Source organism: Crotalus tigris, unplaced genomic scaffold (assembly GCF_016545835.1).
Source record: "Crotalus tigris isolate CLP2741 ecotype Arizona unplaced genomic scaffold, ASM1654583v1 scf7180000018690.2240587, whole genome shotgun sequence".
Taxonomy (NCBI): Eukaryota; Metazoa; Chordata; class Lepidosauria; order Squamata; family Viperidae; genus Crotalus; species Crotalus tigris.
In genome coordinates, this window is record NW_024097149.1 from 1,867,374 (window position 1) to 1,939,245 (window position 71,872).

General features: G+C 38.3%; 2 protein-coding genes across 5 annotated transcripts; one reads left to right on the forward strand and one right to left on the reverse strand.

Annotated features, from left to right (window-relative positions):
- The first annotated feature begins 359 nt into the window (after window positions 1–359).
- Window positions 360–17,262, forward strand: TTC14 (tetratricopeptide repeat domain 14). 2 transcript variants are annotated; one of them, XM_039355458.1, is made up of 12 exons: window positions 360–615; window positions 2,126–2,250; window positions 4,185–4,384; window positions 5,434–5,518; window positions 5,614–5,743; window positions 7,198–7,350; window positions 8,117–8,188; window positions 9,568–9,687; window positions 9,776–9,898; window positions 11,459–11,576; window positions 12,822–12,931; window positions 15,822–17,262. In XM_039355458.1, exons 1-12 carry the CDS (start codon window positions 470–472, stop codon window positions 16,744–16,746), a joined length of 2,307 nt encoding a protein of 768 aa, XP_039211392.1. In that variant the 5' UTR covers window positions 360–469; the 3' UTR covers window positions 16,747–17,262. The 2 variants fall into 2 exon arrangements, with proteins under 2 accessions (XP_039211392.1, XP_039211393.1); XM_039355459.1 differs by lacking the exon at window positions 360–615 and adding an exon at window positions 681–920.
- Window positions 17,263–20,291: 3,029 nt separating this feature from the next.
- Window positions 20,292–47,104, reverse strand: CCDC39 (coiled-coil domain containing 39). 3 transcript variants are annotated; one of them, XM_039355460.1, is made up of 20 exons: window positions 46,899–47,103; window positions 44,909–45,028; window positions 43,443–43,589; window positions 41,229–41,387; window positions 39,673–39,765; window positions 39,444–39,572; window positions 38,991–39,182; window positions 38,489–38,592; window positions 37,374–37,506; window positions 35,568–35,762; window positions 34,329–34,493; window positions 33,605–33,742; window positions 33,097–33,305; window positions 30,151–30,274; window positions 29,405–29,564; window positions 25,981–26,087; window positions 24,551–24,691; window positions 24,203–24,382; window positions 23,011–23,084; window positions 20,292–20,526 (listed from the first exon to the last, which is right to left on the reverse strand). In XM_039355460.1, exons 1-20 carry the CDS (start codon window positions 47,028–47,030, stop codon window positions 20,379–20,381), a joined length of 2,850 nt encoding a protein of 949 aa, XP_039211394.1. In that variant the 5' UTR covers window positions 47,031–47,103; the 3' UTR covers window positions 20,292–20,378. The 3 variants fall into 3 exon arrangements, 2 of the variants coding, with proteins under 2 accessions (XP_039211394.1, XP_039211395.1); XM_039355461.1 differs by lacking the exon at window positions 24,203–24,382 and having other exon boundaries at window positions 46,899–47,104; XR_005558157.1 differs by lacking the exon at window positions 20,292–20,526 and having other exon boundaries at window positions 24,203–24,363; window positions 46,899–47,104.
- Between the last annotated feature and the right edge of the window lie 24,768 nt (window positions 47,105–71,872).

Sequence of the window (71,872 nt, forward strand, 5' to 3'; positions counted from 1 at the left end):
TACTAATATTCCCAGCCATTACTTCCTACAGCAGAAGCGATCAATTTGGAGAGTTTATATAATGGAATCGTTCCACACGCTCAAGTCACAAACGAGCTCAGCATCTTGTGCAAACGCATCTGTGCTAAGAGGTTACATCTGTTTTCCTCAACCTTGGCCACCTGAAAGACGTGTGAACTTCAACTCCCAGAATTGCTCAGGCTGCAGGCAAGCACGGCAAGAAACACCGCGGCACCAACTACCCCCCCCCCCCGCCAGACCTCTTCCGCCCATTTTAGTCTGCTCCGCCTCCCTTCGTCGGCGACAGCTGCCAAGGCGCATGCGTCAAGCCTCGTTCGAGCAACGGGAGGGAAAGAAAAGGGAACTCTGCGAAAGATTTAACTTCCGGGTCAGGGAAATCCGCCTGCGTGAGGGGAGGAGTTGCCGCCGCTCAAGGTGCAGCGGGTGGGCGGTAGTCTGGCTGAGACAAATGGAGCGGGACTTGCTTCGCCAGGCACTCGGCTTCCACGGGCCGCCGCTACTCTCCCTGCTCCACGCCGAACAGCAGGACAATCCCGATTTCTGCGGCCTGCTCCCCCCCGGTGGGGGCGGCCTGGAGTCGCTGTCGTCAGCTAGGTGAGCCGAAGTCTTGTGGCTCCGCCCTCGCCGTAATGGAGGGGGCGGGGCTACACCGGAGGGGCGTGTCCTTGAGAACGGCCTGGAGTCGAGTCAGTTCTTGTTTGCTTCCCTTTGGGGGGCGGGGGGAGGAGGCGAATTGCTGCAAATTCAGCCTTTGGGGCCTTGTAAGGGAAACGAGAAGAAATGTCCTTGGAACCCGTGCAAAGCGAGGGTGCCTCTGGTCATATGCAGAGTGTAACGTGTGTTCACAGCTGTGCCTCGACTTACATGGAGGCTCAGGACTGGCAAGTGAACCTTCCCAGGTAACTCATGGTAGCATCTCCTTATTCGGTGTTTAAAATCACTCCACTGGACGTGCTTTTAAGCAGCTTGCTGGGAACTGGCAGCGGCTTCCATCTTTCACATTGCTTGCTTTCTTAATGTTAGAGATGTCGTGGTTAAAATCCAGAACCCTGAATAAGACCTACAGGGAGTCCTCGACTTACGACCACAATTGAGCCCAACGTTTCTACTGTTAAGTGAGTTTTGCCCCATTTTACCACCTTAAGTGACTCATTGCAGTGGCTAAATTAGTAACATGGTTGTTAAGTGAATCTGGCTTCCCCATTGATTTGGCTTGTCACAAGGTCGCAAAACGAGATCACTTGTCTCCGGGACACTGCAACCATCATGAATACATGCCAGTTGCCAAGAGTCTGAATTTTGATCACGTGACCACAGGGATGCTGCAACAGTCGTAAGTGTGAAAAATGGTCACTTTTTTCCAGTGCTATTGTAACTTCAAATGGTCACTAAGCAAATAAATGGTTATAAATCAAGGACTGCCTGTAATAAATTCCATACTATTTTCCTGAGAATGGCATAATCGTCTCTCCTTATTCATTGAGATGATTTAGTTAGTTATACTGCAAATTAAATTCTTTAATTTTCCCTAGAGATGCCATGGTTAAAAGCTAGGTCTCTCTATGTATGTAAAAATATACATAAAATTCCCTATTTTTCCCCTAGATATTTACCATTGAAAACAAAATATGATTGCCTCTCCTACTGGAGATGGTTGGATTCGTAAAACTGGACTTTAGATGTTAGTAGATATTAATTGACAGGCACTAAGCATTCTATAAATAAGGCTGTTGTCTAAACCTTATTAAGAACTTTGATGAAAGCTAATTCTAAATATGCATGGTAAGTATTGCAATGTACAAATCTTATGGTGTCAAATAAAAGCCTATATTTTGTGAGATTCTGAATACCTGACTAGGCATTCTTATCCCGATAGCTGGATATGAGGCAGTGTATTTTGAGGGCAAAAATGCCTCAAAGCAAAACAGTTGATTTATAATTATGAAGAAACAACTATTTGGAATCTATCAGAAACAGCATAACAATGCTTTTGAATAAGCTATAATTCTTTTATTAGTTACTTCCTTGTTATCAAATAAATTGCCAGGTCCTTGTTTAAGAAAGTATGTTTTTACGGATGTTGATTTGTTTTCTTCTCTTTCAGAAAAGAAAGAGGGGTTGAAAATATTGAGATACAACAGTTCATTTCAAAAAAAGCTGATCTTCTTTTTTCTCATTCTTGGAAAACAAATGTGCCAGTAATAAAAACTGGAAATGAGGAGAATGAAAGTAAGAGAATGAAGTTACATGATGATTGGATATGTTTATAAATGTGCATCTTACGGTCAATGCTTGGAATTAGAGATGTAAAGCCAAGAAAAGATGAACATTGGAGCATTTCATTGGAGAGCTGATAAAGAAAGCCCTCAGGGGGTGTTTACTTTTTTTATTTTGATTTTTAATAAAAAAAATAGTGACACATTTTTGAGAAGACAAATTAATAAATTGCTCTGTACAGTATGTACTCGTGTACATATTATATAGATAATATGTACTCGTGTATATATTATATGGAATTTGAAGAAAAATATAAATAAAAATCAATTTTTAACTTCATATTCAACTTTGGATGTAATTTAAATCAAATTATCAGAACAAAATTGTTAGCTATGGCTAATAAATGATTACCAGGTTTGACAAACGTTTCATTGTAACATTTTTGAAATCTTAAAAACGTTGGGTTTCTGTTTTGGTGAGAACAGCTTCCAAAACTTTTGAATATCACTGATACAATAAAAAAATGTATGTTAATTTTTGAATGATTTGCAGAAAATAATAATTCACAGGAACTGAATCAACTGAATTGATACCCATACCTTGGGAAGTGTATACCAGTAGTAAAATTCTCTATAAAATTGTGGATTTGTAATAGACAAAGAGTTTGTAATGCTTTTGCCTATTTTTTCTACTTTTAATGCTATTTGATATACAGGTATTCCTTCTTTAGCAATCACAATTGGGACTAGCAACTTGGTTCCTAAAAAAGCAGTCACTAAGTGAAATGATGACTATGCTTAAGATCTTCAACATTCTTTTGTTTTACAGACCTAAGTTTATAGCTACGAGGATTGGTTGGTTACTGATGTAAATTTAGCTGATTGCTGAACAAGGACAGTCTGTCTCCCTTATCGACTGTCTGCCTGCCTATCTATTTACCTACCTACCTTCCTATTTACCTACCTTCCTACATACCCACCTCCCTATCTTTTTATCTACCTACTTATATACTTTCCTACCTACCTACCTTATCTACTTACCTACCTTCCTATCTACCTACCTATCTGCCTAACTGCATACTTTCCTATCTACCTACCTACCTTCGTCTTCCTATCTACCTGCTTACCTACTTTCCTATCTACCTGCCTACCTTCCTATCTATCTACCTACCTTCCTACCTATCTACTATCTCCTTGTCTATCATTGTAAATTATTCAGATCCCTTTTGGAATTGAATGGCATATAATTTGCATAAATAAATAAACTAGTGGATGATTTCCCCCCCCCCCAATTTCTTCAAATTGGGAAAAAATCTTTTCCCAGTGTAACTTTTGCCTGTTTATTTGGATGTTACCCCGATCAATATTATATATACTACTTTGCTTGTAACTTTTCCTGCGCAACCTGTAAGGATTACAATTTAGATTCTGTAATATGAGTGGAGTATTTTTAGACTGAGAAGTATTTGTGCAATGAAAATAAAATCAAGTTAAAATTTGAAATATTTTCAGTTGTATTATGTTTTAATCCAGCAATTAGAATAATAACAAAGGAAAGGTAAGAATTTGGCTGCATTGACTCAGAAGTCTATCTGCTTCCACAGTGACTTGGGAGACATCTTTATGAAAGTCAGAAGCAGATCTATTTTAGCAGTATATTTGATTTGTTAGATCTGTATTCATCTTCCCTGGTAGACTTTCAAGAGGATTGGATAACATCCTCTTTAATGTTTGTCTATAACCATCATGGTATCCATCTTGTAATGGCACATTTCCTAGTTTCAACACATGCCTGTTCAAACGCGAACCCATTTAATTTGATAGGATTTGATTCCAACGGTATTGCAAGTGATTTGCATGCGTGACTGTTACCATTTAATTACCTGGCAATCTCTGTAGCGCTTCAGTATTTAAAACTATTTTTTTTTTAATTTGCATCGACCGAAGATTGCTATGCTATTATGCCACCATTGGAGCAGTTTATGGAAATTCCCAGCGCAGAGAGGAGAGAGCTCTTTTTCCGGGATATTGAACGCGGTGACATAGTGATTGGGAGGATTAGTTCCATTCGCGAATTTGGCTTTTTCATGGTGCTGTTCTGCCTGCGAAGTGGCGTTGTGCGAGAGATAGCAGATTTAGAAATCACGGTAAGTTAGAGAAGTTACTGTGCAAGTTAATGCAAAGGAGATAACAGCTTTCTGAAGGGTTTCTCTCTCCCTGGTCTCTTGTGCTACTGAATTGGCTGAGTTGATCCAAGAAAATTAAGGGAGCTCTGATTCAGCATCTTCATGTGCTTTTGCCTTTGCAAAAGGCAAAAGTAGATTTTTTTGCTGCCTTAGCAAAAATGACCTTTCTTATACTCAAGGATTATGTGTTAAAGTTAACAAAAGCCCTGAACTGAACAGAGTAAGTGTTTTGGTTGCATTTCTGATCAAGTGTGATCCATATGGGAAGTGACCAGGGCATGAGCAACTGAGAATAGTTGCTAGTGTTCAATAGAATATTGCAAAATATACAATAGACCTTATGTAAAATATACAACTAGACACAAAGATAGTCTCCCCCCCCATGCCGTCGCTCTGCTAAACACATAACTCCCACAGCACTATCTTACATCTAAAGATATTTACCCATGTTGTAGGACTGCATTATTATTATCCTTCTCATCTTCCTTATCTTCTCATCTTTCCTACTACCACCTTCTATTGGTATCTTATGATTTATCACTTGTTTGTATCTTATGATTTATGATTGTATCATACAGTTTATGATCTATGACTTATCACTTTGTTTGTATGTACGCTGAGAGCTTGTGCACAAATTCCTTGTGTGTCCAATCACACTTGGCCAACAAAGAACATTCCTATTTCTATACATTAGACTTGTAAGAATAATCAGCTGTAGTGTCTGTTGATTTAGTTCTTATCAGACTGGATTTGCATTAACATTACCGCTGCCCTATGTAAAATAGTATAAGAGTTTTATATTGAATACAAATTGTGATTATCACACAGGATACGAATACTCTTCTCCCAGGTTATCCACTCAATTTTTGAAATTAAAAATTCAGCTTTTAAAGCTGTAGAAGGTTAATACTTCTGCATAGATGTCCTGCAAATCTTCAGTATTTTTTTTGTGGAGTGGAACTGAGTATGTCTATCCTTAATTTTTTGGAATTATGTATTTTCTATTTTAGGCTCTTTGTCCAATAAGAGATGTGCCTTCCCAAAGCAGCCATGGGGATCCCTTATCATATTATCAAAATGGTGACCTTATTCAAGGCAAGTACATATCACTCTTCAATTTGTCCCTAGGTATATTTTGCATTGTTTTCTGCTGTTTAATTCTGGTCTTTTCCCCCTCCCCATTTTAATAGCTGCAATCAAGGATATTGATCGCTACCATGAAAAGCTCAGTGTATCGCTGCACAAGTCTGCTTTATCTCCGAGCCTAGCAAATACCAAATTAGGAGTAATCAGCTCTGAAGATTTGCCTGTGCATTACAGGTATGAAATTGAAATGAGGTATACTTTTTTGAGTGATTTAAATAAACCTTTTGTTATATACGTACAGGTAGTCCTCGACTTGCGAACATAATTGAGTCAGAATTTCTGTTGCTAAGCGAAACACGTGTTAAATTAATTTGGCTGTATCTTACCACATTTGTTAAGTGAATCACTGCAGTTAAGTTAGTAACGCGGTTGTTAAGTGGTTTTGCTTGTCAGAAGGTCACAAAAGGTGATCACATGGCCCTGGGACACTGCAACCGTCGTCCGTCCGTATGAGTCAGTTGCCATTCATCCGAATTTTGATCACCTGACCATGGAGATGTTGCAATAAGTGTGAAAAAGTCATAATTCGTTTTTTCAGTGTCATTGTAACTGAACGGTCACTAAGTGAACTGTTGTAAGTCGAGGACTACCTGCATTGAGCTCTTTAAAATAGAAAATACAGTACTTTTATTGACAAGAATAAAAGATGCTATTTCATAGCTCTGCATGTCTCGGTTATATCAGAGTATTGATATAACATTTGAGAGTACTGTAAATATGCTTCAGAAAAGGATTATGCAAGGGGTTGATGTGATTATTTTGTAGTACTATTTTTTTAAACAAGTTTTACTGATTTTTCAATTTTTACACCAAAGTGCTTAGGAACCACCATTACCCTGGTGATAGGGTAATCAGTTATCCAGAAAACAACAACACAAAATCATAAATATACAACTCAGATTTGCTCCTTAAAAGTTCCCTCTCTGTTTCTCTCAGTTAATGTAACATATTCAAAATAAAACATTTCTAAATAAAATTCAAACAGTCAATAAAATTATCAATGATATTTTACTTATACAAATCCAAAACCTGTTTTTAAGCTTTAATTAATTTCCAATTACCATATTTCAATTTAGCCTTAACTAGGTATATTGTTTACATTTTGGGTATTCCTAATTTCCCTCCTTTTATAACATTGATTATACTATTTAAGATAAACATATTATTCCAACAATTACACTATTAAATTTCCCAAATATATTCTATTTCTATTCTAATACCTCCTCCTTTGCTAATACCGTATCTTCCATTATCGCAATCTATTTCCTTATTCTCATTCCATTACAAAGTAATTACCATACCTAAAGTAAACATGTTATTCCACAAAATGCATTCTTACTCTATTTCACTTATATATTCTATTTCTTATCCTAATAGCTAATAGTAGTACTATTAAAGAAGTATTTATTAATCTATTTTCATATAATAAGTACTTGGTATGTCGAGGAACATTGCAGAATTTCCTGACTGGGTTGATGAGCAGAAGAGTTTGGGGCCCCTGATTCAAAAAGGGATGGGCTTTATTTCAAATCTTTTCATAGTACTACTTCTTGTGTTGGTAATACAAGATGAACAGAGAAAATATTGTTTTATCTCAGTTCATGGTGGTCTTTTTGTTTGTTTTTCAGGAGGAGCATTGACGTAGCCAGTAGTTTGGAAACATATGAAAACGTTTTGCATAATTCTTTGGGCTTTGCCAATCCGGCTGTAGTGGAGTTCCTAGGAAGCAAATTAGGACTAGATGAATCTAGTCCCCCCTCCTTAATGAGAGGACTACAAAGGTATATAAACAACATCTTAACCGAAACATAATTCCTTCATTGATGAGTCGGTTAAAAATGACATTTCCATCATTTGCCGAGAAAGGAATTCCCTCCCCCAAAGTATCAGAGTTAATCACTAATTCAACTATACGAACAGGTTCCCAACCAAGGGTGCGAGATGATATTCCAGGGGGTGTGAAAACTTGGATTTTCAAAATTATAGTGTATATGTATAATTTGTTGCTATTATTTCGAACATTTGTAAGGGGTGCGAGAATATATCAGAAGCGTTCTAGGGGCGTAGGGTATAGAAAAGGTTGGGAACCACTGCTATAAGACAAAGCAGGTTTTCATACCACTTAAAATGTCTACCTAATCAGGTAGAAACACCAAATGTAAGCTAAATGTGGCTGTTCGGTTAACATTCCTGACTAGAATTAGACAGCTCCGGAGTACAGTGGCTTGTGTGGTTGGGATGCTGGCTTGGAGGTTAGTAAACCTGAGTCAAGACCTGAGTGCCGCCATGATATGGGATGAGTTCCCATCCTTCATGCCAGTTCCTGCCAGGGACATGAAAGGAGCCTCCAATTGGGCATCCTCCAGGCCAAGGGACCCCTGCTCCAGGCAACAATGATATCACTGGCTAATCCTTTCAACCCGGAAGTGCTTTGGTGCTTCTGACAGGAGTGCGATGCGAGACAACTCCAGTAGTTTTGTCATTTATTTGGACAGGCTGTAAATAGACTATCTGATTAAACATTTTGTCTCTTTTTTTTTTTCCCAGCAAAAATTTCAATGAAGAGGATTTTGCTGTTGCGTTGAGGAAAAGACAGTCTGCTTCGTGGGCCTTAAAATGGTACACACAGCTTTGTTTTCATGACAAGATAGTTCTAGATGTTGGGAAAGAACAACTTTCTTCCAGGCCAATTAAAAGCCCTGCCTGGATTTTGGAAGCAGATAATAGTTTTGTCATTCAGCCATATTAAAGGTTTATGTGATGCTAAAGGTGGCATTATAGGTAATCCTTGACTTACAATTATTCATTTAGTGACTGAAGTTTCCCGTGGCACTGAAAAAAGTCACTTACGACTGTTTTGCCCACTTACAATCATTGCAGCTTGACAACTGACTTGTACAGTAGTGGCCAAAACTGTGGAAACCTTTTGGGAAAAGTGTACAGTAGAAATGCCACCTTCGGTTAAGACTTTCCACCAATTTTTCTTCTAATTTCTTTATAACTGTAGCTTTGTTCACTTAATAATACTATTTTACATCGCTTTCTGTGCAACCAGTCAACTCTTTGCACCATTAATTTTATTACGTTTTACAAGCTCACTAAATGAAAGAACACAAAAAAACCCAACCAACTTGATAGCGATCACATAACGCACTGACAAATGTCCTCCTCTCAGCTTCAATACATGACATCAATAACTGAATCCTACTGTGATCTGATTGGCTCATTGCCAAAACAAGACGACACCTGATTGGCTCTCTAAACACTCACGCTCATTGGCTACAATCAGATGAAGGAAAGCTACCTGGTATCAACCTAAGCAAGTTGTGCTTCCTTTTTCTGGTTATTTGGCTATAACTTTTCATAGAATACAGCACAGATAATTGAACAAATTTTGTCGCATTACATTCTTGATTAAATTATCTTTCTATTGATATATAATTTTATGGTACTACTCCAAAAAAACAAGTGGTGTTATTAGCCATCAGACCTCAAAAATACACTTTTCCCAAAAGGTTTCCATAATTTTGGCCACTATTTATGACCGTTGCAATGTCCCGGGGTCATGTGATCACCTTTTGCAACCTTTTGACAAGCAGAGTCAAGCCAGATTCACTTAACAACTGTGGCAAGAAAGGTTGCAAAATGGGGCAAAACTTATTTAACTGTCTTGCTTTAGCAATGGAAATTTTGGGCTCAGTTGTGGTCTTAAGTCAAGGACTACCAGTACTTTATTAGTAGTAATGTATTGTTCAGTCTTCCAACTGTAGGCTAACGATAAACAGTAAATTTTAATTCCTCAAAGATCCTCCTTGCTTCTTACTGTCTTTCTGAATTTTGGTTTTTAAATAGTTTCGGGGGGGGGGGGGAATTGCCAGTCTGATAGAGAAACTGGTGGTAAAATAAATTATTGGGATTTGTTTTTAATATAGTGATTAATTTGCATTCTTCGTAAAGATTTCATATTGAAATCTTAATTCAACTAATTTTATTTTTAGTGTAAAAATTGGTGTTGATTATTTTAAAGAGGGCCGCCACGTTGATGCCATGAATGAATACAACAAGGCATTGGAAATAGATGCCCAAAATGTTGAAGCCTTAGTAGCCCGTGGAGCATTGTAAGTATCTTGTTTTATGTGTGCAATCCAATAATTTCACCAGCAAGTGAAAAGCAGGAATTCTCACAGGTATTTTTTTTTCTTCTAGATATGCCACAAAGGGAAGCTTGAACAAAGCAATTGAGGATTTTGAAATTGCTTTAGAGCAGTGCCCTACGCACAGAAATGCTAGAAAATACCTTTGTCAAACGCTTGTTGAACGAGGAGGCCAGTAAGTGTTGCCTTGTGTCCTTTATAGTTTCTCTATTCTGTGCATTTAATGTTTCTTTCATCTATATTTTATACCTGGTTAAAGCTAAACAATAACTTGGTTAGATCTGATTGTGTAGCTAAATTGAGGAGCACAGCTTCATATGAAATCATCTGTTCCCCTCCCACTTATATCTGCTTGCTCAAGATAACCGCCATCTGTTTTGTGCTTCCAAAATAAAAACAGCTTTCTGATTAGCAAGCCAGTTAAATGTGGGCTGGTTTGCATGGCAATGAAGTGGATATAGAGGTGGCTCAAAAATTGTGCTCTTCAGTGTTTTATCTATCAAAGTAGCGTTGAGTGGATGCCAAGAGATCCTGGATCCTGTAGCCTTCAGCAGGTTTATTCATGAAGGCGATAAGGAGGTAAAACGAATGTTAATCGGATTTTGAGATGCAGCAAAGTTGGTTAAGAACATAATAACCTTGCTGAGTCAGGCTGAAGTCCATCTTAGTGCGGCTTCGTGTTTCTCTCAGTCATCAACTATATGCGTCTATACGCAGGTAGGAGATACAGCCCACTCCTGCTGTTGTTTTTTCCAAACTAAAGTATCCCAAACATTCAGTCCTTTTCTTGTAGTGAGGAGGTTTGAGACATATGTTCATCGCTGTTGCTTTTTCTGCCTTTTTCCAGTTGTTACATCCTTTATCAAATGCAGTTACTACAAGGGTACATGCTGCTCTAGATGTGGCTATGCCATCATTTTGTAAAAGGACATTACGTTGTTGGCAATTTTATTTTTAGTTCCTTTCTTCATGATTACCTGAATAGTGTGTGCATGCTTCACAGCTGCTAAACGTCTTGTTATTCCTCTAGCATCCTAACCCCACATCTTTTCACTGGGTGGCTATTCACAGCTGAGACCCCTTTATACTAGTTTGGTAATATTGCTTGTGAAAATGAATTTGGAATAGTCGTTGATGAATACAAACACCACATTTCAATACAGATAGTCCTTGACTTACAACCATTCATTCAGTGATCATTCGAAGTTAACAACAGCACTCAAAAAAGTGAATTATGCCTTTTTTTCATACTTAACAACTGTTGCGGTATCCCCATGGTCATGTGATTAAAATTTGGGCGCTTGGCAACTGACATATATTTACGACAGTTGCAGCGTCCCGAGTCTGATGTGATCACATTTGCGATTTTTCCCAGCTGGCTTCTGACAAGCAATAGCTGTGACCCCCCCCCCCAAAAAAAAGTCGTAAAATTGGTTGCGATTCACTTAATAACCGCCTTTCTTAGCAATGGAAATTCTGGTCCCAATTGCGGTCATAAATTGAGGACCAGTGGTACAGCTGTCAAAAAGAGGACTTTGCATATTTAAAACAGAACAGCCATAAACATGCCACTTTACAGAGTAGATTCATCCTCTTCTGCTTTGTCCACATTGAGGTCTGAATTGTGTTCTAGGTCCATATCTGAAGATTGAGCCAGGCTAAGAAAAGAGCATTCTTAAAAATGTATTAAGTTTAAAGCACTTCCGGCTCATGTGCGCTAAAAATCCTTTGACAGGTTGGAAGAGGAAGATAAATTGTTGAATGCCGAGAGTTACTACAAGAAGGCTTTAAGCATAGACGAAAGCTTTCAAGAAGCTGAAGAGGCCTTGTTGAAGCTCCGTAAACAGATACAGGTGATTCTTTATTTTCTGTTAGTTGACTAAAGAAAGTCACCAGTGTAGTATTCCAGAAGCAATTATGTGTTGGCCTTTTTTTTTTCTTGTCTGCAATCACTTTTGCGTGAGGAAGCATTTTCTGCTAGTCAGAGCTAAATGTTTTTATCTCATATGGCCACTGTCAGGGATGTCTGACTGGGAAACGGGCAAGGGGAACACGTAGCACTGAGGCATTTTAATTGTAGCCATGATACGATTTATATAGATTTGTGACCTAAGCAATTGACTTTTGGCATACCTTCAAAATTTATTAACCGGGATTTTGTGGATCACAGTTGCTTTTGTTTTTGAATTAAAATGCATGTTGGGAAGAGACTCAGAGTCACTCTGTATGTGCCTGTCTCCAACGTTTTACTTCTGTGAGGTGAAGAGAGGTACATGTGAGACCTGTAAGCGATTATGTCACTTTATCCACAAGTTCCCCCATTTAATATGACAGCTGAAAGTAATTGATGAATGGAAGTGTTTGAATTAAAAAAAAAACGTGCGTGCCCACTTTTGCTCTGCTTTCCTTGGTGGGGGCCCACCAGTTAGAACATCCTCCTGAGCATGCTCTATGCAAAGCTCCCTTGATATGCATCTGAGCCTGGCCAGGTCTTCTCCTGTAATACTGATGATACGTTTTTCTCCAATGCATTTTCCTCCGAATTGGAACTGTTGCTGCTGTGTGTGACCTCTGGTGCTGCTCATCACCAACAACCCTGTGGAATACGATTCCGTGTGTAAACTGTGCATCAAACTGGGCTGTGATACCGTTGCCAAATGGTTTGTATTCATACATGGCCCTTTTCAATTCTGTTTTGATCGGGATCACATTTTACGTATAAATTCAATAATGGCACATCCCTTAATTTCTGCTCGGTTGATTATCCTTTATGACCAACTATTTTGCTGGTTGCCATATTAATCTTCCATTCATACTTCCTGGATTGATAATGGGTTACGGGATACTAATAACCTGGACTTTTTCCTTCTCCTTGCCTTTTAAAATTTGGGCTACAAACTACAACATGAACCGTAATACCATGCCCATTCATCCCTATCGCTTAACCATCCTTTGTAATATTTTTTTTCCTTTAATATTTCTAATTTTTGCACATGGTTCCTTTGGGACTTCTGTAAATTGTGTATATTGCGGGTTGAATGGGACTCATTCGTGATAACTTGTTAATACCATATTTTTGATATTGGGATTTAAAAAAGAAATCTCTGGAAATTAGAGAGAAACAAGCGGCAAAAGAAGAGAGGCAGAAAGAAAAGAAAGTAGAAACAAGTGCAGAAAAACTGCGTAAACTCTTAAAAGAAGAAAAAAGGTAACCTGTTTTAATTTATCTAGTATCTCGTATCTGTGTGCCCATTCAGCTTTTCTTACATGAACCATAGAGCAATCTGATGCTGTAAGTATAATAATTCACTGTTGAAACTGATGCTGCTTGTTTTCTAATGTGTTTTTTTCTCTCAGTGTTATTTATTTAAAAAGAAGGTACTGCTAGAAATTTATTTTACAACGAAAGGCTAGTTCTAAGGCAGTGTTTTTCAAACTTGGCAACTTTTAAGATGTGGACTTCAACTCCCAGCATGCTCCCTAGGAAATTCTGGGAATTGAAGTCCACACTTCTTAAAAGTTGTCAAATGTAAAGAAAACTGTTCTAAGACATGGTTTTTGAATGCTTTAAGCCCTTTCCAAAATAGAACATGATTGTTGTATAGGTTGAACATTTTGGATGATTTGACTATCTAAGTGAGGCTAATGTACAGATAGTCCTCAAGATACAGCCACATTAGGCTTATCTAGTATGTATGTACAATGCATTCAGAAAATATTCAGACCCCCTTCACTTTTGTCAAATTTGTTATGCTGCAGCCTGATTCTACAATTGTTGAAATTCATTTTTTTCCTCATTAATCTACACTCAGCATTCCATAATGATAAAGTGAAACAGACTTTTAGAAATGTCTGTAAATTTATTAAAAAGAAAAAAAACTGAAAAATCACATTGGCATAAGTGTTCAGATCCTTCACTCAGTACTTTGTTGAAGCACCTTTGGCAGCAATTATGGCTTTGAGTCTTTTTGGGTATGATGCGACAAACTTTGCACGCCTGGAATGGGGGATTTTCTGCCATTCTTCCTTGCAAATCTTCTCAAGCTCAGTAAGGTTGAACAGCGACCGTCAGTGGACAGCCATTTTCGGGTCCCTCAGAGATGTTCAGTAGGATTCAAGTCAAGGCTTCGACTGGGCCACTCTAGGACATTCACAGAGTTGTCCCTAAGCCACTCCTGTTATCTTGGTTGTGTACTTAGGATCGTTGTCATGTTGGGAGGTGAACCTTAGGCCCAGTGTGAGGTCCTGAGTACTATGGAACAGGTTTTCATTGAGGATATCTCTGTACTTCGCTCCATTCAGCTTTCCCTCAACCCTAACCAGTCTCCCAGTCCCTGCTGCTGAAAAACACCCCAACAGCATGATGCTACTACTACCACGCTTCACTGTTGGGGTGGTATTGGGCCGTTGCCTGATTTCCTCCAGACATTATGTTTAGAATTGAGGCCAAACAGTTCAATCTTGGTTTCATCAGACTAGAGAATCGTGTTCATCACAGTCTGAGAGTCCTTCAGGTACTTTTTTTGCAAACTCCAAGCAGGCTTTATAATGTGTTTTGCACTGAGGAGAGGCTTACGTCATTCTGCCATAAAGCCCCGATTGGTTGAGGGCTGCAGTAATGGTTGTCCCAACTCTGTCCCATCTCCACACAGAATCTCTGGAGCTCAATCAGAGTGACCGTTGAGTTTTTGATCACCTCCCTTACAAAGGCCCTTCTCCTTGATTGCTCAGTTTGACCAGGCAACCAGCTCTTGGAAGAGTCCTGCTTGTGCCAAACATCTTCCATTTGAGAAGTATGGAGGCCAGTGTTCAGTGCAGCAGAAATTTTATTGTAGCATTTCCCAAACCTACGCCTTGCAATAACCTTGTCTTTGAGCTCTGCAGGCAGTTCCTTTGACCTCGGAGCTTTTGCTCTGTTACAGTAGGCATTGTCGGCTCTGAGGCCTTCTATAGAGGTGTGTGCCTTTCCATATCATGTCCAATCAGTTTAAGTTACCACAGATGGATTCCAGTCAAGGTCTAGAAACATGTCAACAACAATCCAGAGAAATGGGAGGCACTGGAGCTAAATTTCATGTGTTATGACAAAGGGTCTGAATACTTACGGCAATGTGATATTTCAGTTTTTTCTTTTTAATAAATTTACCGAGGTTTATAAAGTTTTGTTTTCACTTTGTCATTATGTGGTGCCAAGTGTAGATTCATGAGGGGAAAAAATGAATTTCAACAACTGTAGAATCAGCCTGCAGCATAACAAAATTGACAAAAGTGAAAGGGGTCTGAATACTTTTCTGAATGCACTGTATGTATATGCATCATTAAAGTATAGTTCTGATCTCTGATAGGAAATGTTGATCGTCTGGTAGATTCTGTGTAGTAGAAATATGACTTCTGTGGTATCCTTGGTGCTGAGCTTTGTTGTTTACTTGCAGATGTTCAGTACTAGATAACATCATTAGTACCGATGAGTTGTGTTGGAGCTCCTTAATTAGAATATTGTTTTCTGCTTGCTTGTCTGTTGTTAATCCCTGCTTATCTGAGTATTGGCCTTTGTTTTCTTCTTAGCTTTTTAATTGTCTGTTTTGAATGATGTGTAAATATAATTTATTTCTATATGTATAATGATGACTGATTTGTCTAAAGGCTAAACTTCCAGGAATTCCATAGCACTTTTGAATCCAGCTTGGTCTGGGATGCTCACAGTAGCAGGGCAAGCTACTGTATATAAACAGGGAGCAAACCCCACACACACTAGCTCTGACGATGTTACCTAGTTGGGTAATGAAACATCTGCAAGCCAAGCAGTCAAGCCCAGAGTTCACCAAGGACTCCACAGTTCAACCCTGAGCTATGTATATTCTCTTCTACATGAAGTCTAGCAGTAGTAGTTGAGTTTTCAGGTATACCTATTAGAAAACATAAAAAACTAACTTGTCATGTAGTTGAAAGAAATCCAGAATTTTGCTCCTGTAGTCAATCTATATCCTCGTATTTTACCTATTAATACCCAAACTTTTGCTAGCTTAGCAGTTGCAGCTTTCGCACAACCTCATTGTGAAATTTAATTGCGGTGCCTCATGATTAATTAAAACTTTTAGGTTGAAGAAGAAAAGAAAAAAGTCAACTTCTTCCTCCTCCTGTGGTACTTCATCAGATGAGTCTGCCTCTTCTTCCTCCTACTCTTCCTCCTCCTCCGATAACAAAAAGTGTAAGAAAAGGAGTCGGAACCGGTCCGAATCCTCCTGCAGCTCTAAAAAACACACATCTAGGATGTTTTCCCATCTGAGTAGGGAAGAGGACAGCTATTCCCCTCCCGCCAATACCTCTGCTTCTTTCCTTAATCAAAAGCACGAAGTGGAAAAATTGCTAGAGAGGCAAGACAGGCTAGCCAATCAAAAACCCGAGGTAAGAGACAGAGGAGGAGATTGTGGGTTTTTAAAGATGTATGCTGAAGATGACCTCTGTGGAGGTAAGTTTGAAGATGCTAGGGATTCTCACCATCAGTCCAAGACTCGGTCAAATAGTAGCAAGACTGAAAGACAGAGTAGATCAGACCGAGCTTCCTCCAATAGGAAGGATAGTACAAGATCTTACCAGAGACACTCTGATGACAGAAATAAGGCCAGTGATTCAGGAAGGCTGGAAAAAGAGCTGGGCAGGAGGGAGGGTTATCACAAGTTCAGCCCAAGCCAAGCCAAGTACTCCACGTCCCCCACAGGGTCGGATTACTCCTCCAAATCCGCTGAACACTACAAACAATATACCAGCCGATGGATGAATGAACCTAGTAGGTTCAATGCGGATGGTAGAGCTGAGGTGGCCAGGGGTAAACGTGAGAAAGAATCGAAGAGCAGGGAAAGAGACTCTCCAAGTGGCAAAGGAGGAGATGAGGAAGCTGTGCTGAACGGTAAAGAACAATTAGGCAGTGGTGCTAAAAAACAGCTGCCTCAGAACTTACTCAATATATTTAATCAGATTGCTGAATTTGAAAGGGAAAAAGGAAGCAAGCAGAAAAATCAGTGAATTGGAAAAAAAATTAAGTCAGATGCGGGAAAGTATCTGCTTTTAATCACTTGACAACTCTATACTCTTTAAGTTTTTATTTAAATTTGCGTGTTAGGTATTGATTTAAACTGGGGATGTCCAGCCTGATCAAATTTAAGACTTGTGGGCTTCAACTCCAGAATTCCTCAGCCAGCATGGCTGTCTGGCGAATTCTGGGAGTTGAAGTCCACAGGTGTTATGGTGGTCAAGGTTGATAAATGTGCAAGAGTTGTATTTTTTTTTTCAATTGAGTTTCTTATGCTGTTAGGGCATCAAGGTATGGTGGCATGCCTGGCTGAACAACCCTTAAGACTGCCACCTGTGCTATCTGGCATCAAAACTGCACTTTAAAACATTTTTCCCCACAAGGTACAGATGACTGTTACTTTGTACTGTTAATAATATAACCATGTATTGATAAATTAATTGAAAATATTTTAATGTATATCATCAATGTATATAGTCTGTCTTACTATTAAATTTTTTATGAAAATATTACTGCTTCCTAAATTTTAATTCAGAACTTGCAAAACAAGGGGACGTGATGTGGCAGTTATGCCCGGGGAAGCCTCTGCTAACACTAATCTAAAGACCCACGGTTGTGTGTTCCAATTTGTGTACAGGTTTTATCCTGTACATCCCATTTTTTTTCTAACTGTATTCACTGATAGATAGATAGAACAGAACAAGGAGTCAGGTTGGCTTGGGTAAGAAGAATCTCTACAATGCCATGTGGAGTTACTACTCGCAACAACTAAGGAGGGCAGTTAGGAAGTTTTGGATAATAAGCAATATAGGAGGATTGGCTGAGGAAGGGAGTGCAGTAGGGCAGGGGTGTCAAATTGCTGGCCCGTGGGCTGGATGCATCCTGGCAAAACGGTGCCCACCCCATTGCTGGCAATGGCAAAAAAGTCACGATACATTGCAACACGTCACGTGACGTTGCAAGTTTGACCCCCGTGCAGTAGGGTGGCCCAGATACATTCAACACATACACATACAGTAAATGCTACAGGGAACTCGTGCTCTGCTTAGCTGTGAAGCTCAAAGATGGCTTTAAAAGTGACTGTGCTCTGCAATAGGCTCAGCAACATTTAGTAAGTATTAATAGTAGTTTTATTATGTTTTTAGAAGAAGTGGTATTTTGGAGCAAAGCTGATGATGCTTTAAGAAATTCATGGCACAGAAAGCAGCCATTGTAGATCTTAATTCTTTCCTCACCTACCAGGTCATTGGGTAGTTGACCAGTAACCAAGACACTCTTTAAAGTATTCCTGTGGGAAAGGTGAAGTTCATAGGAATGATTTTGAGTATGCATTCTTAGCAATTAGTAGCTCCCAAGTCAGAGGAAAAAGAAGATACAATATTGGAATTCAACAAAGGTAGCCTAAGAGGATCAAACAATTATTATGAAGTTTTGAGGTGCCCGACTCCTAAATGACCCAAGGCTTACAGTCAAAAAAGACCAATCCTATAAAGGACCCAATGGGTCAAAGCAGCAAAGTATCAGCCATAAACCTACCAAAACAAGCTAATAGGATTGGAGGGGGGGGGGATGTAATCACCTTGTCCCCAGAGCTGGAGATCTGGCTTCAGTGATCTAAACCAGCCTCCAACCTCTAGACAACGAACAAATCTTTGGCCTCCATAACAGCTGTAGCCTATACCTTTGCAGAAGCTGAGGCTCATCACTTCTCTTATGCTGTCAAGGTCATCTCTAAGCTGACCACCAATCCAATATTTTTCCCATGAGGCCTCCAGGCCACTGGCATGTCAGGGCTCCTATGACTTCATAAGGACCAGTTGAGTATAATGCCACTAAATACTGACCTTTATGCTTGAAATGATGGTGCCTTTTATCCCTTCCCCACTTAAAAGCAAACAATGCCAGACACATTCGGCCCTCTTAAGTGCCACACCCAGTCAGCAACTTCGAAAAGTATTTTAAATTATATTTTTCCTTCTTCCAATTCCCTGCAAAGTGCCCTAATGGTAACATTTAGCATGAACTGCTGCTACCTTATCTGTTTTGTTCTTATGATCCTGGAGAGAAAGGAAGGAAATAAATTTCTTATGAACAAAACATTCAAAACTTTTTCCCTCCATTTCCGATGGAGCTCAGCATGTTTTGTTAAACCCAGTTTGCTTTAGTGAACTGTGTGAACTTTGGAAATGGGTCCATTTTGCAACTAGGCTAACTGTTATGTCAGTGCAACTACTGGCTGATCACAGTTTCTGAGAGAGATCACAAAGCATTTCAGCTTTGTCTTTCAATGGGAGGAAAGTTTACTTTCTGTAAAACTAGAAGAGCCACAGCTTTACTCTCAGTTTGAAGGTTGAACTTGATGCCTCAGATCAACTGCATCTCCTTCAAATAAAACCATCTCTCCCATTCATTAGTTTTAATAAAACCTGATATACCTTAGTCAAGAAGCTCAATCTCAATTCTTCATGGAAGAATGGAAGATATATAATGGGAGATTGAAAGGTGTTAACAATTCTTCAGTGGCCAATGATCAATATTTTGGGAAAACCGTGGTATTGATAAATATGCAGAATGTGTCCACAGGCCCTCAAGACTAAGCGACTTTTATGAGCTAGTGGCTGTATTCACAAAAAGCTTGTTTGAGCTTTTATTTATTTAGGTTTTGCATAATATGTGATACAGATTAATTCTATCATCTGGTTGAGCATATTTTGTGAAGATACCTAGAGTGCATTTTCTTGATTTATTTTTTTTTCTTTTTTTTTTTATTGAAAATTTTTAAATTTTACAAAAACAAATCCCCTTCCCATACCCCCCCCACCTCACCCCCCCTCCCCCAACCTCCCAAACCCTCCCCCTGGACTTCCCAGAGCTGAGTACAGGCTTAATTGAAAACAAAACAAACAAAAAAAAAACTTAAAACACTTTTAAAACCTAAACAAATCTAAATACAATCATCATTCTATATAAACTCCCTCCAAAAAACACAAATTTAAACATTACTTTCTTTGAATATCTATACCTATAATATAAAGTCTAATTTCTCCCTCTTTCTTTATCCTAAAACAAACAAGAAAAAAAAACCTTTATTATACCATTAAAACTAAGTACTCTTTAAAAACTAAAAATAAGTACATATTTCCTTCAATCTTCATAAAATGCACACACAGCCAGTGCTTATTGGCTCTTGGATAACACCGAAAGAAACTAGTGGCCCTTTAGATAATCCAGGAGAAATCCTAGCAGCTGTTATCTTAGACATGTTTGTTGGGAATTATGGGAGTTGTAGTTCAGCAACACCTGAAATTTAGGGGTGCTGTGGTTCAAATTCAAGGGGGAGGATTGAAAAAGTGTTAAATACACATTTCTAAATAGGCTAAATAAATTATGGAGGAGTGGTGAGATTGTGACATTCTACAAAGACTGTTGCCAGATTTTATTGTTAAGGACTCAGGTTTTGCTATAAAAATAAAACTTGAGTTCATCCTAAAACGTTTATTCCAAATGAAAATAATTCATTCACCATCACGTAAATTAATTTTAGTTGTATAGTCAAACATTTGCTGTAGCTTAGCGGATAACTTTCTGAATTCTTGAAAACTTTGCAACAAAAAAAAGAACAACCCTAATATGGGCTTTTGCTATAAGAGGATGTGCTGGCGCTACCCTGGCTAGAAGGACGAGAAACTGGACCTGAAGGTTCAGGACTGGAGTCCAAAGTCAGAGATACAACTTTGACATGTGGTTGACTGGAATATGAGCTCTTAACGGACCTAGAAAAACAAGCGATTACATCACTCAAAAAACATGCAAGTGAAATACAAAATAAAATGTTCTTATCACCATAAAGATGCCTTGTTAAATAATCATATTAATGGTAAATTTATTTTAAATTTCTTCAGTTGCCAATGAAACCCACTTTTGGTCCAAACTGTACAAACCTTTACAAAATGCAAGGGAATATTTCTGAACATCAGAGTCTATGACAGTGTTTCTCAACCTTGACAATTTTAAGGCATGTGGACTTCAACTCCCAGAATTCCACAGCCAGCAATGCTGGCTGTGGAATTCTGGGAGTTGAAGTCCACATGCCTTAAAATTGTCAAGGTTGAGAAACACTGGTCTATGAGGATAGTCGGACAGAATCTGTCAACCAATCTGGTAATTACTGTTTTCAACATATTTACAGTTCAATCTCTATGGTAGTTCCTGGATTGTTTTTTCCCTGTTTTTAAAGATGGGATTATTTGTGTTCCTTCGTTTTTAAGATACACTTAATCTGTTCTTAAACTCATCTACCATAGGTAGATAGAAACATGATCAGGGAGTAGCTATTTCAAGCTTCAATCTTACTCCCTCATATTCTTCAGGCGGCCACCAAATCCTGGGTTTTTACCCAGGTGCCTGGGTAGAATGAGGATATCGAGTTGGTTAGGGCAGGGGTCCCCAACCCCTGGTCCATGGACCGGTACCGGGCTGCAGCATGCCAGCAACCGGTCCGCACAAATAAGCAAAACCCCATCCATCGAATACAGGCAGCAGACAAAACCACGCCCCCTCTGATCCGTGGAAAAACCTTTCTCCCCGGAACCGGTCCCTGGTGCCCAAAAGGTTGGGGACCTCTGGGTTAGGGGACATCCCAAGTGGGCAGCTGAGATGCTGCATTTTGTTTTTATACTTTTATCATTCTGGGCTTTATTGGTGTTGTGAGATGCTCAGAGTTGTATTCTAAGATGGACTGCTATACAAATCTAATAAACAAATGAACAAACAAACAAATAAGTGCTACAGTTCTACATGCTCCTTTGTTTTCAGATTTTCACTCAACTTTTTTGGCAACCGCACTGGCTTCTTCTGCTGTCTTCCATTTTTTTTTTCTTCATTAGAATTGTTTATAGGCAGTCCTCAACGTGCAATCCTAACTGAGCCCAAAATTTCCATTGTTAAGCAAGGTAGTTGTTAATTGAGTTTTGTTCCATTTTATGACCTTTTTCCCACGGTTGTTAAGCGAATCGCTGCAGCTAAGTTAGTATCACGGTTAAGTGAATCATGTTGCTAAGCAAGTCTAGCTTCCCCTCATTGAGTTTGCCTGTTGGAAGACAGCTGGGAAGGTTACAAATGGTGATCACATGACCCCAGGACAATGCAACTGTCATAAATATGTGACAGTTGTTGTTGTTAATTGCGAAGTTGTGTCCGACCCATCGCGACCCCATGGACAATGTTCCTCCAGGCCTTCCTGCCCTCTACCATCTTCTGAAGTCCATTTAAGCTCACACCTCCTGCTTCAGTGACTCCATCCAGCCACCTCATTCTGTGTCCTCCCCTTCTTCTATTGCCCTCAATCTTTCCCAGCATTAGGCTCTTCTCCAGTGAATCCTTCCTTCTCAGTAGGTGGCCAAAGTACTTGAGTTTCAACTTCAGGATCTGGCCTTCTAAAGAGCAGTCGGGGTTGATCTCTTCTAGGACTGACCGGTTTGAACGCCTTGCAGTCCAGGGGACTCGCAGGAGTCTTCTCCAGCACCATAGTTCAAAGGCCTCAATTCTTTGGCGCTCAGCCTTTCTTATATACAAATAAGTGTTTCTCAACCTTGAGAATTTTAAGGCATGTGGACTTCAACTCCCAGAATTCCACAGCCAGCATGCCTTAAAATTGTCAAGGTTGAGAAACACTGCATGCTATTGTTAGTGCAATAAATATGTGCAAGTTACCAAACAGCCAAATTTTGAACACATTACCTTGGGGTTGCTACAATGTTCATTAAGTGTAAAAACTGATCATCAGTCACTTTTTTCAGTGTCATTGTAACTTTGGTCACTAAACAAATGGCTGCAAGTCGAGGACCACCTGTATAGTGCAATGTTTAAATTATTTTAAAGGAATCCTGATGCTGTTTGAGCTTCCTTTCTATAATGTCACCCAGTATTGTTGGACTAGTGAAATCTAGATACTTGTAATGTAGAATGCAGATCCTCCGCCCTTTCTATTTCCTCCCTATTAAGAAATTGTAACTTACAACTGCTATAATTATGGAAATCATCCCAGCAGGTACTATTTATTTCTATAAATTGTATTTGCTTTGTATGTATCAGGTACTGGCCAATTTAGAATTTTCAGTGTTAACTCTTGATTGATTAACTCTTCCCTGTATTTCCTTATGGAACAAATAAGTCATTGGCAATTTCTTTATAAAAAACACACACACGTCTCTAAGCATATTCGTAGCTACATTATTTGACTCAGAGGTTTCACTCACGCGCTGGAAGTTGAGCCGGGAACAGTTCGAACACTGGCGCGAGAAATGGAAACTGAAGGAAGATGCAGTGAAGCCTACAAACAAATAAACAGAGGTGGGATGAAGTCTGCTATAAATCTACAGGAATAAAAACACTGCGTTTTATTTTATGGTGCTAATTAAAACGGCTGTATAGCTTAGCAAAATACTGTGTTATTCAACCTTCTTTTCTACCTTCATTTTTAATGATTCTTTGTTGTTAGTTGCGAAGTCGTGTCCGACCCATCGCAACCCCATGGACAACGTTGCTCCAGGCCTTCCTGTCCTCTACCATCTTCTGGAGTCCATTTAAGCTCACACCTACTGCTTCAGTGACTCCATCCCGCCACCTCATTCTCTGTCGTCCCCTTCTTCTATTTCCCTCAATCTTTCCCAGCATCAGGCTCTTCTCCAGTGAGTTCTTCCTTCTCGTTAGGTGGCCAAAGTACTTGAGTTTCAATTTCTAAAGAGCAGTCAGGGTTGATCTCTTCTAGGATTGACCGGTTTGATTGCTTTGCAGTCCAGGGGACTCGCAGAAGTCTTCTCCAGCACCATAGTTCAAATCCCTCAATTCTTTGGTTTAATGATTCTACTTAGTAAATTTTGCTTCACTTTTACTATGCTAAATTAAAATGAATTATCTATGGTTTCAAGTTGTCTGGTCACCAATCAGAATTAGGGGCATATCAGATATTGATGATATAGCAAGCTGCACTCATTTGTAAAACAGAATCTCTATGATCTGATATATCAGCATTCCCCAGTCTGATATCCTATAAATATGTTGAGGTTCCAAAGTCCAGAGTTTCTAGCCAGCATGAGGAACCATAGTGGCGCAGTGGTTAGAATGCAGTATTGCAGGCTAACTCACTGCTCACTGCCAGAAGTTCGATTCTGACCAGCTCAAGGTTGACTCAACCTTCCCTCCTTCCGAAGTCGGTAAAATGAAGACCCAGGGGGCAATACTGTTGGGGGCAATATGCTGACTCTGTGAACCGCTTAGAGAAAGCAATATGGGGCAGTATATAAGTCTAAGTGCTATTGGTATTGTGATGAACACATTAAAGACACTTATTAAAAGTGATCTGGTGCGACATTCACACATTGTTACTAGGGGGCAAGCATATGCATTTTTGCATTAAATTAAGAATTATTTAAAAAGCTAAAGTGTTACCTGTCCAAAGTACTTTTGGAAGACCTTATGTAATTCTGGATGTGCTTCTGAAGCATCAATCAGCATTTTATCTACGTGTTTGCTGAAGTCCTTCAGTGTACGAACTTCAATGTCTTTTTCCTCTGGTGTTTGTGATTGAGTGTCCTGTAGTGTTCGGATTTCTCGGGATAATCGAACAACCTTTTTAGACATGCAGCAAAAGATTTAAAGCAGATTCCTAGATGCTAAAAACCAGTTAACTTTTATATTAAAATATTTTATCTTAGCTACAACCAATCGTGTTTACCCCAACTAGGATTTTACCAAATTCTAAATTAAATTGAATATATCATAGTAGTTTAAACTAACCTGTTTTGAGACTCTTTCTAGTCTGGGCTTCTGATCATCTACTTCTCTAGTTAATTTCATAATATGTGCATGTTTATCTTTTATTTTTTCCTGGAGGAGGGCCTCTTTTTTCACAAGAGTATCAAGATTGTGTTGCATAGCCTAGAAAAATAAATACACATGCACTGTAAGTCTCTTTAGACATTTCTTTGAAACTATCCAATTAGCAATCATTATAACATAAAATAAATATGACCAAATTAACACTACAGCTTGAATATGCATTACCTCCTCTTTCTAGAAGATATAACCCAAACGCAAATAATAAAAACAGCCTATTTTTATTTTTTAGCTGAAACTAAAAAAATTGCTTTCTTCACGTATCAACTTTGAAAAGTTCCTTTTTATGGACTATGTCAATACAGGTAGTCCTCAACTTACAACAGTTCATTTAGTGGCTGTTCGAAGTTGCAGCAGCACTGAAAGAAGTGACTTAACAACAGTTTTTCAGTTACAACCATTGCAGCATCCCCAGGGTCACATGATCAAAATTCAGACGCTGGGCAACTGGCACATGTTTATCACCATTGCTGTATCCCTGGGTCACGTGATCCCCTTTTGTGACCTTCAGACAAGCAAAGTCAGTGGAGAAGCCAGATTCACTTAACAACCACATTACTAACTGAACAACTGCAGTGATTCACTTAACAACTGTAGCAAGAAAGATCGTAAAATGAGGCAAAATTCACTTAACAAACATCTCACTTAGCAACAGAAATTTTGGGCTCGATTATGGCTGTAAAATTGAGGACTACCTATATCTATTTAGGAGTAAAATAATGCAAAATATAAAATCCACTAGAGCAGGGGTAGGCAACCTTGGCTCTTTTATGACTCGTGGACTTCAACTCCCAGAATTCCTGAGCCAGCCATGCTGAGTAGTTTAAACTAACTGAGCCAGCCATGCTGAGGGGAAAGGGGGAGGTTTCCAAGCTGAGCCATGCTGGCTCAGGAATTCTGGGAGTTGAAGTCCACGAGTCATAAAAGAGCCACGGTTGCCTACCCCTGCACTAGAATAACAATATTTTAGGCACTTCTGGTGTGAAAAAAAGATACCATCTTTACACATTTGTGACTGCAGTTTACTCTTGTATTTCCATAATCTATTCCTGCAATTACTATTAAAAGCCCACCTAAAATATCCAACCGGCACACTGATTTTGGACTTAAATGCACTGGGCATGACTCAGGTCCAAAGCCATCTGTAGGATTCACGCTTTTCCTCAAAATGTTGACAAACAGCCCTTTTGTGACACAAGCCCAGCACTTTCATGTTTTGTGTGAAGTCGTAATACACAAAGTGGTGGGAGAATGTAGGCAGATATGAATAGAGTGTTCTAAGGAAAAACGCATCAGGATCTGAAGAAATTTACTTCCAGTCGCCTCTTTACCTGAATATCTTCTTGAAGCTCCTTGATCTGCCTTCGCTTATATCGATGTTTTTCGTCAGTAGCTCTCTTCTCTTCTTCCAGTTTCATTTTCTCTTTGTGCTCTTCACCTATGAAGTATTAACTGGATATTGAAGCCATTATGTGTCCCACTGAGGGAAGCTACTTAGGTCTCCTTTCTAACAGAATGAAATGGATACAGCTAGCCTGCGATAACTCTTCCAATATGGAATGCATTATACAAATCTGGATGATGTATAATGCAATGAATTAAATGTCAATGGGCTTTTGAAGACATGTTACCCACCACTTAATTATCATTTAGTTAGCACAAGATCATTTAGATAAAACTTTCATTTAAAAAAAATTATTTTCTTTTTTATGCTACCTTACATTATTTTAAGAAATCATATATTCATTATGATGCATAATCATAAATAATAGAGCCAGCAGAGGGAGCAGAGGCTTAAAGAAAATAGCTTTCCAGATCTACATTATTCTGAAGCAGTAACTGTAATATCGGGGGCTCTATGAACAGGGAAGATTTTTTGTTTTTAAATAATCTTTCAATTAAATACTTTCTGTCTCGTTCTAAGTGCAGAATTCACTGTCCTTCGCTGTCAATAATTTATTTTTATTTTATTTTGGTAATACTTCATAATATGAAAAATTGCTACTCAGATCAAAAGATAAAACTACTTTCCCAAAAGCCGTTTGCATTTCAGTATTTTTACAAGGCTTTTCCTTAATAGGGACTTGGTGGGCCACAGTAAGATAAATATTTCTGAAACCTTTACAATCAGCTCCTCCTTTCCCTGCAGTTGTGATTTACCCAGCCTGTTCATTTCTGGCTGTTTTCAAGTGATTTCATGAAGAAATAACCAAAGGCCATGGAGATCTGTATGTTGCTCTTCAGCATGGGCTCCCATGTTGTAGGAGATTCAATAATAAAAGAAACGTTACTGATGCTGCAAGACAGTCCATAAGCTGTGTAGACTTTAAAGGAGAATATCTGTAGCTCAGGGTTGGAATGAGGAGTCCTTGGTGCTCTCTGAGCTTGCTTGTTTTCTTGCAGATGTTTCATTGCCCAAACTAGGTAACATCGTTATGCTAGTCATTCTGTATACTTTATAAATAACAACTACCATTTTAGCTGGTCTAAGAGAGGGGAGTTAGTATAGATGACCAAATACTAGTGAGATTATTTTCTTGTCAGCTGTATTTTGTAGACCTCAAAGGTATGGGTCATCTATACCTAGCACTGCCAAATCACCAAAACAGCTTATGCTATATTTGTTGTTGTTGTTGTTGTTGTTGTTGTTGTTGTTAGTTGCGAAGTCGTGTCTGACCCATCATGACTCCATGGACAATGTTCCTCCAGGTCTTCCTGTCCTCTACCATCTTCTGGAGTCCATTTAAGCTCACGCCTCCTGCTTCAGTGACTCCATCCAGCCACCTCATTCTCTGTCATCCCCTTTTTCTATTGCCCTCCAACTGTCCCAGCATTAGGCTCTTCTCCGGTGAATCCTTCCTTCTCATTAGGTGGCCAAAGTACTTGAGTTTAAACTTCAGGATCTGGCCTTCTAAAGAGCAGTCAGGGTTGATCCCCTCTAGGACTGACCGGTTTGCAGTCCAGGGGACTTGCAGAGTCTTCTCCAGCACCATAGTTCAAAGGCCTCAATTTTTTGGTGCTCAGCCTTTCTTATGGTCCAACTTTCACAGCCATACATTGCAACTGGGAAAACCATGGCCTTGACTAATATGCACTTTTGTTGGCAGGGTGATATCTCTGCTTTTTAGTGTGCTGTCTAGATTTGCCATAGCATTCCTCCCTAGGCACAAGCGTCTTTTAATTTCTTGGCTGCAGTCCCCATCTGCGGTGATCTTGGAGCTCAGGAAAATAAAATCTGTCACTACCTCCATTTCTTCCTCATCTATTTGCCAGGAATTGAGAGGGCCGGATGCCATGCTATATGCTATATTATATATGCTAAATTATGATACCACCGTTTTATAATGCCTTCGGTAAGACCACATGCCGCATCCAATTTTGGTCACCACAATATAAAAAAGACGTTGAGACTCTGGAAAGAATGCAGTGAAGAGCAATAAAGATGATTGGGGGGGGGGGGTGCTGAAGCCTAAAACATATGAAGGTTTCCAGGAATTGGGTATGTCTAGTCTAGTGAAAAGAACTAGGTCTGACATGATGGTAGAGTTTTAATATCTGAGGGGCTGCCACAAAGAAGGGGGGGGGGGTATCAACCTATTTTCCAAAGCACCAGAAGGCAAGACAAGAAGCAATGGATGGAAACTGAACAAAGATGGAAGCATCCTGAAACCCAGGAGAAATTCCCTGACAGTAAGAACGATCAACCAGTGCAACAACTTGCCTTCAGGAGTTGTGAGTATTCCAACACTAAAGGCTTTTAAGGAGGGACTGGACAACTATTTGTCTAAAATTGTATAGGGCAGGGGTAGGCAACCTTGGCTCTTTTATGACTTGTGGACTTCAACTCCCAGAATTCCTGAGCCAGCCATGCTGAGGGGACAAGGAGAGAGTTCCAAGCTGAGCCATGCTGACTCAGGAATTCTGGGAGTTGAAGTCCACGAGTCATAAAAGAGCAAGGTTGCCTACCCCTGGTATAGGGTCTCCTGCATGAGCAGTGGGTTGGACTAGAGAAGCTCCAAGGTCCCTTCTATCTCTGTTATTCTGTTATATATATTGAAGATTTCATCCTAATACATGTTGCAGTTAGGAGAAAAGAAAAGAAAAAGGGGGGGGGAGATGGTTGCCCAATCAGGCAGTTAAATAGTATTACTCAGTCCTGAAAATTATGAATGCAACTGGAAACTGAAACACAATTTCTACACCAAAAAATTCATCTGTAGTCAAAGGTATTTTACACACACACATGTATGTATGTATGTATGTATGTATAGCAGTGTTTCTCAACCTTGACAATTTTAAGGCATGTGGACTTCAACTCCCAGAATTCCACAGCCAGCATTGCTGGCTGTGGAATTCTGGGAGTTGAAGTCCACATGCCTTAAAATTGTCAAAGTTGAGAAACACTGATGTATAATATGTATCTTTATCCAATTTATATCCTATTCCTATTCCATCTACTCCAGACATATCCATACAATAGCTCTAGGAGATAAGCTATACTTTTAATAATGACTTGCCCAAAGCTATCCAGCAAGTCAGGATTCCCAGAATGCCCCTGGATATCTTCTCCACCAAAACTGGCATTGTATCACAGCGGTACTGTCATATCTAGATCTTTTCTAATTCCCCGAGGATTTAGTACAAAGGCATTCTATTTACATTTGCATGTACCATACTCATTATAGTTCCTTCTCATCCTTCTTTGCTCTTAGGCCTCGCATTTCTGCCCTGCACATAAAGCCATAATGTACTCACTTTTATCTGCAACTTGCTTGAATGAGTTCCTGTAGTTGCTGTTACAGTTATTAAGTACATGCAGAGTATTTTCTAGGGCTATACACTCTTTCTCAGCTTTTTGGATCATTGCATCCAAGGAATCTCCTTCACGCTGAAGGTCTTCCTTCTCCTGGGCAGCCTTGAAATAAACATTTACGTTAATTTACTCTGTGAGTAAATGCTTAAGTTTTAAGACTGTGCTTAGTAACAACTTCAGTGACAGCATCTAATCTCCTTATCTTCTGCTGGCCTCTTTTTCAAGTGCCTTCATTTTTCCAAGCCTCGGGAACTTCTCCAATGACTCTTGCCTTCACATTACATATCCAAAATATTTAAGTTTTAGCTTGATTGTTATTCTTTCTACTGTGTCTAGTGTCTTACTTTCATTTAATACTGAATGATCTATTCTTCGTGCAGTCCAAGATATTCTCTAGCACCATAATTCATAGATTTAATTTCTCTTTAACAGCATTATTTCTCTTCGTTCAGCTTTCTTGATGCTCAAGCTTTTACGATCATATTTTACAACTGGGATAAACTATGGACTTCCTCCTACTTACTTTTGTTGTCAGAAAAATAATTCTTCACTTTAATTTTATTTCAATATGTCAGTCTTTCTCTTAAGTAGCATCTCTTTATTTCATGATTATAGTCAGCGTCCCAATAATTTTTTTTAAAAAACAGAGTTTTCAAGCTATCAGACTGGATCTAAGTAAGAAGTTTACCTTTATAACATAATAAGCCTGAGTTTGCTCTTCTTCTCCTTCTGGAGGCATCATGACAATGGTAATAATTTCATATCTGCTTTTCAGTTTCTCAATTTTACTCAGTCGCTCGTGAAATTCTGAACTAATTGAGGGAGAAATTGAAAAATAAGCCAGTTCAGATGTTTGACAGGAAAAAAAGCGTTTTACTTTTATTTATGAACTTACAAACTGCATCAACTGAGACTACACATCTCAAACATGAGATGGTTTCCCATAAAAAAACTAGGTCTGTCTGTCACCCTTTCATTTTTGTAAAAGAAGCTGAAGTCCATGAGAACATGGTCCACATGAAGTCCAACAGAACAATTGTTAGCAATGAAGCATATAACTAAATTCTTTTCAATCAAGTCTTTTTAAATCTTCATAGTGAGCCCTCTTTTCATTTGATCCTATATCCTTAAACTCTGGCTAAAACGTGGAAGCCTGTAAAACGAATTAGAGAAGGGCAACTGGGAACACGTTCCCTAATCACGAACATTATTAGAGGAAATCATCTAAATATTATTTGATAGTTCAACAGGACCAACATATAACATTGAGGGACAAGACAAAAGACACACTGCCTTTTCACAAAACTGTGAGTCCCAAACTTTATCAAAAGCAACTGAGAGGTAGTTTTTTCTTCCAATAAGACAGAGGATGAACTCTAAGCAGAGTAAGTGATACAGCAATAATTAAGGTGCACTCCAAATTCTCCCTATTTTTTCAAGAAAGACAAAAAAATGGTATTATATTGCAGATCCCTGCATCACAGGGAGTAACTATCTAGTGAATCTTACCTAAATATTTAAAGATTGGCATTTCAATCCTACAGCTGCAAAAGCTGCCCCCTGCTGATTATATCTTAATATTGCCACTGCTAGAAGAGAATGAGCAACAGCAGGAAACAACCTCAAATCAAATTATATGCAAGTGCCAATTAGTAATGTAATTATCAACGGAAAAACACAGAGTCTGCCTCTTTGGCGAAAGAGTAAGCTCCAGTCATACTAAATCACTCTAATTTCCTATTGCGTGGGTTGTGGATGGAAAAGGAGGGTGGGGAAACGACTGCCAGATCAGCGGGCTGAGTGTTCATTTCCCAGTTGGGTTTAACCACCCGCTGCACACAGAGCCTTGTTTCTTGTTATTTAAAGTTGGAAAAAACAGAGCTTTCTAGTCCCTAACTTGTGACTGGTAATTTACTGTCAAGTGCTTTAGATTCTTTTCTTCTTATACATTTCCGTTCCCGATGTGAGAATTCTGCAGGAGAGAATTTTGAGAGTAAGCATTTGCTTCTGCCATACAGGCAGTCCTCGACTTACAACAGTTCGTTGGGTGTCCATTCGAAGTTACAATGGCACTGAAAAATGTGACTTATGACCATTTTTCACACTTAGGACCATTGCTGCATCCCTAGTCACCACGATTTACACTCAGACGTTTGGCAACTGGTTCACATTTACGACGGTTGCAGTGTCCTGGGGTCACGTGATCACCCTTTGCAGCCTTTTGACAAGGAAAGTCAATGGGGGAAGCCAGATTCACTTAACCCTGCTGCTAACTTAATAACTACAGTGATTCACTTACCAACTGTGGCAAGAAAAATCGTACAATGGGACAAAGCTCACTTAACAAATTTTTCACTTGGCAACATAAATCTGGGGCTCTGCTGTGATCATTAAGTCAAGGATTGCCTGTACTTCTGCATTTTAATGTAACATAAAGGAAATCTGAGAGACCGCAAAAATGTTTTACGAAAAAATGAATAAATGCAATTTCAAAAAAAGTTTGCAAATGAAGAGCAAGCAAATCCCAGTTAAGATCACTCTCAACGACGGGTTCGCTGGCAGACCTTTGACCAAATAGTAGCCAACTTCAACATTTCACAGTAAGCTAGACAGTGTTCCATTAAGCTTTGTCTTTTACCCAACCCCTACGCTTTGGACTTAGCATGTTATGTTAATCAAACTTCTATGGCTTGTTCACTAAATTGCAGCAAGAAACTATGGCTTAGGTCAGTGGTGGCGAGCCTATGGCACGCGTGCCAGAGGTGGCACTCAGAGCCCTCTCTGTTGGCACGCGCACCACCTCCACCAGCAAGAGGTCCATCAGACCACCCCTGCCGTCCGGAGCAGGAGCCCCGCCCAGCACAAAGGAGGCAAAGCGGTCGACTAGCAAGCTCGAGTAGAGGTGGTAGAGCAGAGGTCACCAACCGTTGTCGATTGGTGGACTGGAAGAAAAGGGAGGGGGAAGCATTTTACATGCGTGCATAGGACCGCGAGCGCGCACATGCTGCAAATGGGGCGGGGCTTGTGCCTGCGTGACACTCACTAGCCCTGTCCCGTTCTTGTGTGGTGCAGCGTCTTGTATCTGCACCCCGCAGCGCGGCAGTAGCCATTTTTGCACCTTGCAGCTTGATGGCCCATTTTTGCGCCCCCGGTTTTTGTGTGCCAGAGGCGGCACTCAGAGGCACCTCCTTGCCCCCCCCCCCCCCGAGGACACCACAACACTGATGCGGCCCTGGAACTTTGTGATAAATAAGTGGGTTTTGAGTTGCGGTTTGGGCACTCAGTCTCTAAAAGGTTTGCCATCACTGGCTTAGGTGATACGACAAATTAAATGAGAGGCTTTACAGCTTCTTCAAGGAAAGCCTAAGAAAACAAAGGGTACTGTTGGTTGTCCTGAACTATGAATACTTGTATTCCCTAAACTACTGATGCGGTAGAAAATAGGCCGAGCATTTTCTAACCACTAAGAAATGGACAAGTTGTTCCTCCGTGCTGTTTAAGAGGCTGTTGAAATGTTAGTTATTAGGAGATGCTCAAAAACAGAATACATGACCTGGGCAATTCTTACAGAGTCTCTGAATAGTAGATACACTCTTGAAAGCAGATGCTGCTCTCAGGTTTGTGGAGTGATTACCTTAGAGTCTGACGCTCTTGCTCAATGAGTCGTGTCTGAGTCTCAATCATTTCCTTATGAACTTTGATATCGGCTGTTCTCTCCTCCATTGCTGTTTTTAACTGCTGCTTCCGTTTCTCGAGGCAGAGAACTTTCTCTGCCTTATTGTACAGCAAATCTCTTACACGTTTCAGTTCCAGTTTTAAGAGGTTGTCTTCAATCATCAGATCCTTCCATTGATAGGACAGAAAGAATATATGCATTATGAGGTCAGATGCAAGTCACAGCCTTTGTGTGATGACATCATAACTCAGATGTTTCCGTTCACTCTACCCGACTCCCCTTAAGATTCCCAGGCTTATAAAAATATAACATTTTAAAATCATCGAAGATAAATGCCCACAAGTGTGACATAAAAATATACAAATTAGTCGGACAACACGCCAAAATATTCATTTCAGACAGCAAAGTTGTTGTAAATTAAGCACTTTTTCAAAACACGTACTTAGCATTTGAAAAATAATCACACCTGCTTTTCTGCTCTGGCTTTTTTTAATAACTTGTCTGATTTATCTGTGAAAAGGTTTATCTCATCCAGTCTAGTCTTCAAACCAACCATTTCTTCTCCGGTTTTATCTATGGCCAACTTGCTAAAATGGATTTCACTCTGAAAAGAAACAAGTACAAAATTTCCATTTAGTTTAAACCAGGAATACATTAAAAAAAAAGTCGTCCATGTTAGGAGGCATGGTTTCCAATATCTCATCTTACTGTTTTTGGTGTTGGGTTATATTAGACAACCTGTGACCCATTGCATCATCACTTTAGAGATAATTTTTTATCTAATATTGAAGTATTGGAAACCTTCCTTTCTTCCTTCCCTCCCATCTCCCTCTCTTCTCTTTCCTTTCTCCTATTCCTTCTTTTTCTCCCTCCCTCCCTTCCTTCTCTCCTTTTCTCATTCTTCCCTTCCTTCCTTCAACCCTGTTCCTTTCTAGCTTCCCTCTCTCCTCCTTCTTCTGTTCCTTCCTTGTTCCCTTCTCTCCCTCCTTTTCCTTCGTTCCTTCCTTCCTTCCTTCCTGTTCCTTCCTCTCTGCCCTTTCCTTTCCTCCTTTCCTTTCCATTCCATTCCATTTTCCTTTACATTTGTGGCATTTTCAGGGAAAACAGGATTAATGTAGATGATGAACGATTCTTTAAATATTACTATAATGCCACAAAGCATCTTCTCATGGGAAAAAAAATCACATCACCTGAAGTTTCTTTTCCTGTGATTGTAAAGTATTGAATGCCTGTTTCTTTTCATCCATTATCTTTATTAGTTCAGCAAGTTTGGTTTCTAAAATTTGCTTCTCATCTGTGTTAAGTTCCCCCTTCAAACGTGACAGCCGTCTCTCCACTTGCTGTATGTAAAAATCCTATTCAAATATTTCAAGCCAGAAAAAAAATTAGCAGAAAGGGTAGGAAAATTCCTGATGATTAACTTGCTAAAAATATAATGAAGCACTCCTAAATAGGGAGCCTTCTAGCTGCGTAAGTAATCCTCAGGTTATGACGGCAGTTGAGACTGGAATTGCCATTGCTAAGCGATGACATCACGTTACTATGTCAATTGTAAGCATGGCAATTCTGTCAGCCTCAGTTGCCATCATTAAGCAAGGATTATGAAGGTCATTAAATGAGGATCTCATGTGACTACAACTTCCAATTTCCTGCAGGCTGGTCAGAAGTTGCAGTCACATGAAATCTCGTTTTATGACCTGCACAATCCTCACTTAACCATGGCCACTGGGACTGCTGGAATTGCCATTCTAAGCAACGTGGTCATGTGACAGGCAGGGAATTTTGGAAATTGCCATCATGTGACCGCAGACATGTTGAAGCAGCAAAAAGTCCTAGGACTGTCATAAGTCCTGCTTATTTAGTGCTGTGACAAGTTTGAACAGTTGCTAAATGAGGAGTCATAATCTGGGACCACCAGTGATTTCAAAGTGGTGCACATGATTTATACATAAAATAATAGCAAGATTTGGATACATTCCTTCAGAAATAACTTGAAGCAGTCAAGGTAAATTTTTGAAAGAACAGAAGAGATGAATATATCCTTATTATTTGTTAAGAGAATTAAATGTGTAACTTCTCTGCAAGAGAAGTGATTACAAAAACCTGGTTTGTCAGTTGCACAACCCAATTTATAACATGGATTTGAAATTAAATGGAATTCCATCTATTCCATTCATTCATTCATTCATTCATTTTAGAATATTTATTTACCACTCATCTCGTATCCAACAACACTGGATGGCTTACATCATAAAACATTAAAGAAGAAAAGACATTAAAATCAACCATCATGGCGCACAGCAGATTTTAAAGCTTTGTTAGGGTTTTTTTTTTTCACCCATGCATATTTTTTTGTGACTTACTGCCATCTTGCTATAAGATTAATTGAACTTCATATATCTACAGATATGCATACAAACAAACCTTACCTGATTATACATGAGTTCTTGCTGATTAAGTGCTTGTATATCCAGCCGCCGTAATCGGTTCTGAAGATTTTTTTTCTGACCACAATGTCCTTCGATTAAAGATGTGATACTCTTTTCATTTTCCATAAGTGTTTTCAACTCCTTTGTTTTCTTGAAATGTGCATCTCTCAGTTGTAATGCTTGTGCCTCTTTCTCCTGATATTGTAATAATTATAATATGTTAATGTTTATAAATATTTTATACATTTTTTTCCTAAGTTTGCAGTTTAAGTCAGATGTCAATCGAACCAAGTTTTGCTTAAGGCTATTTCGGTATTTTAGTCAAATTCTATGCTTTTTTAGAGTATAGAGCTGTTCAGCTCTATTATATATGATCCTCTTTCATTGATATTTTCTTTTCTCTTCTATTTCAGATGAGCTATATCTCTTGAGCCTAACTCTTCCTACCTTCTGGCTGCCTTATTTTCTTGATGGGCAACAATGCAGGCCAGACATCAAGTCTACCTAATTTGCAAACCATGTTTGTCTTAAGAAAAGAAATAAATTTATCCATATCTTTATAATCTTCAAACTGTATTTTTTCATATTATATTAATAGATATGTAATTAATTCTGATGAAAAGCTATATTCCAGATAAAACACTGTAGAAACAAGAATGATTCATCCTGTTAAACTGGAATTATTAAATTGCATTATCTTGGGTTATCAATCACCCATACCCAGAGATTTGAGTACATTATTTGATAAATTCTACAGTATGCTGATTAACTTGCACCATATAAATGATTTTAGGAATTTCATTTTTAAAAATTAAGGATGTATACAGGTGGTCCTTGACTTACGACCACAACTGAGTTCATGAGACTTTTGTTAAGTGAATTTTGCCCCATTTTATGACTTTTCTTGCAACATTTGTTAAATGAATCACTTTAGTTATTAATTTAGTAACAGGGTTGTTAAGTGAATCTGGCTTCTCCATTGACTTTGCTTGTCAGAAGGTCACAAAAAGTGATCACATGATCCCGGGATACTGTAATTGTTATAAATATGAGCCAGTTGCCCACTGTCTGAATATTGATCACATGATCATGGGAATGCTACAATGGTCATAAGTGTGGAAAACGGTCATAAGTTGTAATTTTAAATAGTCATTAAACGACTGTTGTAAGTTGAAGACTACCTGTAGATAGCTAATGCACATTAAATAAATTTTACATGTCTGCAGGTCAGGGCTTAAAGTACGTTTGATTACAATGATATTTAAGATGTAATAACATAAATAATTTTGAGCATCTTACTAATCCACAATGCAGTTTATTCTTTTTACTGTGGAGTAATGTGTGAATCCATTCACTACGGTTTATAAGGCAAGGATTTTGTCTTGGTATATTTTGTTAATCGGGCCTTTATGATCTTTTCAACAAACCATGATTGAAACAAATTATGATCTAACATGTGTGAACCAAGTACATAATTCTCAGACAAAAAAACACAATTAGAGTACAGGTCTTGTCATGTTATTACAATGTTATGATTTGGCACATCTGAAAAAGTAAAATAATAATCATTGAGAATTTTGTTGCACAACCAATTCCTATAAAAATATTGCTAGAACTTCCTACATGTCACGTGATAGTAATAACAGACAGCAAAACCTATTTGCTTCATCTATCTACATAGCCTGCGATATCTGGAGCTTCTGGTTTCCCCCTCTTGGCCAAATCAACAATTGTTTAAATAGTATTCTGCAGACTTTAAAAAAAATAACAAACAGATTGCAAGACTCTTTGAAATAGTGTTTTTACCTTTAAATTTTTTTCTTTGTCTTTTAATAGTTCCTCCATTTTGCATGCTTTTTCTTCTTCACTTAATGCTTGGTATGTCACAAATTTCAATTTATTTGTAAGAGTTTCATTCTGGTCCTTAATCAAGTTTAGCCTAAGGCAGAGTTTATAAAATGAAAAAGTGTATTATAGAAATTAAAATTATTCATATAGCTGTTAAAAATCAGTTTTGCTTATTAAGTGTAAGACAAATATTGGACATTTTAAAAAAATAATTTTTAATGACAAAGCCATATTAAAAGCCATTATATATTAAAAGCCATTATAAAATTCCATTTTATAATGCATTAAAAAAGCTTTTATGAAAAGAGATCTGATGGAAATCTGCTTATGTCTGCAAGCCATATTAATACTGACTCTGGGGAAAATTAGATAATATTATTAATTTCAATTTATTACCACCTCTCCATTCCCAGGATATTCAAGATAGCTAATAAAAAAAAACCCAGTAATCTGAAAAGAGCTAGCATCTAGTTAAAATCAGCAGTCAAAGTTACATCAATCCAGCTAAAAGAAATGTCTCTCTGTGAGAGTGAGATTTTATTATGTTGTGTGATTGATCCATATTACACTGAATCTTGAATCAGACATTTTGCCCCTGCACAAAGGGCTACTAATATTATAATTTTTATTAACAAATGTAATAAATCTGGCTCTCCTTCTTAATGGAAAATGGAAGGAAAACATTGGAGATTTACATCAGATGTTTAATGCTAGTCAAATTCTGTAAATGAGATAGCATAAATGTCCAATCAAAACTCATCTGAAGCTATCCTAACTAGCTAGGTTATCTATCTCTTAGATTTCTATTTAGTTCAAATACAAGTTAGATTTGCACACTATCTTTAACTAAAAAAAGGAGTCCTTGCAGATTTTACTTCACTAATCACTGCCAACTATAAGTGTGTGTGTGTGTGTGTGTGTGTGCTCACCTGTTTTAAAGCTATTGAGCTAGCGCTGCCCGAAGACGTTTCACGATATGAAGTCACAGAGTGCCATTAACTTCGAAGTTATAGTGCAGCATTGTTCAAGATCTATTTCTGTTGGTTTTTTAAAAGTATTTAATTAATACATACCTTAAAGTTTTGTCCTGGATTTCTTTCTTAAGGTTGGTTACAGTGGTTCTCATTGATTCTAGTTCAGAAGCTGTCCCATCCACAGTAGCTTTCAGTGTATCCAACTAAACAATTAAAGAAGTGTAGTTATAAAGAACATTTCTGTTCATAAAGAACAATGCTCTTTGCCCTTTTGCGAAATACAGAGATTTTATTTTTAAAAATATTTTAACACTTTTGCAGTTTAATAATTTGATGCTGGAAAAAATATTTTGGGAACATAAACATTTTCTTTAATTTTACAATGCATCTATATTTTAGCACCATTGTCATCCAAAGCTTTTGTGTGAATGCGAAATAAGCAAACAATCCTTATACTAATTTAATTCAAATTCTATTCTTATTCCTATTCTAAGATTCCCTTTCTCACTCTGTAATCAGAATCAGTACTAATGAAATGTTTACACATAGATTCTAACCTAAAAGATAATAAAGACCATATATCAATTTATGCTTAAATTACCTCATTTTGGAGTGCATCTCTGTTATTTTCCTCTGTCTGGTATTCTAATCTCAGTTTGGCAGCTTGTCGATCAGCAATGGAAATTCTCTTCTCATACTCTACGTTGTTCCCACTCTCATTTGCCAAAAATTGGACTTTGTCTTTAAGCACACTTTCCTTTGCACGGATTGCCCTTCTTGCCTGTGCTAAAAGCTATCGACAGAACATGAACAAATGAACGAACAAATGAATGAATATGCAATAAACCAAATAACCACATTCTAAGTAAAGTTAGGAAAGCAGCACTGTCTTTTTTCTGGTAATCTAACAAAATGGGGAATACAGAATAAATTGCATAACAAAAACATGGCAGTTGTTAAAAATTATATACATATGCATATACATATAGGAAGGCTCATTAGGTCAGATGATATTCCAGAATTCAGAAACAAAATCCAAGAAAATTTTTGATACCAAGGCACAGCTATCTATTTCTTGGTCTCTTTTTTGCATTTGCTCTATAGTGTTTTCCCACTGTTGGATAAGGTCTTGTCTTTCTTGGTGAACTCTGCGGAAGTCTTCGGCTGTTTTGTCCAACTCGATCTGAAAGAGAATGGGTATCAGTTAGCAAAATATTTTACTTACAAGCAACCCTTAAAATGTTACAGCAACATTAATTTTCTAAATGCGTTTGTGAACACACCTGAGAAGCTAAGGTTTCTGTAAGTTCATTGTCAAGGATTCTGTGTTTATTATTACACTGAGCTGTCAGCATCTCGATTTGTAGACTCAATTTCTGAAAATAAAGAATAATCAAGTTTATTCTTTTAAACAGTAATCTCAGAAGAAACAGTGGCACCGTTTATGAAATAGCAAATAAAATAATTTTTTAAAAAACCACCACAAAATAGCATAGATAACTAGCCCAGAGGGGGAACAAAGTAAAAGTAAAAAAGAGGGCTTCAATCATGCTTCCCTTCAAAAAAAAAAAAAAAACCCTTCAGGCACTTCCAAACACCAGTAGGGTGAGAGTGGTTCAAATCTCAGGGGTAACCTCTTAGAGGAAGGTACTGCTACAGAGAAGGGATGCTTATGTGGTCCTGGTAGATGACATTGTTTAATTGAAGAAACCTGGAACATGCCAAACATGCCAGACTGAATCAGGCAGCAGATACTATGGGAAACAGGGAGTTCCTCAAATAACCAGGTCCTATGTATGTGGTGGCGAACCTATGGCATGCAGAGCCCTCTCTGTGGGCACGCATGCCATTGCCCCAGTCCTAGGCCTTCAGCTGGGTTTTATAAAACCTTTTCACATTAGGCTTCTGTCACCATGTGCAAAACGAAAAAAAAAAAGGTTCAATCAATTTCAACCTCTCACAGGAAAAAAAACATCTCACAAACAGATAATCTCTCTATATATATAATCTATAGTAATAATCTAAGCTCCTTGGTTCCATAACGGAAATAATCTATAATCATGGGAGAACTCTTACAGCTTCCCTTTATCTCCCAGTTCATTTAATATTCATTGGGAAGAAGGAAAATGCAAGAAGATGGGTATGACAGAATGATGATGTATTTGTATCTATCTCTACGTATTTATGTAGGTAAAATGTAAGAGAAGCTTCTATTAATTCACAAAGAATTGTTCCATACTGGCTCACTACAAGAAAGGTTTAAAATGGATATTATGGGCCTAGCTAGGTAATTACATATTTTACTTTAATTAAATAGTGATGGGCAGACTTAATTTGACCCAACACCATAAGGGAAAAGATACACAAATTATATTCCTTGGCGAGCTTATTTCCCTATAACAAAAGCCCTGTGACTCAGGTTGTGACCAATGACTGAGGTAGATTAGAATTTGAGTTAACCCACTTTTTAGACCAGCAACTTAACCATTAGATCATACTGACTATTCCAGCTATCCTTCCAATTATCTTTCTCCTTGGAATGCAAAAAAATGAATCTGCTATTTTCTTCTCAGTTGAAAAAAAAAAACAGGTTTTCAAAATGTTTCAGTGGTAAAGGTTTTAATAATCTAACCCTCAGATGTTGTTCAAATTCAGAATTCTTAATGTTTTCATTAAAATAAAAAGCAACAAGTTTCTAGACATTCACACATCTCCCACGTCCTAGTTAATTTGGTATTAGTTTCCTATCCAACCTCATGCTATACAATAAGAGATTTTCCATCAAAATAAAACTAGTATGGCGTATTTTATAACTTTATGTGGAATACAATATACATACTCTTAATTTTCCATCATCTTGTTGCGCATATTTCTGGATTGTAAGTGCATCATTATCTTTATGAGCAGATTCTTCCAACCAAGCCTCTAAAGCTTGTTGGTCCCAGTTCATTTGAGACCTTAAGGCTTCCAGTTTCTGACTCAGCTTGAAAACATTATTCTAATATTGATGGTGAAAAGAAATAAATATATAAGATCAAGGGAATATTCATATTGTTATTAAATCAATAAGCCTGTTATTATTACACCGTAACAAATTTATGTCTGGTATCTGGTAAAAAAACCTTCAGTTTAAACCAGGGCTTTTCAACCTTTTCACCCATTGTACCACTTTTAAGATATGGCAATATCCGAGTACCACCAGTCGCCTAGCAAAGTGCCAAAAACTTGATGACCCCCCCCAAAAAATGAAGAAAGTGATAAAGTACAGGTAGTCTTTGAGTTACAACAGTTCGCTTAGTGACTGTTCAAAGTTACAATGGCACTGAAAAAAGTGACCCCCAAGCCACAGCCGAGCAAGACACCTGCCTGCCCACCTGGCAGCGCTCTTCCTCCTATCCGAGGTGTTCATTGCTGTGAGCATTTCTGTTGAGGATTGGCAGCAGGGGTGGGGTGGGTGTTTGGTTTTTATTCCCCCCATCTGCTGGGTGGTTACAGCAGGTTTTGGTCACTTCACATGACCCTGGGACACTGACCATCATAAATATGAATCAGTTGCCAAGCATCTGAATGTAAATCACAAGACCCTGGAGAGGCTGCAACATTTCAGCTGATCGGCACTTCTTCTGGGCTCAGCAGAAGCACCAGGATCAGTGCCGAGCTCCAGATGGATCCTGGTGCTGATCCTGGCACTTCCACTGAGCCCTCACAGCCCCGAAGCGCCAATCAGCTGGAAAGCGGCACTAATCCTGGCGCTTCCGCTGAGCCCTGACAGCCTGCAGCTCCAGCCGTCTCTCACTCAGGCTTGTGCGGTGCTGCGCTGGTTCAGCTCATTACCCTCCCCCGCTACTTTTCTAGGATGGTCGCGTACCACCTGCCAGGTGCCAATGTACCACAGGTGGTACCCTTACCACTGGTTGAAAAGCCCTGGTTTAAACAATGGCAGAATTAAATATGTATCTGACAGTTCTCTATTTGTCACCAAGTAATTCAAAAACTTAGTTAACTTAATCTGAACAGAGCCACACTTACATGTCATACAAATAATTAATTTTGATTTATTAAATGTGAACAATTTATTTTTCAGTATTTAATTCTGATATTAAACAAAATGAAAGGCATACATAACAACATGTAAAATACTTAAAATGCAACACCTTCTATCTGGAAACACTGTTTTGTTCTTCTGCGTATCCTGAACTTGCCATTCCAGTAGTGATCCAGAAGTTATTCCAAAATTGCACACTACAATTGATATGATTTGGAATATTCCAAGGTTTTCTAGAATTTCTAAAACTCCCCACCTTATTTTATCCTTATAAAATGGATTAAATACTGATACAAAGAAGGATTTCTATAGATTAAGGCAATCATATATAATTGAGGTAATTTTCCTGAGGAAGAAACTTAGAATTGGGAAAGCAATAAGAAAAAAATACTTAAATCCAGCTTTTCCAGACTGGAACTTTCTAGACTACAAACCCCACGATTCTCCACTAGGTGGGGATATGTAGTCCACTTAAGAGACATCCCGCTGGGTAAGAATTTGAATCCTGCCTTTGCCTAAAGATTCTTTGATCCAATTATTTTTCTTTCCTATAAGGTGCAATATATGTATGTATGTATATGTATATAATGTATATGTATATCATTTTATCACAATATATTTTTATATGCTGCAATGTGTGTATGCGCACACACACACATACACATACTGTCTATAACTCCATGATATCAAATATATTTTGCACTAGCTTCCAAACTCAATTCCTGGTATCTCCAATTAAAAAAGAACAGCTAACATACGGATAATTAAGATAAGACCAATCAACTGCTAGACCAAGAGAAAATTATGAATAAGTTTTCCATCTTCTATTGAAACAGAGGAGCACGTTGTTAAATATTTGCATCACTGGAATGACTGCTCCCAAAATCACTTATAAATGCACTATTGTATTGTTTTCTTTGCAGCAACACAGCTGAAGAATAAGAATTGAAAAAAAATAGTGTTTGACAAGACATTTTTCAGATGCATAATGAAATATTTGAAATGTACTTCCTGACTATTTTTCTTCTCTCTCAGTGAAACCACATCATTTTCCAGCTTTTGAATCTCAGTCTTCAGGCGGCCCACTTCTCTCTCTGCAACAGCTTTAAAATGTTGTTCAGTTTCTATTTCATTCTGCCTGGCTCTGAAAAGAGACTTAAAAAACAAGGTTATTCATTACTTTGCCAGTTTGGTGAGCAATTATAATCTATAAAGTACTTTTAAAGTTTCATTCTCTTGTTTAGGTATTAGAAATTTAAGAAGAATGTAAAAATCAAAACAAAATACCCAAAGAATGTTGTTGTATAATTGTAATAAGTCCATTAATTGGTATTTATATAAAGATATGAATCTTCTATAAGAAGAGATCAACACTGACTCTCTCAGATCAGTTTTCACTCCTTGGCACACAAAAAATTAAGATGCAATTTTCAATCCATTGTTGTAGTTTTCTGTAGCCCAGAACGGGAGAAAAATAGGATTAATTATATTTATATTACAGCCAAGAAGCATGACTCAAGTGAACATTTTAATGGTTTTAATGGATTTATGAATTAGCAGGTATTTATGTGTTCTTTCCATCTGCATATAGAAATGAAAAATTTTAATTTGCATAGTTTTAATATTTTAATTGCTTTACTATTTATCTTTTTACGATCTGTAAGCCACCCAGAGTCATCTTATAGGGAAGTTGGGCAGCATATAAATTTAACAAATAAACAAACATATTACCAGATAACAACATTCCTTTCCCATACAAATTCATGAAGGTGTTATCTATCTAGAACTAACATAATAAATCCAATATGCAATATATTTGTTTTATGGGCTATCATCTTATAAATATTTAAAATTTAATTACACATATACAAAATTATATACTATTATTTTGCCTCTGACTATATAAAATGTTCATAAACTTTACTGGTAAATAATATGAAGCAGAATGAATCTACAGATTTTATAAATATAACTAAGGGAATATTTTTCCATTATTTAAATATAAATGCAAAATAAAGACACAACAAGTGCCTTATATAAAGGGGGGAAAGTATAATTCCTATTGATTTGAGGTAGTGGAACTCCATGCTAAGTTTGTTTTAAAAGGGCTAAGTCACTATCACTATGTGACTAATTTCAAATTGTTATGCATAGGATTACAGCTTCATACACCAAGTTAGCATGTTTGCTTTGAATCATATTGTATGTACTAAAATTATCATGTAGTAATTCTGCTTAGAACTGCTTATTAAGTTGTGCAATGCAATAAATTTACTGAAATTAAAAGATCTATGTCTGGTCAATACTTGAGTGAGAAATTGCTTCAGACTTTTATGTATGTTGCCAAATTCCATGACAGAGAAAAGTTGGATCAATGAATAATACTTATGGCAAAAATCTTGGCCTTACAATAGAATGAATGCATATAAAATTGTGCTTTACAACGCAGGTGATCAAAGTCTACAACCACTTACTTGTGTCAAATCAAACTCCTGTTTGACATTTTTCAAGTGTGAGGACATTGCTGTAACACGGTCTTCATAGTCGGACAACTGACTTTGCAAATTTGCCTTTTCTTTTTGCAACTTTTGCAACTGTAAAGCAAAAAAATCAATATATTTAATGTTTTAAAATATCAGAAAATGGACGCACACAACAACATGACTATGGTGGAATGGAAATATTCTTGTTTTGCAAAGATAAGCCTCTGCAGAGATTATTTGGAAGAAATTTAATATTTTTCCCACACTTTATGCTTTAAAAAAAATAATTCTCAACCAAATGCAAACAATTCAAATGGGAATTTAACAACATTAATAAAACATATTCCTACATTGTGTAAAAATGTAAGATAAAATGATAAAATATATAAATCACTGTAAAACTGATAGTAAAATTTTAAAAATATCACAATACAATTAAATCATTAAAAGATCTGAAGAAAATACCTGTAAAATGTCTATAAGTGGGACAATAAAGACAGCATCAAGTGTATCTCCGTTAGAATGAAGTTCCTAAATCAAAGGGCTGCCACTGAAAAAACTGGGAAATCTAAATCTGTACCATAAGCAGTCATTTTATTTAGACATACATCCCATGGTATTCACTATCCCATTGTATTGGGCTATATACACCTATACAGTAGATATATACCCAGATAGTTCAAGAATGTGCCCTCAGGAAAGGCACCTGGAATAATCTCACCACAATCACACCAGAAGGGGTTAAATTGTTAGCTTCTTTAGATATTGAATTATAACATCTATCCCATTGCTTCCCATGGCTTCATATTATGGTGATTTTATTATGGTTTTATCTTCATTTAATATGTTATCTCTTATATTGTACTGTCATTATTATATTATATTATATTATATTAATTATATAATATTCACACACACACAACCAAATTTATCAGTGATTGTATAACCTCTGTAGATGCCATATGCTAAATAAATAAAAATACACCCGGACAGGTTTACATCCTATATGCATAGATGCATAGAATTAAACAAAATGGACCATGTTCTGAATCAGTGCACTGAGTCCCAGTAGTTTTGATGTCAAACCAGGGAAAAATCTGCTTTGCCACTTGAGTCTGGATTAGTGAACTGCAAAGTGAGAGAGTCTTCCATCATCAGTCCCATCAAGATGAGGCAGAATCAGAGCTGGGCAGCACATACATTTAAATTATTATTATTATTATTATTATTATTATTATTATTATTATTATTAATAATAATAATAGTAATCATCGCACAGTCAGCCAGATGTTCAGACTGGATTTGATATTTTTGTCTATCGAGTCATCATCATCATCATCATTATATTATTATTAAGATAACCATTATTGTCATTTTTTTACTGTGGGCACTATTATTATTACTATTATTATTATTATTATTATTATTCCAACAATGTGAAATTACAGCTACTCTTTAGCTGATCTTAGTTTTCGTATGAAGTTCTTCCCAAGAACCTCAATAATGCAGATTATTTATTATAAATGCATCTGCCACGCAACTCCGGTTCTGTCTGGTAATGATAATTATTATTAGAGCTGGTTGGAAGAAGAGCCCTCCAGAGAAGATAACAAGAAGGGAGAAACCAAAGCAGGGGCCAAGAAGGAGCGAGTTTTCTTTATCTCAGTAGCTATCCTGAGTTACAGGGAAGAAACACTGCTACAGTATTAGCTGAGGCAAATTGGGCAAATTTGTTTGGGCAAATTAACACCCACACAACTTCCCTGGAGATACACAGAGACAGAGAATGCTCTCGTTCTCAGGCAGACATATAAATGAGGAAGACGGACATCGCCTCATCGCCCTACTCATTTTGAGAGGAACCAGGTTTTTTGTCTTCCTGGCCTGCAGCCTCCATTGCTGGACCCTGCATCCAAACAAAGCGTGCCTTGAGTTCCCCCACCCACTCCATCCCACCCACCGCCTTTCCCCCCCCCCTTGCCTCTTCCTCCAGCGCCTTGTTTTCTTCGTTAGCCACGGGAATGGCGAACCCATCGTCCCAGTCAAGTTCGGCCAACACCAAAGCGGCAGAACCGATGACGGGGCAGCTACCGCCATCGCCTTCATTGCTCATGGCGCCCCTGCCTCAGTTTGGCCGTCGCGGCTGCGAGGCCGCCGTTGGTTGCCTTAGCAACAGCCAGAACGCGTTGCCCCGGCAACCGCCGCGCGGAGCTTCGAGTTCCGGTCTACCCGGCTCGCTCGCGCGCTTACCGCCTCCCTTCCCAGCCTCTTTGCTGGTTGCAGCCGCTGTCAGTTACAGCTGAGGGGTTGTCGAGGTTGATGGGAATTGTAGTGCTCGGGCTCAGCAGGTGGCAGCACCTGGTCGATTTTGTCTGAGCTGGGGATGACAGGGCTGTAGGTTAGCCGAATTCAGATATGAGACCACCAGGTAATGCCAGGGAGTTTTTTTAAAAAATCCAGAAGACCATGACAAACCACTTCTGGGGGGGCTTCAAAAATAATTTGGAAAGAATTTTGTTGTTTTTAATATCTGAACAACCTGGTACTAGATTTTGGAAACAACCTCTGAATCTTACATCTTCGCAAGCCAGTAGCTCAGTGTTGCTGTGGCATGAATCCAGATTTTACAAAACTTTTCTAAAGAGATTTAATCAATTAATATCTTTGAGAAAAGGCCTTTTGAGTGAATCATGCAACCTTCATCCTCCTATTTTCCCCAGAACAACAACTGTGTTAGGTGAGTTGCACTGAGAGAGAATGACTTGTCCAAAGTTACCCAACTGGATTTCATGGCTAAGATAGAACTTGAACTCATGGTCTACTTTCTAATAGAATAACAGAATAAGAGAGTTGGAAAGGACTTTGGAGCTGTTCTAGTGCAACCTCCTGCTCAGGCAGGAAACCCTATACTATTTCAGACAAATGGTTGCCCAATCTCTTCTTAAAAATCTCCAGTGTTGGTGCCCCCCACAGGTTCTTGAGACAAGTTGTTCCACTGACTAATTGTTCTTGCTGTCAGGAAAATTCTTCTTAGTTCTAGGTTGCTTCTCTCTTTGATTAGTTTCCATCCATTGCTTCTTGTCCTGCCTTCTGGTGAATAGGCTGACCCCCTCTTTTTTGCAACCCCTTAGATATTGGAAGATTGCTATCATGTCACCCCTAGTCCTTCTTTTCATTAAACTAGACATACCCAATTCCTGCAACTGTTCTTCATAAGTTTTAGCCATCAATCCACTAATCATCTTTGTTGCTCTTCTATGCACTCTTTCTAGAGTCTCTGGTATAGTGCCTTAACCACTAGACAAGGGGTGGCAAACTCGCAACGTCACGTATTGCAATTTTTTTCCCCAGTGCCGGCAATGGAGTGGGCGCAGTTTCGGCATGATGCATCTGGCCATGGGCTGGCAGTTTGACACCCTGCACTAGACCAAACTGGTTCATTGGGTGACAAGCATGGTACACGGAGAATGCAAAGTAAATGGCAAAGAGCAGAGATTAACAAATAAAATGAAAGGCAGAAAAAAAATACATGGGTTTGTATGACGTTATAAGAGTGGGCTAAGATGATCAAAGGCCTGGAGACTAAAACATATTGTGGGAAGAATCCAGAAAAAGAAATATTTTGGGGAATATTAGAAAGGCAGAATATATTTCCCCAAAGGAATAATGGAGAAGATCTTTTTTTAAAAAGACAGAAACCTCTACCCCAAGCAGAAACTAGGCAGAAGCCAGCTTTTAGAAATGCAGATGTAATAATCCATTCAGGAAGGTTGGAGTCAGGAAGCTAAAAGATTAAGAAGACAAAGACACCTAAAATCTACATATCCCACCCAAACTTTAAAAGACATGACCTTTGAGGACATAATAGGATTAACCCACCAATACCAAAAGGGCAAACTCAGACTCAGGTCAAGGTACATGACACAGGAAATACAAAACCTCAAACAGGAACAAGAAACAACCTCAAAAGCCCCAGAAGGTATAAAAACCCAGCAACATGTGGTCAGCTTTCCCAGAGCCATCTTTCTGACTAGCTCTCCTCTTCAATAAACTATAACCTTCTTTCTAAAGCAGTCTCCATTTTGATTATTCCCAGCTTGGATTGGACCCTGATGAAGATTTTTCTTTCAACAATAAGAACGGCTGCAGGACTTGGGTTCGACTAGCCTAGAGAAAAGAAGGACTAGGGGTGACATGATAGCAGTATTCCAGTATTTGAGGGGCTGCCACAAAGAAGGGGTCAAATTATTCTCCAAAGCAGCAGAGGGCAGGACAAGAAACAATGGTTAGAAACTGATCAATGAGAGAAGCAACCTGGAACTAAGGAGAAAATTCCTGACAGTGAGGACAATTAACCAGTGGAACAGCTTGACTTCAGAAATCGTGGGCTGTCTATCACAGGAGGTTTTTAAGAAGAGGCTGGGCAGTCACTTGTCTGAAGTGGTATAGGTTCTCCTGCTTGAGCAGGGGGCTGGACTAGAAGACCTCCAAGATCCCTTCCAGCTCCTATTCTATTCTATTCTATTCTATTCTATTCTATTCTATTCTATTTTAAAACAAATGCTGGTAGAAAAGTAATCAGGAGTCTCTAGTCTGTTACAGGGGATGGCTGCTGGATAAAAGAAGAGGAAATGGCATTACATATAAAAATGAGCTTCTGCTCACTGTGTTAAAGAGAGTTGGATATGTCAGAAGAAACATAAAAATAAGTTGAATGCAATGGGAATTGGGTGTTTTAAGAAACGTGGTAAAACAAGAAGAATGAATCTCTTGTTAAGTGAATCTGGTTTCCCCACTGACTTTGCTTGTCCAAAGGTCGCAAAAGGTGATCACATGACTCTGTGACACTGCAATGGTCATAAATATGAATCAACTGCCATGTGTCACAAGACCAAAAGGATACCACAATGGTCATAAGTGTGAAAAGCTGTCATAAATCACATTTTTCAGTGCTGTTATCGCTTAGAATGGTCACTAAATGAACTGTTTTAAGTTATGAACTACCTGAAGGTGATGAAGAAATATAGATTGCATAACAATGTGAGTGACCTTTATGAAAGATGTAGGTTGAGGTAGTTGGCCACATGTCCCACCTTGGCATGTGAAGAACTAATATGCCTGGGAATGTTAATGTTTACTTCATATAAAATGCCACTATTCCAGTAGATGGTGCTGCCTGTCTGCATATTTTTAATTCCAACTCTTTCATATTGAATCCTTTGATATGAAAAGCATAACATTCAAAATGTATTGTGAATGTGAAAACAAAACTTTTTTTTTTTTGCATAATGGAACTATGAGCCATATTGAATTAGATTTAGTGTCCCATTGCAGATATCACTGCAATGATAAAGGGACAGAGCAGATATACTGGACTTCAGCTTCCAAAATCGGGAGTGTTGGCTAAACATTTGGGAGCTGAACTCTAACACATCCAAAGAATACCAGGATGAAGAAGGCTTTTGGGAGGCTGAAAGCTGTAGACCAAATGGGACCCCATCATATGAGGGCAAGTTATGAAGTTTGTAGAGTTTTGTTGCTTTTTCACCATATTCATCTAAGTGTTTTTATTGCAGCTTTCATCTGTTTCTCAACTCAAAACGTCAGCTTCAGGAGATGATAAAAACTAGTACTTTCCTAGTCATTAAGATATTTGAAATTCTTGATTACATTTCCAGTACAGTTTAGAACCTATCATCCTACTAGTACATACAATTGATACTTAAAATATTGTTTGACTTCTTCATAGTCAAGAGTCAACTATCTTTGAATTTTTTAAGAAAGTTTCACATCCCTGGTTTCTACTATCACTGCAGCCTTAAGATTGTGATATAAAGAATGCTGAATTTCACACAGTTGAGAACTAATTATCCTAGAGGGTTATTGATATATTGTACACACATTGCAATACCGTAATCTTGAGTTCTATCATTGAGGCAAGGTGCTATAGAATCAAAATTCCTATTTAATAGAGACATCAATTTGTAAGCATACTTGAAAACTCAAAATACCCTTGTGTAGTTGTAGCAATACATAACCAACTTTTTTTTATTACTGAACAAATCTTTTAGGGCCTGATTATTATTATTATTATTATTATTATTATTATTATTATTATTATTATTATTCTAGGAAAACCTTATTTCTAAGAAATGGAAAAGAGATACAGTGTAGTCTACATTTTACAGTACGGTAGTGAGATTTTATTGGAACATTGTGTTTTAAACGGACTACTTCAACAAGGAAGTTAAATTGAAAAGCATTCTGAGAAAAGCTATTACGATAATAAAGAGTTCAGAAAATAATAATGGCGCAAAACATTGAGACTTTTGTTAAAGATTAAATGGAAAAATGTGTTGACAGCTGAAATTCAACAACATCAGAAAGAAGGGAAACAACTATTGGTGAATGAGAACAAAACAAGAAGCAGTACTGTAGATGAGAGATTCTGGCTAAACAGGTAAATATTTCTATTTACAAAAGTAGAGATGCTTTCATAAGGAAGTTGTAAGAACTCTTTTTTTAAAAAAAAATCTCTCACATCAACTAAATGGCCTTAATAATATGTATTTTTCCAAAGATCCAGCTTTCTCAGATTTATTGTTTTACTTCTTTTTTCCAAGAAAAAAAAAATGGGGGGGAGAAACAACCTTGCCAAATACAATACAAATGAAAATAGTCACCAGATATTTGTTCAGTGTACAACAGAATATAAGAATAAGAAAGCAATTTAAACTATCAGAACGCATGAATATAATGAAACACCATCTTTAAAAATGGTTACGGAGATTATAAAGAATATTTTAAGGTGGCTGATTAGAAAGCAAACATCACTGAGAGCAAGAGAAAATATAAGCAATTGCTTTGTAATTATACCACTTTTAAGAGTTAGTTAAATAATTTGCCTGTAATAGTTCTGATTCCATGAGGTCTTTGAGGTTATGAACTAGTGCAGTTCAGGACACAGATCATATCTAAGCAGGAAGAGTTTGTTTTTATCAAACACTAGAGTACTTGACAACTCTGTTTAGTATTTTAACTTGATAAGATAAGATAAGATAGGATAGGATAGGATAGGATAGGATAGGATAGGATAGGATAGGATAGGATAGGATAAGACAGGACAGGACAGGACAAGACAAGACAAGACAAGATAACCTTTATTGTCATTTTTATACTGCGGGCACAATGGCACACATCAAAAATGAAATTTAGTTGCCCGCTCTCAAAGTGAAACACATACATGACACACACCTAAACATACTATAAACAACATATGTATACACCCTCATCCCTATATATACGTAGCAAATAAATATTAAATATTGTCCATCTTGAATATATAACGGAAGGAAGACGCTTGAGAGTTTGCAGAGACATACTGTAGAGTGAAAATCATGTGAAGTATTAGTACTGCTTTTTAAATCCTTAGTAAGACCACACCTGGAATATGGCATTCAGTTTTGATCACCATATTACAAAAAATATGTTGAGACTTGGGAAAAAGTACAAAGAAGAGCAACTAAAAAGGCCTGGAGACAAAAACATATGAAGAATGGCTGCAGGAACTGGGTATGGCTAGTCTAGAGAAAAGAAGGATTACAGGTGACATGATAGCAGTATTCCAGTATTTGAGGGGCTGCCACAAAGAAGAGGGGGTCAGCTTATTTTCCAAAGCACCAGAAACAAGGAGAGAAACAGAAACTTCCTAACAGTGAGAACAATTAACCAGTGGAACAGCTTGCCTTCAGAAATTGTGGGTGCTTCATCACTGGAACTTTTTAAGAAGAGACTGGACAGCCATTTCTTTAGAAAGGTATAGAGTCTCCTGCTTGAGCAGGAGGTTGGACTAGAAGACCTCCAAAGTCGCTTCCACCTCTATTCTGATTGATTGATTGATAGTATTGCCTAAGAAGCCAACTGAAGTGGGGTTTTTAGAGTGTGGGAAGAATCCAGAGAAACAAATATTTTGGGAAATATTAAAAAGGCAGAATATGTTTCCCCAAAGGATTTTAAAGGCAGAAACCAACCTTTCCCCCCCCCCCCACGCAAGTGTCTCTGCCCCAAACAGAAATCAGGTCTGCAGAAATGCAGATGTGATAATCTTGTCAGAAAGATTGGAGCCAGGAAGTTTGGATTAGAAAGTTAAAGATCCCTAGAATCAACAATCCCTCATATCAAAAAAAAATCCAACACTCATCAGCCACAGCCCCAGGGAAGCAGGATATGACCTTTGGGACATAATAGAATTAAGACACCATCATCAGAATACCAGAAAGACACACTCAGAACTCAGGTCAAAGTTCATGCCATAGGAACAACTCCAAACAAAAGCTCAAGAAGGTATAAAAGCCCACCACTCCCTGCTACATGTAGTCAGTTTTTCCAGAGCCATCTTTCTGTCTGGCTCTCCTCTTCAATAAACTACAACCTTCTTTCTAAAGCAGTCTCCATTTTGATTGTTCCCGGCTCGGACTGGACCCTGATGAAGATTTTTCTTTCAACAAGAGAAAGCCATTTCTAGGTCTAAATTGAACTAGGAGCACTTAGCTTACAAAAATATGTACTTTATTAGTGCTTAGTTTATGGGTAGCAACCAGCACTTTGAATTTTACCTTGAAGCTGATCAGTAATCAGCACAGATTGTAGAACAGGAATTTTACATGGGCAAAATTAGGTACACCCATAAATTCATGCTGAGCTGCATTCTGGACCAGTCGTAACTTCTGAGTAGTCTTCAGAGATGGTCCCATAGAAATCAGTAGTCCAAATATTTTTTGGGGGGGAGGGAGTAACTGTGAGAAGGGCCTCTCAGTCCAGGAAAGGACAGTGCATAAAACAAATAGGTGCAAAATGGTTGTAGAATAGAAGCTGGCTGCGATATGGAATTATGGCTTGACAATTTAGGAAGAAGATTTAATATAAGTATATTGATTTTGGCAAGCTGCTTTCACTTTTTAAGAACAATCTCTCAGTTTCCAGCTGAAAAAGAGAACCAGAAGCTGCTTGCAGTTCAATGAAATAAATTTCAAATTGCCAAATTTGTTTGTGCAAAATTCACTTCAGGTTTGGAGAAGGAAAAAAAATCTCTCCGTGTACGAAAACAACTAATTTGGTTTAGCTTTATGTTTGTAATAATCTACATTTCTAGTGGGAAATCCATTCAGGTGATGGAATAAATATTTCTCATTATGTTGTCGGTCAGAGATAACAATGCAAGCAATGATTGCACTATAGTCTTGGATGTAAACCTGGAACTTGGTAGCAAAAGCAATCCAGCCCATAGGTGGCTTTGTCGTTTTGATAGCTTATCCAAAATTATGAACTGGGATCTTTTGTTTTGTTTTTATTTAAGAACCATTCTGTACAAATGCATTTTGGTAGAGTTAACAACATTCGAACTGGTATAATTCTTGTCCTACTTCTGTGTTCTTATAATGTGTTTTACCGATCTCGCAGCAGCACCCAGCATGGAGCCGTAGAGCTGTATTCATCAGTGACTCACAGCCTTGCTTAGGGTCCAATTTTCCTAGCAGTTCTATGGGAGAAAGCATGAAAAGCTCCTCTCTCATGCAGTGCGCAAGACAAAAATCTGTATTCATTACTGCTCTAAAAGATTTGTTGCCCTTTGGAGATGCTCATCCATTAGGGGCATACATCTGCGTTAAACCGAGTCACCTTTAGCTTTCTGTGCTTTCCTATGTTTTTTTTTTAAACGTATTATTATCAAGGTTACTGGTCAGTTGAAAAACGACTGGAGAGCTGGTTAAGTACACAACAGCCAGTAGCAGATACCTCGTCCCCCAATTAAATACCTTGTAAAAAAAATTCTTATTTTCAGTTGAAATGGGATCGGAAAATTGTAAAAGGTTTTAGAACTGGCAGGAAAAAAGTGGATGCTTAAGGAACCAAATTCTTACTACTGAGAAATTCCTCTTCTAAAAATGAAGGTGAAGTGAGACAAGCTTAATTTAGAAGGAAGGAAGGAAGGAAGGAAGGAAGGAAGGAAGGAAGGAAGGGAGGGAGGGAGGGAGGGAGGGAGGGAGGGAGGGAGGGAGGGAGGGAGCTCTTGTAAATTTCAAAGATTGAAGTATGAATCATGATTATGTATGGTTAATAACATTATGACTAGATTTTAGTGATCACAGAATTCTGATTATAAACTTCAGGGTCAAGAGGTCAAATGTTGGCTGGACAGTGGCCAAATCCTGATTCTTTTTAACTTCTAGAGGATGTTTGTTAACAGGATGCTCCTAGTCATTCTATAGACTCTGTGAGCAGTTCTGGGAATACATTTTAAAAATGATTCAAACAATCTCTGCCATTTTAAGAGATGGGTGATGAAGATAATCTGGGGGAAAATGTGAAATCCCATGGTGATTGATGGAATTATGAATGTTTGGTCTTGGGAAAAGACCAAATATTATAAACTGAATACAGTGTTTGGTCTTATGCAGACAGATGATATTACTCAGAATATCATATGATATTACTCAGAATTGCTCAAATGATATTACTCAGAATTGCAGGCAGCATTTGGATTATTTACATCAGAAGCTGGACCACTATTTGTTAGAAATATCACAGATGTCTGGATTACTGCAGTAAGCTGGTGGTTGGATTAAATGACTTAAATGTCTCTTTCTAACTCTGATTTTATGAGAATTGAATGGAACGGAACAGAACAGAACAGAATAGAATTCTTTATCGGTCAAGTGTGATTGGACACCGAAGGAATTTGTCTCCAGTGCATAAGCTCTCAGTGTACATACAAGCAACAAGTGATAAATCATAATCATAAAATACAATCAACATAAATCATAAGATACAAGCAAACAAAGTTATAGTTGTAAGAAGCTAAGAAAATAGATAATAGAAAAGATGAGAAGGATAATAGTAATACAGCCCTACTAGGTAGTTTGACAGTATTGTGGTAATTAGTTGTTTAGCAGTGTGATGGCATGGGGGAAGAAACTGCTCTTGTGTCTAGCTGTTTTTGCATGCAATGCCCTGTAGCAGGGGTCACCAACCCCTGGTCCGTGGACCAGTACCGGGCTGTGGCATGCCAGCAACCAGTCCACATAAACAAGCAAAGCCCCATCCGCGAGATGCAGGCAGCAAACAAAACCACCCCCTCTCTGGTCTGCAGAAAAACCTCTCTCCACAGAACCGGTCCCTGGTGCCCAAAAGGTTGGGGTCCTCTGCCCTATAGCATCGTCTTGCGGGAAGAAGTGGAAACAGTTTACGTCCAACATGTGAGGGGTCTATAGATATTTTCACAGCCCTCTTTCTGGCTCGTGCAGTATACAGGTCCTCAACGGAAGGCAGGCTGGCTGTAATTATTTTTTCTGCAGTCCTAACTATCCGTTGAAGTCTATGTCTGTCTTGTTTGGTTGCTGTGTCAAACCAGACAGTTATAGAGGTGCAAATGATAGACTCAGTAATTCCTTTGAAGAATTGTATCAGCAGCTCCTCGGGCAGTCTGAGCTTTTCTTTGTTGTACTTTTCTGATGATGTCTTTGATGTTAGGTGTCCATTTTAAGTCCTGAAATATTATAGAACCTAGAAACTTGAAGGTCTCTACTGTTATTACTGTGTTGTCTAGTATTGTAAGAGGTGATAGAATAGGAGGGCTTCTCTTAAAAACTACTACAGTATCATCTCTACGGTTTTGAGTGTGTTCAGTTCAAGATGGTTCCAGCTGCACCACAGGGTCAATTGTTCAACTTCCCGTCTGTATGCAGATTCATCATTGTCACAAATGAACTGTGTTTTAAAAAAAAATTATAACATTAATTTTTGTGGGATCTGAAGGTATCCTGAGATTATATCTCTCAAAATTCCCAGTCAACCCATATATATTGATTGGTTCTAACTTTGCCATTTTAATCAGAATCTGAGGCTAGCTCTGTTAAACCCACTAGACCTATTATCACCTCTTAAATTGGAATGAACCACTGAGAGATGAAGAGATATTACCTTGTAATCTTTCAAATCTGGAGCTGTGTTTCTCTCTTCCCAGATAGACAGTGTAATACTGGTTTATCAGTGCTAATTTATTTTGCTAGGTAATGGGACCTAAAAAGGCAGCAAAATCCAATCAGGTGCTGTCATTTTCATAGGATAGTGAGTCCTGTTGGGTAGAATAAAAGCAAAATGGCAAATCTGAGATAATCATGTGGATCCCTCTGTAGGATTTTAATAAAAATCTAGTGATCTGGTCAATTGATTGAAATATACCCCCAGACTACTTACATACAGAAACCAATTCTTTGAGTGGAATGGCTTACAGCCAGAATAGATGCAGAACATAAATGTGGTCAATTATTAAATAAATACATGTTTGAAAAAAACAGAACAAAGCTGATGAATACGGAACAAGAAATATACATATGAAGGTTAAAATTTTTCTATTAGTAAGGTGACCAACCATCCTCTTTTAGGGAGGATAGTCCTCCTTTTGTAAGTTCTGTTCTCCCTCAAAAAGTGTCCTCCTACATGTCCTCCTTTTCGATAGTTGAAGACTAATCTGCAGGCCTTTTTTTTCTCATAGAACACTCAGAACGGCGTTCCGGCACCTTTTTTTGATGTTTTTTTTTTCAACTTTTGCATGAGCTGTACTACTCCCCCTATTGGCTTTCGAAAGCCAATAAGAATTGCTGCTGAGCGCGCCAAAACACCCAGCCGACAAACTTTGCCCATGCAAGTTGTTGCAGCAAAGGCTAATTGGCAGGAACTTAGCACCCCTCCCTGCTACCCAACTACACCATCTCCTAGTTAGTTCTGAAGATACCTGGAGGAGACTGGAGCGGTAAGTTTCTCTTGATCTTCAGTTCTGCTAGGGCAATAATGGCTGCGGGCTCAAGAGGCAGGGTGGCAGGGGTGGTGCGGGCAGGGGTGTGAGGAGCAGCAGCGGCCGGCTGCCTCCCATGCTGTGGGAGCCGCAGGGCCCTCTCTACATGGGGCTGCGCAGAGTGGGCGGTGGTGCTGGCGGGGCGGCTGCAGGCGGGGTGTGTTGATGGCGGGCTGCCCCCCAGGGCCAGAGCTGGCATGGCTGGTGCTTTGGGAGCTGCGGGGCCCGCTCTACACGGTGGGGCAGCGGTGCTGGCGGGAGCGCGGTGGGCGGTTGACCTTCTATGGGCCGAGCCAACTTTTACGATATTTTTTTCTTCAATTTATTTGTGTCCTCCTTTTCATTGTAAAAAAGTTGGTCACCTTACTATCAGAGATATTCCCTTTCTTCCGTAAATTCACTGTAAGTTAATCTACTTGATCTCATGATAAAGCAGAAGATGCCATGCATATGCAACTAGTATTCTATAACTCTATCTATCTATCTATTTATCTATCTATCTATCTATCTATCTATCTATCTATCTATCTATCTATCTATCTATCATCTATCTATCTCTAAAACCTTGCTGATATTTCCTTCTTTGCAGTAACCTAGAACTAAGGAGAAACTTCCTGACAGTTAGAACAATTAACCAGTGGAACAACCTGCCTCCAGAAGCAGTGAATGCTCCAACACTGGAAGCATTTTAAGAAGAAACTAGACAGCCATTTGTCCAAAATGGTATAGGGTTACCTGCCTGAGCAGGGGGTTGGACTTGATGACCTCCAAGGTCCCTTCCAACTTTATTATTATTATTATTATTGATCATCGCACAGTCAGCCAGATGTTCAGACTGGATTTGGCATTTTGTCTACCTATCGAGTCCTTACCCAGAACCTGGGATAGGCAGATGTGGATGTTTGATGGTATTACAGATATCGTCGCAGGATGGAAGCAGTCCCTAATAAGGCCGCCTTTTGCAATTGACTAATAGCGAATTTGTCAATGCCAATTGTGTTCAAGTGGTGCTCCAGTTGTTTTGGGATTGCACCCAAGGAGCCTATGACTATTGGTACTACCCTTGCTTGCTTTTGCCAGTCTTTCTATTTCTATTTGTTGGTCTTTGTATTTTGTTATCTTCTCCAGTTCTTTCTCGTCTATTCTGCTGTCTCCAGGTACTATTATTATTGTTATTGTTATTATTATTATTATTATTACACACTGAAATCCTAGGTCTGGGGAGGTGAGAAGAACAACACAATAAATTATCAAAACTAGTGAAGTGAGCTTTCCAAAAGGAAAAAAAGGAATAAAAAGCCTTTTCCATATACTGGATAATCTCCTTGCTTATGCAAATCAGACTGGGATGTTATTTTTGGTACAGTCTGCTGGAAGAGTGTTGTTTCTCAGTTTTTCTTTGACAGTAGGTTTATGGTTAAAACTAAAAAGAGTCACGAAAACATTAACTCTTCCTAAACTAGAATGGCAGTATCCACAGTCACTGGAAGATTATTCCTAAATCTTTTGAAGGGAGGAATACACTCCCCGATTTAAGCTGTTTTGTGACATTTGAAGAGGCTACGGATGTATGTGCAAGAGCATGAAAAATGAAACATCATTTTGCCCTTATTGCGAACGCTGCTGCAGTAGTGAGAAATGTTATTGTTTCATCTTCTATCATTATCAAAATGATGGGAAGTAGAGAAAAGGGTTCTGATTTACAAAAGGGCAGCCAGTGGGAATTGTCAGAGGCCATTAATTACATGGAGATTTTACAGAAGCGTGACCATAGGTGAATCTGCAGCTCAATCCTACCAGAAATTTTGGGAGATATACCTGTGTTTTCTGCTTATTAATGGAAAAGCCTTTATATTTTCATTGGGATGTAACATATTTAAAAGGGGCATTTCTTAAAGCAATGATGAGATATATTGGTGAATATAAATAGGAAAAAAAACCTTCAACCCAGCAAATTACCTATGCCGTAGTTTGTATTCAGCACACTGTTGGGTTCTTTGGCCTGCTTTAATGTCTGGCCTTTGATATTGGAGATATCGTGATATAAGTCAGTCCTCGACGTACGGACACAACTGAGACCAACATTTCTATTGTTACGTGAAACATATGTTAAGTAGGTTTTGCCCCATTTTACAACTTTTCTTGCCAGAGTTGTTAAGTGAATCACTGAAGTTGTTAAGTTAGTAATATGGTTGTTAAGTGAACCTGGTTTTCCCTATGGACTTTGCTCATCAGAAAGTAACCATATGACCCCAGGACACTGCAACCATCATAAATATGAGTCAGTTCCCAAGCATCTGAATTATGATCACGTGACTATGGGGATACTGCAACGGTCATAAGTGTGGGAAAATGGTCATAAGTCCTTTTTTCAATCATGTTGTAACTTTGATAGTCACTAAAGGAACTGTTGTAAATCAAGGACTACCTGTACTGGACAGAAGACAGAACAAAAGCTTGCAAACTTCCGGTTGCGTTTTGGAGGACCTTGAAACTGAATCACATGTTTCTTCAATATTCTTTCCATTTGCACCTTACTTTCATAACTCCGCTTGTTAAGGGAAACTTCATAAATTCCAAGAATTATTTGCTGTATATTATTGGATTGGAACCTTAATATCTCCAGAAACATTGCAAAATTTCACAAATGTTTTATGCAGGAAAATCTCATCTTCCTTTTAAGATTTTTATGCCAGTTTAAAAAAACAACAACACCACAGTTCTGTTTGTGTTGTGTTATGTTTCTTTTTCACATCTGACTGGTCACTGACAGCAGTGATGTTATTCAGTTAAGGCAAACAAAAAACTCCTCTGGGTGGTAAAACAGCTACATTTTCCAACAGATCTGATCAGGTTGCATACAAACAATAGGAATAATTGGGTATGTCTAGTTTTAATGAAAAGAAGGACTAGGGGTGACATGATAGCAGTGTTCCAATATTTAAGGGGCTGCCACAAAGAAGAGGCAGCTGAAGGCGGAACAAGAAGCAAGGGATGGAAACTAATCAAGGCGAGAAGCAACCTAGAACTAAGGAGAAATTTCCTGACAGTGAGAACAATAAACCAGTGGAACGATTTGCCTCCAGAGGTTGTGGGTGCTCCAACACTGGAGATTTTTAAGAAGGGAATTCCTGCTTGAGCAGGGGCTTGGACTAGAAGACCTCCAAGATCTCTTCCAACTCTGTTATTCTGTTTCTTCTGGAGGACTTGATTGCTTCTATGCATTTTGCAAAGTGCCCCTTGTGAAAGCTTTAGTGCAGTCTGCATCTTCCCTTCTTTCTTTGATAGATTACTAGTGGATTCCCAAGAGTTCACTTTGGTGCAGTGATTAAGGCATCAGGCCAGAAATTGGGGGTCTCTGAATTTGAGTCCTGCCTTAGATACAAAGCCAGCCATTCCCTCTTTCAGCCCTAAGAAAGAGGCAATTGCAGACCCCTTCCAAAGAACCTTGCCAAGAAAATTTCAGGAATTTTTCCAGAAAGTTGTCAGGAGTCAACTCTGAAAAAAATATCCAATGGATTCTGTAGTGAAATAAGATCCTAACTGATGAAAGAGGAAAGATGAGGAATAACTGGAGGCTAAAACATATAAGGAACGGTTATTGGAATAGGTTATGTCTAGTTTAATGAAGAGAAAGACAAGGGGTGACATGATAGCAGTCTTCCAATATCTCAGGGGTTGCCACAAGAAAAAGGTAGCAATCTAGAACTAAGGAGAAATTTCCTGACAGTTAGAACAATTAACCAGTGGAACAACCTGCCTCCTGAAGTGGTAAATGCTTCAACATTGGAAGTTTTTAAGAAGAGACTGCACAGCCATTTGAAATGGTATAGTGTTTCCTGGCTGAGCAGGGTGTTGGACTAGATGATCTCCAAGGTCTCTTCCAACTTTATTATTATTATTATTAAACAGAAAAATAATTCTATAAATAGGTTTTCCATTGAAAGTGTATACGTGATTTGCAGGAAGTTCGTACTTGGACTGGCAATGTTATTGCTAAGCACCGCAGTCAAATGAAACAACGTGTGACTGTGCCAGACTTATGATGTCAGTTCCCCTCTGGTCATTAAGTGAATTACTCACAGTCATTAAGTTAAACATGAGCAGTTTTGAAGACCATGATGAAATTCTCTCCATCAGAATAATAATTCCCATTATGTACAAATTCAAACAAAGGTGTTTTTTATTTGTTTATTTATTTCCTGCCTTTATATTTTTACAAGTATCTCAAGGTGGCGCACACCTTCCTCCTATTTTCCTCACAAAAACAATCCTGTGAGGTGAGAGTTGGGCTGAGGGAGAATCACAGGCCCAAAGCCACCGAAGCTGGCTTTCATGGCTAAGGCAGGACTTGAATTCATAATCTCCTGCTTTCTGGTCTGGTGCCTTAACCACTTGGCCAAACTGGCTTTGAAAAATATATATTTGAAAAACATGCAACTACAAAAATGCAGACTTTGGGGACATTTCATATAAAGTAATTATATTATAGTGAAAAGTTGTGGGGTTTTTTTAAAGAAAAGAAAGAAACTCTTGTGCTAAACTATGGATGTAAGGTAAAAAATTTTTTTTAAAAGATCTACATTTGTGGCGCAGTTTTTAATTACTTTTTTATGGATTAAAAAAATCTGCTTTATTTTTATCATTGAATTATAATAAAAATTGCGGCCCAAATAATATCTTATAATATCTTATTATTTGGGTTGGTCTGCTCTTGGCTTTGAATTATAAATTACTTAGAAAATGTTACTTAGAAGAGAAATTACTATAGAAAATTATTTATTCTTACTTTTTTATTAAACTGAAAGTTAATTATATTTTCCTGCACTTATTTTCCTTTGTGTTGCATTTGTAACACTTTCCTTCGTGCCAATTTCTTTCAGAAATCATTTTGCACCACCGCCAAATATTTCTGGAGCCGTGTGGAACTTTTCTTAAGACAATGTAGTGTTTTTGTAGTACTAGCAATCCCCAGACTCACAGGTAAAAAGGACTAGTGTGAATTTATGAAGGGAAAAATCCCTTCATTTAAACTGATGTTGCAGATCGCACCACTAAAAGATTGTGTTTGTCTTTCAATATTCCACTGTCTGCCAAATGGAGGATGGAAGTAATGAGTCTGAATCAAATATACAGATTGAGTCGTGGTGGGGAGTATAAGAGCCTTCCTAGAATAACAGCAGGTTCAAATTGTCTCTCGCTCTTTTTCTGGATGTTGAGAGTAAATACATTATAAAATAAATAATGCTCCAAGCAACTTTAAAAGAGAGCAATTGGAAAGCTAATGGGATTGCCACTGTTTCTCAAATCCATCATATGAAAGCTTGATCTGAAAGAGAGCAAAATAATATCATTAACAGAAATTAAAGTTAAAGTCACCATGAACTATGGACTTGAAAGACCTTTAAAAAAATGAAAACACATTGTCTGTTGCAAAGCCAAACTGTCAGACAGTCACAGACCAGCCGAAAGCTGTACCACTTGCCTGAAATGTACAGTACTTCAAAATCCAATTAACCGTTTCAAGGAGAAAGTCCTCATTTTTCCCCCCCTTTCATCAGGAAGGGAAAATTGTAATCATATATTCCGATGAAAGTTAAGTTGTTTTGATCTGATCATTGTCAGATGCATTTATCTTAATTTGTAAGATTCCTAATGCTAAACCTTCCAACTGGAGAGATATAACAGAAGGTGCTGGGAAATGAGGTACAGAAAAAAGAAGAAAAAAAATGGCTGGAATTCAAATTAACCAATAAATATATTTTAATATATATCAGCAGAGCTCTAGAGGATTCCATTAATGTTGAAAAATAGAAAGGATTTAGGTTAATTTGGTAAGAAGGCAGGTCAGGACGTTTACAACAGTGGCCCAGAATTGTATAGAGATGCAAAATTTTTCAAGAGAGCAGATTTTTTTTTTTTTTTCAAAAACGCTGACTAGCTGTCACAGCCCTGCCTTGGTTAAATCCAGTGGAGAGATATGCGGACTTTCTAATTTGCTTTCCCTCTATTTTAATAATAGCTGTGCATAAGTAATTTATGAAAGGCCAACCAGGCAGTGGGCAACAGAAAATTAAACTCATTTTATCGGAAAGCAGGTGGATTTCTATATATCATTAGCATGCATTGAATTCTCACAATGTTATTGCTCATACTGATGGAATGTAACCAAATAATATATGAGTTTTTTGCTTATGCACAAGTGAAATTTTTAGATAAAAGTGCCAGGCCCAATGGCAATTTTCTGCAAACGAAAACTAATTCTGCGAAGCTTCTTATTACTGGAAAGACTCATTTAGCTTGCATTAGAGACTGACATAAGTGACTTTCGGATTTTGCTAACAGATTAGATGAGATGGGACCACAAGCTGTAATGTCATTAGAGAATATTGCAACAGCCAGAGTTTTGTGGCACTTAAGGAAACCGTCCCAAGTAAATTGTTTTCCATTTTTGACATGCTTTGAATGATTCTTCTCTGCTCTAATGAGAAAAAATGATTTAAAAAAAATCATTTTCCCATCTCTAGCTTTTTCTCCATCTCCCCTAACTTTCAAAAAACATTATATACAAGTTGAAGCGTTCAAGTATTCTTTTTTTATATTGCACATTTTACTATCTGGGCTGTACTTTATCTCCACCATTGTGCAGAAAACAACACCAGCCAAACTGTTACTTAAGCAATTAAAGTTGGCCTGTAACTTTGGGCCAGGGATAGAGAAACTAAATGCATTTGCTCAGAATGAAAATACCATAACAAAGTATGGTAAGTATATTAGAATTGATTGTCCTTTCATGGAATCTTGAAACTTGATGCTTCCCCTGACCAATGGTTGGATCATCTCTTCTAAAACTTAGACATTATAAATAAAGAAATAAATTTGTTAGGACAGAAAAATCTTTAAATTATACCTGTTTCAAAGTTCAACATGTTAAGTTAATGATATGGAGGAGAAACTGAGGGGGTTTCTTCTAATTCAGGGGTGCCAAACTGCCGGCCCGCAGGCTGGATGCATCACAGCAAAACCATGCCCACCCCATTGCCGGCAATGGCAAAAAAATCACAATACGTTGCGACACGTCATGTGACGTTGCGAGTTTGATAGCCCTGTTCTAATTCATTGAATTGATTTCCAACAGACCCCTCCCAGCTTCAATTTCCTGTTACAACTGAGTAAATCCCAATCAACACATCCTTTTAAAGATATCTTTGAAGAACATGAAACAGAATGAAGAATATGGCAATGGTTCATTTCTAGGAGGGTAAGAAAAGAATAGTATTCCTTGATGAGACATCATGATGTCATACCAAGGTGCTTTGCTACATAGAAGTGGAGTTGATGGTGGATGAAGTAGAGCAGGAGATCTGGCATTTGGAAATAGGGAGTTTTTTTCACCTCATTGCTTGGATCAAGGGATCATCAAGATGAAATGCCTCTTTTTCCAAACTTTCTTAATTGCTATAGTTTCTCTGAAATCTAGATTGGAGCATTCAAATGACGGAGTCCTTGATAATCTGTGAGGTTGGTTGTCTACTTGCCGACATTTCATTGCCCATCACCAACCTCTGGTTACATCTTCTGAAGTTGGGTAAAGAAACATCTACAAGAAAACAACCAAGCTCAGAGAGCACCAAGGGCCACAGAATTCAACCCTGAGTTACAAATATTCTCTTCTATTGGCATTCAAATGGATTGGTTAAAAAAAATCACTCTGCTTTCTGTAACTTATTCTTTCCCTGGGCAGATAGGTGTTGACTTTATATGTCATCTGCTCAGAGCATCTTCTATAATCCTGCGCCTAAAAGGCATATAATATAAATTGCCAGTAACTTCCTAAATGGCATAGGATTAAATGACTAAAATGATTACTGTCCATTATATGAATTTGCCTGATTACTCACGTAGTAGAATGCACTTCCCCAATGCCGTTGGCTTGCATTCCCAAATATATTTTTTTTCAAGGAAATGAGTTTAATTGGATTTTCCAAAAATATTGTTAGAAGAAGCTGTTATAAATATTCCAATATGTAGATGATATTTTTATCATTAATGAGGGATCCTTTGGGCATTTCTATTTTAGGAATGGCAATATTGTACATTTTTTAATAAAGAAGAATGTCATTATTAGCATTTACTGAAAAATATGTAAGATTTTAAGATCATCTTGCTCAGGAGCTCAGCATGAGGACAGCAGGTGAGGTAAACTGGCAACAATTTCTCATTAGATTTGTGTCTACAAACTTCGAAGCATACAGTATGCAGAGAGGCAACTTCTCTGCCAGCAAAGTATAGATCTTCTAGAACAGGAGTGTCAAACTGGCGGCCCATGGGCTGGATGCGTCATGCTCAGGCCACGCCCACCCTGGCTCCAGAAAGGCAAAAAATGTCACAATACATCAAAATACGTCACGTGACATGATCGAATTTGACACCCATTTTCTAGAGTCATTCCACTGTCGTCAAGTTCAAATAGCAATATTGAGGACAGATTTTCTATCCTGTCATGAGTGGCAGAAGAATATTATGAAGAAGGAGAGGGCCAATGCATGATAGCAATAGCAACAGCACTTTGAATTATAGTAGATTCAAAAACTATTCAGACCCTCTTCACTTTTGTCAATTTTGTTATGCTGCAACCTGATTGAACAATTTTTGAAATTCATTTTATTCTCATTAATCTGCACTCAGTACAACGTAATGACAAAGTAAAAGCAGACTTTTAGAAATGTCTGTAAATTTATTAAAAATAAAAAAACCCCTGAAATATCACATTGGCATAAATATTCAGACCCTTTGCAACAACACATGAAATTAAATTCCGGTGCCTCCCATTTCTCTGGATCATTGCTGACATGTTTCTAAACCTTGATTGGAGTCCACCTGTGATAACTTAAATTGATTGGACATGATTTGGAAAGGTACACACCTTTCTATAGAAGGCATAGAAATATAGAAATTTTGAGATCAATTGTGGCTGTAAGTCAAGGACTACCTATATTCTGTCTACAGGGTTCAAAAAAAATATTTTAAAATAAAATAGTCATTTGAGAATACACACCCTAAACCAGTGGCCACCAACCTTTTGGGCACCAGGGACTGGTTCTGTGGAGAGAGGTTTTTCCGTAGATCAGAAGGGGTGTGGTTTCATGTACTGCCTACATCCCACGGATAGGGCTTCGCTTGTTTGCATGGCCAGGTTGCTGGTACGCCGCGGACGGTGCCGGTCCACGGACCGGAGGTTGAGAACCCCTGCACTAAATCAACCCCATTTCCCCTGATTTTATATATTTTATATGTGTTTTTATCTTTATCAATCCCTTAAAGAAAATTAAATTGATGGAATCGCATGTGTTTTGACATTCAGTTTGTATTGGTGACTGTGTCAGAAAACAATAAAACCATTCAACCTGTGTCAAGCTGTTTGTATTTAGATTATATTTTTATGTGCTTTATTATTTCAGAAGAAGCATCCCATAGGATGTGACAGAGATGGAGGAAAGAATTTCTCTTCCAAGCAGATAGTTGGATCCATATTTATTCATACTTAAGACAGGTCCACTAAGATCAGTGGGACAAATAAGGTAAATTCAATAGTTCAGGGTTGAACTGTTACGTTCTTGCTGTTCCTTGAGCTTGGTTGTTTTCTTGCAGATATTTCATCACAAGTAACATGGTTACTAACATAATTAGTGAGTGGGACAGTGAGATTTGCTGCTTGCTTCATTCTGCCATGAACTGACGATGTTAGCTAGTTTGGTAATGAAGCATCTGCCGAAAAAATACCCAAGCTCAGAGATCCCTAAATGAAATTCATTGATTTCAGTGGGTTTGATACTTAGCTTGATTAGATCTGATTCCACCAACTCATTAAAAGGATTGTGTTTTTATTACATCAACTGTGTTTTTTATCTTGAACAACTGGCTGGATTTTTTTTTCTTTCCTGGTTCTTATATGGGCAGTTTTCCTGATCATGTCATGTGATGACATTGTTTTTTCTTTTGTAAATTTTGACATTAATTTGATGATGATGCTATCTGCTCAATCATATCCAGTTCTCGGTGATTCAATGGTCCAGCTCTCTCCATATTTTCCAATCTTCTATGGCTTTGTTCAGTTGTTTAATGCTTTCTCTGATGTTGATTTGATGGTGTCTAGTCAGTGTGTCTTTTTTCGGCAGCTTAGTTTCCTTTTACCACCGATCATTTTGAGCATAACTGCCTTTTCCAATGAATTTGAATGCATGACATGATCAAAATAAAGAAGGTGGAATTTTGTGATTTTTGTCTTCCACTGTGATATCTCTGATTTTATACCCTGCAGTACTTGCTTACAAAATAACAGAACAACAGAATAACAGAGAGTTGTAAGGGACCTTGGAGGTCCTTTAGTCCAACCCCCTGTTCAGGGAGGAAACTCTATACCATTTCAGACAAATGGTTGTCCAATCTCTTTGTTAAAAACCTCCAGTGATGGAGCACCCACAACCTTTGGAGGCAAGTGGTTCCACTGATTAATTGGTCTCGCTGTCAGGAAATGTCTCCTTAATTCTAGGTTAGTTCTCTCCTTGATTAGTTTCCATCCATTGCTTCTTGTCCTACCTTCAGGTGCTTTGGAGAATAGGTCTTCTTTGAGGCAGCCCCTTGGATATTGGAACACTGCTATCATGTCACCCCTAGTCCTTCTTTTCATTAAACTATACATACACAATTCCTGCAACTGTTCTTTATATATTTTAGTCTCCAGTCCCTTAATCATCTTTGGTGCTCTTCTCTTTCTAGAGTCTTAACATCTTTTTTTACATCATGGCGACCAAAACTGGATGCAATATTCCAAGTGTGGTCTTACCAAGGCATTATAAAGTGGTATTAACACTTCATGTGATCTTGATTCTATACCTCTGTTAATGCAGCCTAGGACTGCATTGTTCTTTTTGGCAGCTGCAGCACACTGCTGGCTCATATTTAAGTGATTGTCCACTAGGACTCCAAGATCCCTTTCACAATTACTACTGTTGAGAGAGGTACCACCTACACTATACTTGTGCTTTTGGTTTTTCTTGCCTAAATGTAAATCCTTACTTTTTTCACCACTGAATTTCATTTTGCTAGATAGGGCCAGTGGTGGGATTCAGCCAGTTTGCACCAGTTCGGCAGAACCAGTAGCTAATTTGTTAGAGAATTTTAATTTCTCTGTTGGTGAAAAATAACATTTAGCTGATTCAAAATAACTTCTTTATATTTATATCAAAATATTTACAATACCACACATTCTTCTTTACAGCAACATAGCTCAATGAAGACTTCTTACAGAGAGATACAGAGACAAACCTGAGACTGAAAATTCAGCTCCTAACTCAATACCTTTTGCACAGACTCAGTAGCACTTTCTTCACATTGGCTGACTGAGTTACCACATGACTCTTCCTGCTCATGAATATTCCAACATAATTTTTTGTTGCCCAGGACCAGAATGGACTTCTGGAAACAGCATCCACACAGAGAACTGGTTGCTCATATATTTGAATCCCACCACTGGATAGGGCCCAGAATTCAAGTCTGTCAAGTTCCTTCTGTATCTTAAGCCTATCTTCTGGAGTGTTGGCTATTCCTCCTGGCTTGGTGTCTTCACCTTTACTCTCCAAGGAATATGCATGAACCTTCTCTAAAATCACAACTTCAATCAATTGATTTTCCTCCTGTCCAGTTTGTTCGTGGTCCAACTTTCACAACTAGCTAGCAGAAACATACTAGTGCAAACTAATCTGAATTTAGTTGCCAGGCTGATGTCCTTATTTTTCCATACTTAATTCATGCTCATCATTACTGTACAACTCAGTGTGATTCAATGTTTTATTTCTGGACTGCATTTACTGCTTTAATCGATCTGAGATCTTAGATCTGAGATCTTGCATACATTTGAACTCTTCACCACTTATTTTAATAACATTTCCATTCCTCATAGTGGTCATAATCTTGGTCTTTCTGATGTTCAAAAAGGGGCTGAATTTATTGCTTCTTTGTTTAATCCTTTTGATCAGCTGTTTTGGTGTTTTGTTGGTTTCTGAGAGGAGAGTTGTATCATCAATATTTTGAAGACAGTTGATGTTTCTTCAACCATTATTTACTCAGTTTTTTTTTATCCATTGCGTTCCAACTTCCTCATTATCACTTCAATGTTCAGGTTGAAAAAGAAAGATAAAAGAATGCATCCTAGCTACACTCTTTTCCAGTGGTGGGATTCAAATATGTGAACAACTAGTTCCTCTGTGTGGATGTCGCTTTTGGAAGTCCATTCTGGGCCTGGGCAACAAAAAATGAGTTACTGGTTCTGCCAAAATGGTACAAACCAGCTGAATCCCACCACTGGTTTGTATAAAGATTGCTAGATGGTTTGTTTGAATGTACAACACAGAATCATAGGCTTGGAAGAGTCCAACACCCTGCTCAAGGCAGAAGAACTTATACCATCCTTGTCAAATATTTATCTATCTATTTTTGAAAACCTCCACTGATGGAGCACCCACAACTTAGATGCCATATATTTGAAGCAAGCTCAACTCCTAGATAAATAAGATGAATCTGACATACTCTATTTTCTGGGCAAGAATACAGCAATGGTTTGGCACCACCTGTTTCTGGGATTTTTTTTCAGCTTCCCAGTTTAATTGACAATGCTGAGATCTTCTCAGTGGTCTCCAACCTGAGAAGTGAAGAGCTGAAGAGAAGGATTAGGGGTGACATGATAGCAATGTTCCAATATCTCAGGCAATGAATGGAAACTAATCAAAGAGAGAAGCAACATAGAACTAAGGAGAAATTTCCTGACAGTTAGAACAATTAATCAGTGGAACAACCTGCCTCCAGAAGTTGTGAATGCTCCAACATTGCAAGTTTTTAAGAAGAGACTGGACAACCGTTTGTCTGAAATGGTATAGGGTTTCCTGCCTGAGCAGGGGGTTGGACTAGAAGACCTCAAAGGTCCCTTCCAACTCTATTATTGTTATTGTTAAGTAATCTGATCTTGCTTAATCTGTTCAAACTCAGCCAAGGTCAGGTAACTGATATAATGATATAAATCATATTAATTAGATCTGTAGGCTCATTGTATTAACACTTCAGCAAATCCTTGTTCCTATAAAATTTTAGGGAATCTAATTCTGTCATAGGATTTTCCTGTAGGAAGCAAGATAATTTCTTTTCAAGCTTGGTTACAGCACAGATCAACTTCTTGTAGCAAAAAAAAGTCAGCAATGTTCACCAAAGCTCCTTACCTCTGGTGAGATGGGGGGGAAGAGGAAGGGGGAAAAGATGAGTAGCATGAGTGGTACCCCAAAAATGCTTTTGCATCCTACCTATTTCTAAAAATGTCTGAGGGACATCTGTAGGTCTCATAGACGTTTAGAGTGCAGAATCTCAGTATTTTATTTCTGGGTTCAAATGCTCATGTTGGGAAGAGAGTGAGGGAAGGAAGGAAGGAAGGAAGGAAGGAAGGAAGGAAGGAAGGAAGGAAGGAAGGTTGGACAAGTAGTGTTTAAAAGCAAGTGGAGCCAGATCAAGGCAGTTTACAGGAAGGCTCAAAAAACTCAGAATGCTGGAGTCAAAGCTTCCCCCCTTCATTACTTGTACCCTCCCTTATTATTGTTATAGAGGACTTAGTCTTTCTCATGCATGAATACTTGACAAACACAAGGATATCATACAAGGTGGAATATTGTGTTTAAATTTCACTGTTCAAGAGGAATGCCCACTTTGCAACTTTATTGAACCAGAGTGTAAAGAGTTATGCCTATGTCCACAATGGCTGTCATGGAAGGTGTGCTCAGACACAAAACTCTCATTTACCCTAAGATAAATGGGTGGTGTGGGTTTATTCTACCCATCCAGTCCAGAGACTTCTGGAAGAAGTATTAACAATAGCAACCAAAGATGTGTGATCAAAGTCCTGCCTCTTTTTTACATGTGTTGATAGACATACAAAGGGGCGGGGCTTTAGTCCTATGGTTGTGACCTCATCTTTACTTTTCTATCCCACTTGCATGTTATAATAATAATTTGCTTGCACTTTCAGTGTGCAAAATGGTTTAAAAGACCCCCACCCCAAA

Bases quoted from the DNA above. Each gene is read 5' to 3' on its own strand.
- CCDC39 (XM_039355460.1), bottom strand. From the start codon at position 47,030: ATGAGCAATGAAGGCGATGGCGGTAGCTGCCCCGTCATCGGTTCTGCC. The intron at 30,275-33,096 runs GTAATCACTCCA...TCCCTCAATTAG, and splicing joins CAAGAGCGTCAGACTCTAAG to TTCAGAATTTCACGAGCGAC. The intron at 26,088-29,404 runs GTGAGTACATTA...AATACTTCATAG, and splicing joins CAAGCAAGTTGCAGATAAAA to GTGAAGAGCACAAAGAGAAA.
- TTC14 (XM_039355458.1), top strand. From the start codon at position 470: ATGGAGCGGGACTTGCTTCGCCAGGCACTCGGCTTCCACGGGCCGCCG. The intron at 2,251-4,184 runs GTAAGAGAATGA...CATCGACCGAAG, and splicing joins TGGAAATGAGGAGAATGAAA to ATTGCTATGCTATTATGCCA. The intron at 11,577-12,821 runs GTGATTCTTTAT...GATTTAAAAAAG, and splicing joins AGCTCCGTAAACAGATACAG to AAATCTCTGGAAATTAGAGA.